Below are 70895 nucleotides of genomic sequence, written 5' to 3'. Positions count from 1 at the left end.
AAGACAGGAAAGGGGAGAGGCCAGTGAGAAGAGGAGAGGGCCTGGCTCAGGCCACAGAAAGTCTTTGCAAATCAGATTTCTGACCACAGTGGAGACACACCAGGGCAGCCACAGGAGAGGCCTGAGCTCAGAGCAGAAACTGGGCCCCTGGGCCAGACAGTGACCCTTAGCCTCCCAGCAACGAAGACGGGGAGACCTGTGAGGGGCAGTGCTGCCTGCAGGCGACCCCACTGGCCTCCGCCTCTCCCTCTCCTCCTCGCAGGAAGAAGGTAGGTCAGGCCCTGCCTCCGCCTCCAGAATGAGGTCCCAGAGGGGCCGGTCCAGGCAAGGAGGCAGCCCCAGCCCTGCCCCGGAAGACAGTCCCTTCTGCTGGGGGCCTCACCAGCCCCCCACCCCACCCCGCTGCTGGAACCACTGCAGAGGCCCCGGGGCCATCGTTAATTTGGAAGTGCCAGCACGTCTGGGAGGTGTGAGGGTGAAGAACAGCGTGGAATCGGTCAACACTGCCCGTCCCATGGGCCCAGCCAAGAAGAAAGCACCTGGCAACAGAAGGGAGTTGGAGGGGCCTCATTCCTGCGGCCCTGGTCAGGTGGACGCAGAGGGCAATACGGGGAGTACTACAGCAGGGAGGGTCAATCAGAGCCCACACTCCCGTCTCTGAAACGGGCAAGCTGCAGGAGCCAGGGAGAGCAGCTGACCAGACAGAAGACAGGGGAGACGCTGCCGGTGGTGCCAGGAGGCAGTTTCAGGGGTTCCCCAAGCCCGGGCAGCTTCTCACATGCCTCACACCATCTGCTCCCGAGGCAGCGCCCACCTCCTCTCCCAGACCCCTCCTCCCTGTGCCTCACCCACACCCAGCTTCAGAGGTGGGCAGGGGTCCTGGGCCTAGCCAGTCGGGCTGTCGCACCCCCTAGGCCGTGTCAACAGCCCGCGGGTAGACTTGAGAGGTCATCCCGCAGGGAAAGCGCCCTGGACTGAGTGGCAGGCAGAGCCGACTGTGGAGGGGAGAGAGGGAGCAGGAGAGTGAGGCGAGCTGAGGGCGTGGCTCATCCACAGTGCCACGCCTCCCAGGGGCTTGGTTTCTGTCTCCCAAAGCCCACAGGGCTTGAATCCCCCTCAAGAGGCCCAGATGGGACGCGTCGCCCGCGTGCCAGCAGGAGCTCCTTTAGGAAGAGGAGACCCCGCCAGGCCGGGTCCCCGGCCCCCCTGCAGAGGTGGAGGCTGAGGGCAGCCACTGGGCCTGGGGAGGCACACTAGGGACGGCAGTCAAGCTACTACACCCTCCGCTGCCGCCAGCCCCACCCACTGGGCACAGCCCTGCCGCATGTGCCTGCCCTGTGTCCAGCTAGGCCGTGACCTCCTGTCATCTGCTTCACGGGACAGGGTCTGGAGAACAGGGCTCCAGTTCCGATTTCCAAGTCTAAGCACCAGCAGCCAGAACCTCGTTTCAGGCCCTGGTTTGCCTCTTCCAAGGCAGAGCCAGACACACGCTCTCGGGTGTCGCTCTCGGGTGTCTTAGCTCGTCCCAATCCCGCAGGTTGGGTTTCTTGGCCTGTGGCACCACCACAGACTATACAGGTTCACTTTGTTTCAATTACCATAAGATACACACAACGTAGTTCAAGTACACATTCAGGAAGTTAAGGTCAACAATGGCGTGCACCTGTCCCTCCCTGCCTGCCTTCCCTCACACTCCACGGAGGCCCCGACTCCCCCAGCAGCTTCCTCCCCACACCCACCCCACCCAGAGATGCGTGTCTGACCACACACGCGGGGTCATCGTCGTGCGCCATGGCCCAAAGCCAGCTCGCCCCTCCTCTCAGCACCCAGGTCCCTCTGGGACCAGGCCACCCTCAGCCTTCCTCTGCCCCATGGGCCACAGGCCCCTGCCCAAACCCCAGCACTTCCTCCACACCCTTTCCTGGCCACAGAGAGGACTGAACCAGCCGTGGGAGAGGACACCCCTCAGGAGAAGGCCCCGACAAGGTTAAACCAAACACACTCTTGCTAAAGAGAGGAGGCCCCACCTCCAGCCCAAGCTGACAGTCCAGTTCTCGCTCCATCTGTTCTAGGTAGGTCAGATTTTGTGGCTAAAAAAATTGATGCTGTCCCCATAAATATAGTTCTTATTGCATCGCACACGTTTATAAATATATGTGCTGTGGCACCGCCGCGAAGGGTGCGGGAAGGTTGTGATCAGAGGGAGCCGGCCCTGGCCGTGGGTTAATTAGCTCAGCTAATAAATGGCCCGCAGCTTTGCTTAAGAAAAGTAATGCATTTCATCTGAGGTGGATCAGCTGCAGTACAGATAAAATGGGCGCTTTGCTTCACGTGCGTTTTAAATGCTTTCTCCGGAGAAAGACACACACACGCCTCACTCTTTCCTTTAAAAAAGAACAAACCCACCACACCCCCCAGGGCTGCGCGAGGAGCAGGCCTGGGTGGATCCAAGCAGGACGCCCTCCAGTTTCCCCCGCCCGGCTCAGCCTGCAGAGATAGGGCAGCTGCAAGGGCATCCCCACCACTGGGTGAAGGGGAGACGGAGCCATGGAGAAAGCACAGGAGACCATGAGAGGTTTGCAGGGCTCAAGGCTGCGGGACAGAAGCTGACCCAGACTCGCTGGGACACTTGGCTCCCAGGTCTGCTTGAGCCTTTGGCTACCAAGAGCCTCAGGAATGAGAGGTGGAAGAGACCTGGGACTGATGGATCCCCACGGGCAGAGCCCAGCACAGGGACCCCACTGCCCACGGGCAGAGCCCAGCACAGGGACCCCACTGCCCACGGGCAGAGCCCAGCACAGGGACCCCGCTGCCCACGGGCAGAGCCCAGCACAGGGACCCCGCTGGTCCCCGGCAGCCGCCACGGCTACTTGGGACTGGCAACCCTCTTTGCCAGTGCTGCTCTGACCTCGGTTCAGGGTCAAGGAGAAAACCACTCTGTGCTAAGTGTTTCAAGTGACCCCCACAAGGGTCCCCTGACTTCACAGCCAGGGGACTCCCCACCTCTGGGTGTCTCAGCTTCACCAAGTCACTCTCCAAATAAGTCACCATCCACTTCCAGAACCCAGAAAGATCCAGGAATGCAGGCAAGGAAAGGGATGTGTCTTTGAAAGCATTCTGTTCAGAGAAGGAAGACCAGAACGTGGACGGGAAGAAAGGACGGAGTCCACCGGGCACTGCTCCAGCTCGTGGTTGGCTCGTCTCTGTGGCTCCAGCTGGGCTAGGACAACAGAGCTGTGTTTTCTCATGGTCCCAGAACCTGGAAGTCAAAGCTCAAGGTGTACAGGGCTGGAGACACCGACATCTCACCGCCTCCTCACGTGGCCGCCTGCCTGTGTCACCGCCTCCTCACGTGGCCATCCAGCGTCACCCCTTCTTCACATGGCTGTCCTGCTGTGTCATATCCTCTTCTCATGGCTGTCCTGCCTGTCACCTCCTCCTCACGTGGCTGTCCTGCCTGTCACCTCCTCCTCATGTGGCTGTCCTGCCTGTGCCACCTCCTCCTCATGTGGCCCTCCTATGTCAGCTCCTCCTCGTGTGGCCTTCCTGTGTCACTTCCTCCTCATGTGGCTGTGGCCGCCTCACGTGGCCATCCTGCCTGTGTTGTTACCTCCTCACATGGCTATTCTGCCTGTGTCCTGATCTCTTCTCACAAGGACCTCAGTCCCACAGGGTCAGGGCTGGCCAGAGCCTTGATGGACTCTTCAGAGGCCAGTCTATGTCATGGGTCATTAGAACACTTCCCCTTTGCGGGGAATCTCAGAGGGCAGGACTCCCCTCCAGGACATGAGAGGGCTCTACAGGCTCCACCCCCTGACACAGCACCTGCGACCCCTGTGAACGCAGGTGCTCACACCCAGGGCAGCAGCACTGCAGAGCAACTGCATTTGACTCCTAAGGGAGGCAGCAGCAGGGCCCAGACAGGCGCAGCGTCCAGCACCACAAGCCTGGGGGCATGGTGGCCTCCTGAGGCAGGAAGGGCAGAAAATGGCCCCTGCCCCAGAGCACCAGCTCTGACAGGAGCCCTGGAGAGGGAGGAAGCTGAGGGGAACAGGAGGACCAGGGCCCTAGGAAGCCACATCTGTGCAAAGTCAGGGCTCCGCTGCCCAGTCCTGCAGAGCCTGGCCAGGGAGAACAGCACCCAGGTCTCCCCTTCTCCCAGAACCTGGAACCCAGGGATGTGTGCAAGACAGGTCTGTGCCTCAGTAAAATGACCAGAGCTGCTCGGCCCCACACTTAGGGACATCGCAATTCCCCTGCCCTGCTCTGGGCTGGACACACACCCCTCGTGCACACCCCATGCCGAGCACAGGCTCAAAGGCTGGGCAGGGAAGCTGACAAAGAGATGCCTGCTGCAGCCGTGGGTGGGGGCTCCTTCCACCTGCTCCTCCCTGGGACCTGGCTCAGGACTCGAGGGCTGGGAGCCTCAACATGCTCCCCAGGGTGCACTTTGGCATTTGAGGTGCTTGTGTCTCTGCTGAGACCCCACAGCCCCGTCACCCCTCTGATCAGCGGCCCCAGCTCAGCCCTCAGCCCTAGACCAGCCCCACGCACCCTCCTCAGCCTCTCCCTGGGCTCAGAGTGTCTCAGAGACCACGGGCCCTGGCCTGCAGCCTGTGAAGCCTGCGGCCGTGTGGTGTATCTGACCATCCTGCCTCCCGTGCACAGTAAAGGGCACAGGAGTCGGCGAAACACCCAGTTTGGAGAGGTCGCTGCTCCCAGCAGGCTCTCCCCATGGTGCCTTCACAGTTCCCAGCGGCCTCTGCTGCCCGTGGCAGTCCACATAGCAGCCTTCTCTCCTGAGGCCAGGACTGACCCTAGGGCCCAGTCTGAAATGCACAAGATGCAGGATCAGGGGCTCTGTGCCTGCCGTGGCCTCCCTCAGATGGAAGGAGCATGGAGCAGCACAGGATCTGATGTGCAGCAAGTACCCGCCTGGCCACGACCAAGAGCCAGGCCTGTCCAGCAGGCCCAGAGTAGACCATGGACCCTCCCCCAACCCTGCAGGTGCACAGGTACACAAACACACATGTGCACACACATGGCCCTCCCTGTGGTCCCTGTCCTCTATAGAGGTGCATGCACACATACGTGTGTGCACACATGTGGCCCTCCCCATGGTCTCTATTCCCTGCAGGAGCACAGGCACACACACATGTGAACACAAGTGGCCCTCCCCGTGGTCTCTGCCCTCTATAGATCCACACGCACACAAAAGCACACAGAGTTGTCTCCTGCAGGTACACAGGCTGACACACACACACACACACACACACATGTGGCTCTCCCCGTGGCCCCTATCCACTGTACATGCACAAGCACATACATAAACTCACATGTGCACACACATGGCCCTCCTCATGGCCTCTGAACCCCTGCATTGGCGCGCGCTCTCTCTCTCTCTCTCACACACACACTCACACACACACGTGCACGCCTCCCTCTGAATGGCCTTTCTCCCTGCATGTGCACACAGACACGCACTTGCCCGCTGTACCCCAGGTGCTCTCTGCCATCACACTGCCCCCATTAAGCTCTCTCGACCATCCTGTGGCCTCCCCTGCTCTGCCCCCTCCCCTTTCCCCAAATCCTCCCAGCCTGGCCCTGTGTACTTAGAGTATGGCCACTGCCCCACACCACAGCCCTGAGCCGCCTCCCATGGCCCAGGACAAAGGCAAATCCCTTTCGCCCAACCTTCCTAACCTGGCCCAGCAAACTTTTCCAGCTGCCTCTTGCTGTGGCTGGTCTGCGCCCACCACGTCCCCTCGTCACTGCCGGTCAGCCCCAGCACCTTCGATGCCCTGCTCTGGCCTCCTCCCCCGTGAAGCGCCGCACTGGACCTGTGCCCAGCACGGGCAGAGCTCTGCACCAGGGCCAGCCTGGCACAGTCTCTGCAGCCGGTTTGGCTCAGTCGCAGGTAACGTCTAGAACTCGGGAGCCCTGCCCCTGCCTTCCATACTGGGGTCGGCGATGGGTCGGGGAGGACGGCCGTCCGTACTCTTGTTAGCCTGAAGTAGCTGGGGGAGCGTGGGTTTTCAAGAACATCAAAATGTCGACAGAGGAAAACATCACCTCATCCCGTGTGGGGCCCCCACGCACTAGGGGAGTCAGTGACAGGACAAACCAGTGACTCTCCCACGCCTGTGGTAGCGTCCTCCCTGCTCGGCTCACTGGGACAGGGAGTCCCCGGCAGCCCTCACACTCCGAGATGCAGAGGGGGTCCCTGACAAGGGCCCACCCTGTTCCTTGCCTCAGTCCTAGCTGGCTCTGGCCACGACCTGAAGCCTGGGGCCTGTCACTTTCTGAGCCCCCAGAGGCCAGAGCCCACTCCCCAAGCCTGAGCTGGGACCAGCGCTCTGCCCCCAGCAGCCCGACCTCCTGGACCACCTGTGGCCAGGTGCTGTCACAGTCCTGCCCTCTTGACCACACCTGGACTTCACTTTGGGAGCACAGTGTGGCCACGGCCTTACTCTGATGCAGCAAGGGGAACAAATGAGTGTGAAACTTCATGTTCCGTCCCTGTCTGTCCCTGTCCCTGCCCCGTCTCTCCCTCCCTCCAAGACTGCAAGGCAGAAGGCTGCAGACTGCACCAACACGCAGTCACCAGCCATGCTCAGTTATTCAAACTTCAACTACTTAAAATGAAAGAGAATTAGAAGCCAGTCCCCTTCAGCTGCACTAATCATAGGGTGTGCAAGGGTGGGAGGGGGCCGCACGGGTGGCACTGCTGTGCTCAGGGACGGCCCCGGGACCAAGCTGAGGCATGGCAGCCCCTCTGCAGCAGCCTCTGTAAGAGGGGAGTGGGTGCACGAGAGGCGACCTCTGGCCAGTGAGGCTGCTGGGCTCCGTGACAGCAGGAGAGCCCCTGCCGCCCATGGCCTCTGAGCTCGGCCCCCAAGGGCAGGACGAGAGGCCGGCGCCAGCTGCTCGCCTGAGCCTGCCCTTCCTGCGCAGGGCTGCGGCTCCTGGCATCCGCCCCCTCTGCCGCTGCACTTTCATCGTCTGCTTACCGTCTGTCCCTGGAGGGACTCTTTTTTCTGTGAATAAATGGAATGCTGACGTGGCTCACTACACCGTCAGGATTCTCCAGAGAAAGTCAGAGGCTGTGTGTGCAGAGCCGGCTCGCGGGATGGCAGAGGCTGACCGGCCCCAAGATCCGCAGGCTCGAGGCCCAGGAGCTGGCACCGTGGCCCCTGCAAGGGCAGCAGGCAGGATGCACAGGGAGAGCTGAAGTGTCCCCAAGGCTGAGGCAGAAGAAGCCGTGGTCCCGGCCCCAGGCGGCCAGGCGGGATGGGGGTTCCCCAGGGCTCTGGGTCAGCCTCCCATGAAACCTGGTGAGGAGGGCCCTGCACACGCCTGAACCTCACGTGAACATGGTCATAGACACACCCAAAACAAACAAGGACGTCCACAGCACACCTGCTACCGGCAGACGTGTGCCCGACCTGGCATCAAGTCCCCTCGGATGCCGTGGCGCGGGACAGGCTCTGGCTGGGCTCCACTGCCTCTCTGTTTAAGGGGAAGAGGAAGAGGTGACGTCAGCAAACCTGGCCCTGCTGAGAAGGATGGCGAGGGAACCCGACGGGGAGCAGCTTCCCATGAGGCCTCCCGCAGCCTGCACCTGCTTCCCACTCGGGCTGTCTCCACGCTCCTCCGGGCTACCATCCCTGTAGCTGACACCTGCTCCCCAGACCACCCTGCTCTCGGTGCCTCCCACAGGAGTAGGTAGGAGGCAGGGAGGGAGGGCACCAGGGCTGCCTCTGGCCTGCTGGGGGCAGGAGGCTCTGTCACAGGAACACACCAACCCGGGAAGCGACAATCAAAAGGCTCTGCCCACCAGACAGCTGCCTGGCTCTTGGGGGCAGGGCTGTGCTAAGGAACCGAGACTCCAGCAGCTCCGGGCCAGCGTGAGACACCCTAAGCCCCCAACCCCATCCCACACCCGAGACGCCAGCCTGTGTTTCCAGAACAGAGCATGGAGCACTCAGCCTGACAAGTTAAAGCCATGCGGAAGGGAAACTCAGTGACTCTGAAGAGAAGAAGGAGGGGACAGGGAGAGGGGACAGACGCAGAAGGCAGAGGAGAAGAGGAAATTGGGGGAGATGAAGTGAGGAGACAGAGAAGGTCCTCGGGATTGCCCGTGGCAGCTGTTGTGTGACCGTCTTCAGTGGCTTTCCCCATGGGGCAGCTGCCTTCCGGATACACAAAGCTTGGGTGTCCAGCCCCGGATACCTCCAGGTGCCTGAGGAAAACCCGGAAGCAGCTCCCAGGCCCACTCCCGATGACCCGGGGCACCCTCACCTGCAGGGCCTCGGAGACTGGGGCCCTGGGCTGTGGCTTCTCGGAGCCATGCAGGGCTCAAGGAGCTGTTTCTTCCTAAAGGCCCAGTACAGGGGCCTGTGCTGACCCCGACCTCACACCAAAACGCTCCCGCCCACATCCCCACTCTTCCCAAATTCATTGGTGGTGAATGTAGATTAGTTGGAAGGAAAATAGCCTTGGAGCAGTGCTGTGAGCAGCAGGTAAAGCTGCCACCGGCGATGCCAGCATCCCATACAGGCACCTGCTTGTTTCCCGGCTGCTCTACTTCCAATCCAGCTCCCTGCTATGGCCTGGGAAAGCAGCAGAAGATGGCCAAGTGCTTGGGGCCCTGCACCCACATGGGAGACCTGGATGGAGCTCCTGGCTCCTGGCCATTTTGAGGAATGAGCCAGCAGGTTGAAGCTCTCCCTCTCTGTCACTCTGCCTTTCATATAAAAATAAATAAATCTTTAAAAATTTTATTTATTTATCTATAAAGCAGAGAAAGAGAGAGAGAGAGAGATCTTTAACCTGCTGGCACACTCCCCCAAATGCGTGCCAATAGCCAAAGCTGGGCCAGGCTGAAGCCAGGAGCCTGGAGCTCCATCTGGGTCTCCCTTGTGGGTGGCAGGGTCCCAAGCACTTGGGCCTCAGCTGCTGCCTTCCCAGGTGCATCAGCAGGGAGCTGGATTGGAAGTGGAGCAGTCGGGACTCGAGCTGGGGACACGCTGTGGGACATGGGCGTCCGAGCGGCCACTCAGCCCACTGCACCATGGCACCCACCCCTTTCCTGAGTGCTTTTGACCGAAGTGGAGGTGGAACCCCTGCTCCAGGGGGCTGACCACATGACACACAGATTGTCTTGTCTAGAACGAGAACATGAGTTTAAGACACTCAACACTTGACACAGAGAACAAAGCCAATCTTGGAATGGGCAAAAGACTTGAAAAGACCCTTTACCCAAGGAGACACGTGAGTAGAGGTGTGGAAAGAAGCTCAACTCATCGTCATTAAGGAAATGAAAGACAGGAGACACGTCACACCACTGAAATGATGAAAATAAGAAACGCCACCGACACCCAGTGGTAGCTGGGCTGTGGAGCAGCTGGTGGGAGGCCACCGACAGGGGAGGGGGGTTACGTGGATGCCTACACATCTGAGCTGCAGTCCCACTTCATTTCTCACCACTGTCACCCAAGACGAATGGAAGCCTCGTGCGGATATCTGTGGTGACCTCACACACAGTCACCAGCACCAGCACACATTGGCCACGCGTACCTGGGCTGCAATTGAGCAACACACAGGTGACTCCACCTGGGTGGCATCAGGGAAGTGTCATGGCAGGAGTGGCGTCCCTGCTGAAGGGACAGGGGCCCTGCTCAAAGATGCCTGAGACCTTCAAGGTGTCAACAGGACGGCACTGGCCAGGGTGCGACTTCCCAGGCCACGATGTGAGGACCCTGGGTCGAGACGCCCACCCAGGTGCCAGGCGCCTCCCAGAACCTGCAGGGCCCATGCTCCAGAGGCGAGTGCTGGGGCGGGATCTGGCCCGACTCCCCGCCAAGGCAGACCCTGGGCAGCACGGCGATAGCTCAAGTAATTGAGCTCCTGCCACCCACGTGAGTTTCTGACTCTTGACACCCGGCTCCCGGCTCCAGCCCTGGTCCAGCCCTGGCCGGTGCAGGCGTGTGGGGAGTGAACCAGGTAGGCAGTCTCAGTCTCACTCTCTGCCTGCACCCTGCACAAATAAACAATCAATAAAAAGACATGTGCTACTGTAGGTTAACGCTTGCAAGCTTGCAAGGGAAAGCTCGCCCACAGGAGGAAGCTTCACCCCTGCACTGCACGTGGAGGCTGACGAGGCACCACGAGAACGTGCAAGACGACACGGCCACCAAGCGCCAGTGCTGGGCTAAGGCCCGGGCTCGGACTGCAGCTGCAGGAGCCCCCGCAGGGTGAATTGGTGCTCACCCCCCGCCCCAGGTTGGACTGTGGCCACAGGAGCCCCCGCAGAGTGAATCGGTGCTCACCCCCCGCCCCAGGTTGGACTGTGGCCACAGGAGCCCCCGCAGGGTGAATCAGTGCTCACCCCCCGCCCCAGGTTGGACTGTGGCCGCAGGAGCCCCCGCAGGGTGAATCCACGCTCACCCCCCAGGCTCAGGGCTGCTTTGCTCCTTCCTGTGATTCTCACTCAAGCACTCAGGATCAGTCACAGGTCCAAGCCGAACCTCACAGTGTCCCTGCAACTCCCAGCGTGGCCCCTGTTTCCTTCTGCCTCACCAGGCTACCTGGGTGGAAATGAGGAGGCCCGGAGGCTGCCCCTTCTCCCTGCCCCCCCTTAGCTTCTCCCCTTCTACCAGTCCCAGAGACCCCACACCCCCAGCAGCCACCAAATGCCGCATGCTCAGGAAAGCCCGCTCGACGTCCAGCCGGGCCAGAGCCCTCCGACCACACCTCAGCATCACCCGCCCGAGTCTGGGATCAGCGTGAGGCCGTCTCCAGCTCTGCTCCCACCCGGTGCTGTGCACCCACGTCCGCGGTGCCGCGTCAGCTTCTGTGCAGAATCTGAGGGAGGACACAAAGCAGGTGCACACGGCCCTGCCCTCGCCCTCCTGCCTCTACCCCTTTCGGCCCCAGTGTGGCTGCACTCCCTCTACCCCATCTCTCAGAGTACCCCTCCCCCTCATCCTTCTGCCCCCCTGCTCGCTTGGGCACAAACTTGGGTGGTCCCAGCAGAGAGAATACAGGCAGCAAACAGGCGTCACCCACTCTCTCCACGTTTCCAGCACCTGGCTGCTGCCTGTGGCCCGAGTTTTGAGTCACTTCAAGGATCTGCTCCGCTAAGAAGGTGTGATCCCAAGAGGCTAAGAGCCTATCTCCCCACGCATACCACACAGGAGACTCCCACACCACCAGCAGGATGCACACAGCCCCGGCCGATATCAGCAGGTGGCTGGTGGCATCTGCTGGCACCTGGAGCTCTGAACCTAAGCAGAAAAGCTGCCTCCCACACTGAGGGCTTCCAGGAGTGACAGCCTTGGGAGCAGGCTGGAGTATGGGGCATTAGGGGACCATGGGGTCCCCATGATTCTCCTGTTCTATGACCACTTGGGTCCCACCCCTTTGCCCCATCAAAACAAGGCAACTAGCTCCACTCCCTCATATCACAGAAATTCCATGAGGCCAGCACTGTGGCATAGCAGGTTAAGCCAGTCTGCGGTGTTGGCATCCCCATTTGAGTGCTGGTTTGAGTCCTGGCTGCTCCACTTCCCATCCAGCTCCCTGCTAATAAGCCTGGGAAAAGCCTGGGAAAGCACTGGAAGACGGCCCAAGTGCTTGGGCCCCTGCACCCATGCAGAAGACCTGCATGAAGCTCTTGGTTTCGGTGTGGCCCGGCCCTGGCCAGGATGACTGGTGGGGATGACTCAGGCACATCTCCAAATACAGGGATGGGGGTCCTGGCCCTCGTGGGGGATGCAGTCTCTGCCCATTCCCTCCAGTCCAGCAAAGGTGACAATGTGCTCAAGACCACCTGTGGGCGTCGTACGTGTGCATGTGGCAATGCAATCACAAAGGAAAATCCTTGCTCTGCAACTTCCACACCCTCACGGGACAGGGGCCCAGCTCGTGGTGGCCTCCATGGGCCCAGTTCTGCCTGGGGCTGCACGCTGCCCCACCTGCCTCAGCAAGTCCAGGGCTGGGCCTTTGCTCCTGACCACAAGGCCCACCAGGAGCTCTGCTTACAGGGTCCCTTCCTCCAAGGTGACGGATCCCACAGGCCAACTTCCCACTGCTCGGCCCACGCCTGCTCTCAGGGACTCCAGGACAGTGCGGTCCCCTGTGAGGTGGTCCCTCTGCCCCTCAGCATAGGCCCAGACGTTCAGGTAATAAGATCTCGTTGACACAGCCACCCTCGCCCGTGCATGCTTTCCCATGGCAGCAGTCAGTGGTGAGGAACCACCGCCTGCAAAGTCTGAATTATTTACCACCCCATCCTCTGCAAAACACCTGCAACCCTGTGTAGACCGTGCCGCCAGGGACCACGTGGGCACGGTTCCAGATTCACCTCTTGACAGCTGCCTTCATGTGTTCTCATGTGCTCATGTGTGCTGCATGAGTGTTCATGTCTTTCATGGGTCTATGGTTTCACGTGTGCTGCATGTATGTTCATATCCATGTGCATTCCATATGTTTGTGTGTGCTTCACGTGTGCTCACTTATTCACATGTTTGTATCTGTGTGTGCTACATGTGTGCTCATTTCTTGCAGAGCAGCCCCAGAGTGGCCTCTGCAGGGGACGTGCAAGCCTTGGCACCTGCTTTTCTGCAGAAAAACGTTCCGTCAGCTTCACGCAGGTCAACAGGCACCAGCGACTCACCACGTGGCCCAGCCGACCACAAAGCTGCCCCACCCTCCCCAGACAACAGCCAGGACCTCCAGGGAGGGGTCAAAGGTGAGACAGGCACAGGAGGCATCCTGACCGCAGAGCAGCAGGAGCGAGCCGCGCCCTCAGGCAGGACGAGAGGGGAACATGTGTGCTTGGTCCCGGCGTCTGTCAGAGCCACTGCTGGCTGAGACAGGAGTCTGTGGTCATCAGCCCCTCACACACGCCCAGCTTTGACTGAGGTCAGCAACTTCAGAGGCATCGAGATGTCTTCAGACAGAAAGATAAACCGTGTTTACATCAACAACAAGCAAGTCCTCCCATGCATACGGCCAGAGCACTAGCACACGCACACACTTGCACAGGCGTGTGTACATGTAAACATGCTTGTGTGTGTGCCCAGGGCACCAGCATCCCTCTGCACACACGCACACACTGGCACAGGCGTGTACACATGTAAACATGCTTGTGTGTGCCCAGAGCACCAGCATCCCTCTGCACACATGCACACACTGGCACAGCCACACATATAGATAAACGTGCTTGTGTGTGCGCCCAGAGCACCAGCATCCCTCTGCACACACGCACACACTGGCACAGGCGTGTACACATGTAAACATGCTTGTGTGTGCGCCCAGGGCACCAGCATCCCTCTGCACACATGCACACACTGGCACAGCCACACATATAGATAAACGTGCTTGTGTGTGTGCCCAGAGCACCAGCATCCCTCTGCACACACGCACACACTGGCACAGGCGTGTACACATGTAAACATGCTTGTGTGTGCGCCCAGGGCACACACATGCTTGCACATGTGTGCATATATGTAAACGTGTGTAGAGCACTGTTGCATGTAAACATGTATGTGTGCGCCTGTCGCTCCCCCTCTTCGCGGAGGAACGACACAGGACCCTGCGCTGTTCTTTTGTCTGCTCGGCCCTCCCCGGGTTTGCTGCTGGTTCTTCCCGGGTTGGCTACCGTCCCTTCCACCTCCATGGAAGGGCGGTTCCCCCTGCCACTTTCCCCACTTCCGCGGGGGAGCGGCACACCGCCGGCCGGCTCTCTCGGGGGCTGCTCAGGTGTTCCCCTTAGATGTTCCTGGTGCATGTTGTCTCTCTCCTCCTTTATAGTCCTCTTCCACCAATCCCAACTCTGCTACCCACACGCCGAGTACGCTGCTCTCCTCCAATCAGGAGCGGGATCAGCTCCTGCAGGTTACTGGTTGAACTGGAGGCAGCTGTGTAAAAGTTTTTACTCCTCTCCCAGTGCCATATTGTGGGAGAGCAGATGCATAGAATAAGTCTTAATTCTAGTAACTTAGTCTAGTCCGAGTTGCTCCCCACATGCGCCCATGCAGACCTCTGCACGCACACCACAAAAGGAGGCAGTCTCGGGCCGGCGCCGTGGCTCAATAGGCTAATCCTCCACCTTGCAGCGCCGGCACACCAGGTTCTAGTCCCGGTCGGGGCGCCGGATTCTGTCCCGGTTGCCCCTCTTCCAGGCCAGCTCTCTGCTATGGCCAGGGAGTGCAGTGGAGGATGGCCCAGGTGCTTGGGCCCTGCACCCCATGGGAGACCAGGAAAAGCACCTGGATCCTGGCTCCTGCCATCGGATCAGCGCGGTGCGCCGGCTGCAGCGGCGGCCATTGGAGGGTGAACCAACGGCAAAGGAAGACCTTTCTCTCTCTGTCTCTCTCTCTCACTGTCCACTCTGCCTGTCAAAAATAAAAAAATAAATAAATAAATAAATAAATAAAAAGGAGGCAGTCTCGTTCTGCAGAGGAGACTGAGGGGAAGAGAGGGGAGAAGATGAGCCAGGTGCTCCTGGATTAACCAAAGAGAGGCGTCTCTCCCACTCCTGCCCACGGTCCCCGCCCTCCCGTGCCCCCCACCAAGGTCCCCACAGCCCCAGAAATGCTCCCCCTCACCCCTGAACCCCTCCACAGCGCCTGGCTGGCTGCCCTCTGAGACAAATGAGCCAGGAGGTACAGCTGTCCAAGGTGTGCGGTGGTGTTTAGGCTGGGCGAGGGAAGGCCCCCGGTCTTGGTGACATCTGCTCTCCCAGCTCAGCTCTGGCTCTGACAGCACTCGCTGGTGCAGAACCCACACTGTGCACTTGCTCCCAGATGGACCTGGGTGGGCACCGGTGCAGGCTTTCTAATGAGACATTGTTATTAACAGGAAAGGCTGCAAATGAAAGGCCAGCCCCTCCCTCCTGCCCACTGCATTTATCTCTGATCTCAGAGGAAAGTTCAGGGACCTGCAGCTCAGCAGAATCTGTGCAGAGGGAAGCGTCTGGAGATGCCAGGAGGGGTGTGGCCGAGACAGGGTCAGGGTGCTGGGGCCCTCCCTGGCCTTGAGCTCCCCCACAAGGCCATCCTCGGCCTTTCCTGCCTCTGACCCCGCGCACAGGTGACCCCAGAGCTCCCAGAGGGACGAGCAGCCTCAGGAGCCCGGAGCTCACCGTGAGCGAGGACCTCATGTGTCCTGATGACGTTTTACATGGAAACCAGCCTTGTTTCCCGTGTGTGCTTGTTTCCTGAAAACACACACATTACAGGTAAGGTTACAATAAAATCACCGGAATCCTCACCACCCGTGGACAGCCCTGCCACGGTTTGGGGACACCCGCTCTCTGCCCACCTGTCTCTCCCCCAACCCCGAGTCATCTGTGCACCACAGGTCCCCACACATGCCTTTCTCTCTGCGAGGGACATGGCGAGACATCTTGCAGTGTCCATCTACGTGAACCTGCTGCTGACCAGCAGGCTTTGTGGCGCCCCACGCGTGGTGGTGCACCATGATTGGTCTAACAAAGCCCACCTTGGCCACTGAGGAGGTTTCCAGGGTCCACTCCTACAAACGGCAGAGCAGGGCTGCGACTGCCCAGCCGCTGCCCTTCGTCATCCATCCATCCACAGCTGGGCTGTTGCCGGGTCAGACAGCGCCACCTATGGGCCGGAAGACCCCAGAGCAGCAAAGCCACAGTGCTGGCCCCCCACAGGCCTTCCTGCCCAGCAGCCTAGGGCCAGGCGAGCCCTTATCAGAGCTCTGGCAGCCGAAGCAGACCTCCCTGGTGGGCTGGGTCCTTAGAGGGCTTTCCCACAGGCGACCACCTGAGCCCACACTCGGCGCAGTTGATCATTATCTTTCCAATCTGGGGAACTGTGATGGTGATCGTCCAGCAGAAGGGAGAGAGGCAGCCTCAGAGCGGCCAGCCCGGGAGCAGATGCTGATGTCACCCTGCAGGCCCAGCCTGTCCCAGGTCCTCACGTGCAGACGGGGTGACGACAGCTCGCATGCTTGCCTGAGATTCAGAAATCACGTATTCCCACAGGAAGCTCAGGGCGGCTTTGGTCAGTGGTCGCATCAGCAACAGTAAGACATTAACAAACAAATCTCTATCACACGTTCTGCTGGCCTTGGCCAGGCCCAGCATCCAGGCTCCATATCCAGCTCTGCTCCTGACTCCAGCCTCTTGCTACTGGGTGCCCAGGGAGGCAGTGGTGATGGCTCAAGGATCAGATCCCCGCCACGATGCGTGAGACCTGGATGGGGTTCTTGGCTCCCAGCCCTGACCCAGCCCCACACAGGCCAATGCAGGCATTTGGGTAGGGAACCAGCAGACAGGAGTGTGCTCTCTCTCCCTTTTTCTGTGCAACACGTGGGCCCTGCCCTCAGGGCAGGCGTGAGGAGGTGGCCCTCTAGGAGGCAGTGCAGCTGCTCCAAGGTTCCCTGGAGAAGCAGAGAAGCACTCAGTGTCGGGGAAGGGCAGGGCCTAGTGCAAGGGGCCCACAGGCCCTGAGGCCAGGCTTAAACCAAAACCCTGCCCAAGTCTGCTGGCCCCACGGCTGCCAGGGCAGGAAACACTCGTGCCCGAGCTGGGGGCGTGGGGGAGTAGGGGCAATGGAACACAGACCTCCTCAGGACAAGACGGCAGCACAGGGCAAGTGACCGTGCTTGTAGGAGGCCTTGGCCGGTGTCCACACCCAGATGGCCTTCTGGCCACGCCAGCTGCATGCCCTGCTTTGTAAGCACCTTTGATCCGTGTCTTCAGTCACTGCCAAGGCCCCCAGAGCAGCACTGAGGGCACAGCACTGCCCACACCATGCCTGTCCCCCACCCACTGCCCCTCTGTGGGCTCCAACTGCCCCTGCTGGCAGCTACTTTGAAAAGTCCCAGAGCCGACCTCCCCTTTCCACAGCCTTGCCAGTGAGCACCCACTGCTGGGACGCCTTAGCTCAAGAACTACCCGTGGCTTCCCACTGCCTGCACTCTGATCCCAGTCTGTCCCCTGACACCACTCCTCTCCAGATGTGGGGAAACACCCAGCGTCCTGCCTTCCACCCCTGTCTCTGCTGGAAGAATGCCCTATGTGACAGGCTCCCTCCCCCAGACCTGCCCCGATACGGTGGCACCCTCTAGTTTGTGGTGCCTTCCACAGGGGGCTGTCATTATTCAGGGTTCCAGGCTGTGAGCCTGCAGATGCACCCTGAACAGGGACATGTCACTCATGTCTGAACCCAGAACAAACCATGACTTCTGTGGACAGATGTTCAGGACACAGCCTGGGTCAGGAGTCACCATCTGTCACTCATAGCTCACTCATTGGCTGCGTGTCCGCAGCTGAGTCCCAGTGGAAGCCTCCTGTCCTCTCATCGGCAAAGCAGGATGCCCTGGAGTTCTCCCAAGAGTGGTGACCAGCAGGGGACTCATGCGGTGGGTGTTTACCCTGGCAGTTGAGACCCTCGCAAGCCCTGTCCCAGCACCTGCGTCCCATCCCTGGCTCCATTCCGACTCCAGCTTCCTGCTAATGGTCACCCTGGGAGGTAGTGTGATAGCTCAGGTAATGGGGTCCCTGCCACTCGCATGGGAGACCCGGATCAAGTTCTGGGCTCCTGGCTTCAGCCTGGCCCAGCCCTGGCTGTTGTCGGCATTTGGGGAGTGAACCAGCAGGTGGAAGACCTCTCTCTGCCTTCTAAATCAACAGGCAGCTCCAAGTGAGGGAGGGTGCAGAACAGAAGGACCGAGAGGGGATTGGGCCTGCCTCTGGCTCTGGGAGCCCGGCCCGGGCCTCCGTCCCCGCCTGCACTCCCGGCTAAGCAGACAGCCCTGGAACGGGCCTCCTCTGCTAATTGCCACTGCTCTCTCCTGGGTGGGAACAATTAGCACAGCGCTCCCTCCCACTCTGGTTAAGATCCCGAGCAGCAGTTAAACGCTCCCAGAACCCATTAAATGACGGCAAATGCAATTCATTCTGGCTCATTAAATGGTCCCATGGATGGCCTCTCTGCCTCCACCACCTTAGAAGCTTCTACTCCAGAAAGAGTGACAGCGAGGCTGGGAGGGAAGAGGAGGTGCCCGTCGGCCTCGCAGGGCCCCACCACGGGCCCTCCTGCTCCCTCTCCTCTCTCCAGGAAATGACTTCACCTGACAGCTATGGATTGAGCTACTTTGCCAGCTACTTATGCCCATGAGAACACAGGCTTCTGAAGTCAGCCCGGCTCCCTCACCGTGAAAAGAGCCCACTGTCACACCCCCGTGCAGCTGGGGCCATTGCCACTGCAAGGGAGGGTGCCCCAGCCGGTGGGGTCCGAGTGCCCTCCCTGCTGACACAGAGCCTCCTCGGCAAGCACTCGGTGCTGTGGGCATGTTTCACACGGATGAAACGCCAGAGCCTCGATGAGGCCGTGTGTGACGGCCACGACGGCCGCAGCAGCCCCCGGAGGGGACTCACCGGGCACTGCTGCTGCCGGACTCCTGGATACGCTCAGCTGGCTCTGGCCAGGGTCCCCCGGCGCAGGCCCCGGTGCACCCGGGGAGGCCTTGGAAGCCAAGTCCCTGCCACGCCACACCTCATGTTCCCTTCTGGAGAAGAGAACTGCATAGCATGAAGGGGCCAGGACCCATGCAAAGTGCTGCGGGGACTCCGAGTGGAGCCACCACCGCTAGGGAGAGCGGACCGCACGGGGGACTCGATGACCAGGAGGGGAAGGGCCCCCCGGGGAGGGGACGGCAGGGACACGGATGGAGGCGGGAAGGGCCAGGCGAGCATCGGCGTCCTCTCACCCCAGCAGGCCTCAGGTGCGGTCTGGGGACACGTGCGGTCAGCACCGGGTGGAGGAGGTGTGTACGACGCCCCCAGATCGGAACAGAGCAGAGGGGGAAGCCTCAGTGCTGGCAGAGAACAAGACAGGGGCTGGTGAACAGTGGCTGGGCCACTCCTCCCCACCGGTGGGGCAGAGGCGTGGCCAAGGAGGGGGCAGCTTCAGGCCGGAGCCCTGGAGCCTCAAAGCCACTGAAGCAAGAGGGTCAGGCACGGGTCGGGGGTCAGGCACGGGTCGGGGGCCCCGGCTGCCACTCACTCAGCCAGGACCTGTGCAGAACGGGGGCAGCAGCACAGCAGAGCCCCCCTTTACTCCAGAGCTCCCTGGGTTCCCAAAGCCGAGCGCCTGTCGATCAGTTTCAATGCAAGCCCACCCGGCGAGCACATGTCACCCTCATGACTAATATGTACGAGTTTTTAGAAATGGAAACCGGGGTGCAGCACAGATGCCATGGCGGCCATGAGTAGAACGCCAGCCCAGCCGCCAGGCAGGGCACTGGGCGCCTCGCTGAAGACAGCCATCTTCCCTGGAGAACAGGGGAGTATGCTTTCTGCAGCCCGCACCCAGCCGCTGTCTCCACGGATCCATGTGCAGTCACCTCAACGCAGCTTAGCTTAGCTCACGGCTCAGAGGCCACAGGCACGGTGCTGTCCCGGCTCTGCCCAGGACCCACCACCCTTCCCCTGAACCCCTCCTCCTCCTCCTCACAGCCCCACCCTGAGGCCCAGCCCCAGCACGAGAAACTCTGGACAACCACAGCCTGCCTGTGAAGACAGAGGCACAAGCTGGAGCCAACTCCCAGACGGGAAGACGTGGGCAGTGAGGCTGGGGCTGCTGTGTCCCCCTGCCCAGATCCACTCCCCAGGGCACAGGGACGCAGACCCCAAGCTGGCACCCAGGTGAAGGCTCTCGTTAAAGACAACAGCCCCGGCTGGCGCCACAGCTCCTTGGCTAATCCTCCGCCTGCAGCACCGGCACCCCGGGTTCTAGTCCCGGTTGGGGCGCCGGTTCTGTCCCGGTTGCTCCTCTTCCAGTCCAGCTCTCTGCTGTGGCCTGGGAAGGCAGAGGAAGATGGCCCAGGTCCTTGGGCCCTGCACCAGCATGGGAGACCAGGAGGAAGCACCTGGCTCCTGGCTTCAGATTGACGTAGTGCGCCAGCCGTAGCGGCCGTCTAGGGGGTGAACCTATGGAAGGAAGGAAGACCTTTCTCTCTCTCTCTCTCTCTCTGTCTCTCTCTAACTCTGCCTGTCCAAAAAAAAAAAAAAAAAGACACAGCAGCCTGTGAGTCTGGGCTTGCTAGTGTGGCCTGCCCCACGTCCCTGGTCCACCTGGGACCCCTGAGCAGGCACTCGGGCAGTGACACAGCTCAGGGGATGGGACGCACTGAGCCAGGCGGTGCAAGCTCCTGCACAAAGAACGTTGGTTGGCCACGATCTATGTGAAAGATGCCACCCTCCTTAAGGCCTTATTAATTGGGCTGCCCGCGAGGTGTGAGGAGTGGCGCTGGGGCAGGGAGCATGCGGGCCTGTAGGCAGGATGGGCAAGAAGCCATCTGTGCTCGCATCGACAGCTTCCTCCCTCGGCTCCCCCTACACTTTGCAGCTTGTTTACGGTCATTCTCTCCGGGCGTCTTGGGTAGAGAGCTGCCCCCTCCCCAGCCCTGTCCTAGGGAGCGTGGGAGCCTGGCAGAGGCTCGAGTCTGCTCACCCGCGCGGCCCCACGCGGCCCCTCCACACTGGAAAGCAGTTGAGACCCTGACACACTCAGCTCCTGGCTGCCTGGGATTTCTGGCCTTCCTCACCCGACTACGGTGATGCTGAAAGCACCCACGGGTGCAGGCAGCGGTGGGAACGCAGGCCCCCTGCGGCTCACTGGACTGAGCGCCCGGTGCAGGGCTCTGTTCTGGTGCAGGAGGTGCACAAGCTCACAAGGACAGCGCCTCCCCGTCCAGCCGGGCACCTGCTGGAGGGCCAGCATTTCCGAGCTGGCGGAGGCCCCATGCAGTCTGCAGTAACAAGCCAGCGCTGCCTTTCTCCACCTGCCCAGGCAGCTTCCGCAGGTGTCACACCTGTTCCCTCCTTCCTTTCCCCACAGCCTCCTCCCGGCACCCAGACTGCTCTCCCGAGGCAAGCAGCAGCCTCGAGGTCACCCTGGCCCAGGGCCCTCCCTACAGGCGGGCGCTCATTGGGACCACTTGAGGGACTCAGCCTCCCCCTGGCCGATGGAATCAGGACCCCAGATGCACCTGCTCACTGGCAAGGGCTCCCAGGCCTCAGGTGCAGCTCCGCCACTCAGCACCCTGCAACCCTAGGGGCTACCAGCTCCTTTCAGACCACTTCTTCAAACGCAAAAACACCAGATTAGTGTTGTTCAGGCAAAATCATCCTGCGAGCTGGTGACCCCAGAACAGAGATGGGAACAAGCACAGCCTCTGGACTGGGGTGCAAGCACGAGGCCCCCAAAGAAGTCGGCTCAACAACCCAGGCTGGCTGCGGAGGACAAGACCCTCCTCCTGGGGCTCCCTCCTCTCCAGAGCTGCCCTGCCCCTGCTCTCACCGACCCCCAGGGAGAGCCATGCCTGCCCCCAAGTCCAGGGCCTCAGGCCTGAGCGTCCCCACAGCCCACGGCTGGGCGATCGAGGGGAGGTGAAGTCAGTTCTCCCACCTGGTGAGCCCACTCTGCTTTCCCGCAGCAGGACAAGTGCCGGCTGAAGCCGAGGCCTCGGGCTGAGATGCCCAGCACGTCCTAGGTGCTAGAGGGACACAGCCCCCAGCCCTACCTCCTCGCCTATAAGATGGCAGCGCTGACACCTGACCTCCTCACAAGGCCTCAGAGGGTCTCATGAGGGTCAGTTGATGCGGAGAACTGACCGCAACCAGGGACCTCTACGATTTTAGCCACACGTCTGCTGCCCAGGCCGTGTTCTCACCCTCACACCCACTGTGCTCGCTGGCAGAGGGGCAGTCACACCAGGAGCAGCTGTCTGTCTCAACCAGGGACCCGCGGGGCAGAGTGGGCAGGCTGGAAGGCGAGCCCTGGCATCCCTGGGTTCAGGTCAGTCCTGGCTGTGAATGCCTCTCCTGACCATTGCCATCGGCTTCCTGTGCTGAACAGGAAGAACCCGCCCTCGTGCAGCCTGCGCTCCTGTGGGCAGCACAGGCCATCAGCCAGCAATGTGTAGATCAGAGCACAGCGCAAGGCACCTGCTGTGAAGACAGAGTAAGGCACCAGGGCAGCCGCCAGGAGCCCTGAGAATCCCACTTCACAGTGTGAGGCGTGGTGACGACTGAACAGCACAGAATCCCCGAGACGGAGCCAGACCACCCAGGGTCCATGTGTGACCCTGCAGACCCAGGGACAGGAAGTCACCCATAGCTCTGGGACAGTCCCCACGCACCCAAGCTCCCACAGGCGTCGGCCCTCCCATTGGTCCACTGCCTCCATTCATTCCAAAGTCAGAAACTCAGCTTCTAAACACCGTGTTTAGACAGCTGGGCACCCTAACCACCAGATCCAGCAAATCACCCGACTGTGGCAACACTGCCAGGCTGACCTCACTTCTGTCACCTACAGCCACACTCATGGTAAGTGGACGTCCTACAGTGCTTCAGGGCAGAGACCCAAAGTTCCACAATCTGGCCTTGCTCCATGTCAGTGACCGCTGACCATCACAGCTGAGCGTGCAAACGCTGGGTCCTAGCAACACTGCCACAGCAGTTTTCTGAGTTTGGTCCTTCATTTTAAGTTCCTAACACTGAGGGCTGGCGCTGCGGCATATCAGGTAAAGCCATCACCAGCAATGCTGGTATCCCAAATGGGCACATTTCAAGCCCTGGCTGCTCCACTTCTGATCCAGCTCTCTGTTATGGCCTGGGAAAGCAGTAGAAGATGGCCCAAGTCCTTGGGCCCCTGTACCCATCTGGGAGACCTAGAAGAAGCTCTTGCTCCTGGCTTTAGATCAGCCTAGTTCCAACCATGCGGTCATCTGGGTAATGAACCAGTGAATGGAAGACCTCTCTCTCTCTCTCTCTCTCTGCCTTTCAAATATATAAATAAATGCTTTTTAAAAAGTTCCTAACAGGAAGTTCCCTCATGCTTCACAACCCAACCCCCACACACATACTCCTACACATGCTCACCTCTTCCCACACTCACATAGACACACTCTCACAGCCTCACAGTCACACACACACCTGCTCACATACACACAGATACACTCACACCCACACCCACACACTTGCTCACATATACACACACTCACTCACCTATACACACTCAGACTCACTGAGAACACTCACAAAACGAAGCCAGCGCTTCAAGCCCCTCTGTGGCTGCTGGAGTTCTCTCCTGTTTCCTCCAGGTGGGCCCCTGCATGAATGCCAAGCAGCTGCCGTCCTCTCTCGCTGCAGGGGTTAAAGGGCGTGGTGTGAGCTGTGCAGAGTCAGGGCTGTGTTGACAGCACCGTGAGCACGGCTGGGTGGCCCCTCCGGCCCCAGCCCTGACTCCAGGGCGCGTCAGTACCCCAGAAACGTGCTTCTGTCTCTGCAGGAAAGCAGGTTTCAGGATCACCAGGCTGAAGGACCTGCAGGTGGTGTTGCCCAGTGATTCATGTTGCCAATGACACGCACTGTGAAGACACCAGGCCTCTCGTTCTGTCGCCGGTGGCTCCCAGGTGGGACACCTGCTCACACTCCACAGAGCAAAATGAACAACCGCAAACACAGCAGAATTATTTCCCCCAGACCCCGGGACTCAGCACAGAGGAATAAATGAGAAAGTGTGAACCCACACTAAGGAGACAGATGGAAGAAGACCATACTATGGATTAATCCGTAAAATTACATATACAAACGACAGGCTTTTTTAGAGTTACAAGCTTTGCAGAGAGCAGCACAGCCGAGCTGCGGGAGCAGGTCAGGCCACCCAGCCTCCCAGCAGCAGGGGTCCCTGAGCCCAGAGTCCCTGCAGCAAGGGCACCCGGCTGGGGCACCTGCACGTGACTGCTCTGCAAACACCGTGAGTCCCTTGGTGCCCAGGGAGAGCAAAAGCAGCAAACACTTCAGAGTGCTGAAATAAAATATGTGCAATAGTGATGGAACCGAAAGTGAAGACAGAGAAAGACTAGGTGCCAGGGAAAAAATCGTGACTGCTGGGCTGCGTGCTGATTGGTTGTAGGGCAGAGTGGCTGGTGGACTGTGTGCTGATTGGTTGTGCTGGGGGAGTGGCTGCTGAGCTGTGTGTTGATTGGTTGTCAGGGGGGAAGCGGCTGCTGAGCTGCATGTTCACTGGTTGTTGGGGGGTGATGTCTGGTGTCCTCTGACCTCCTCTACTCTGCTAGGTTGCTCTTTGATGGGATCCTCCCCCTTCCCTGTTTCCTGGGCCAGCCTTCCTTTCTTCCAGCTACTCCCGTTTACGGTCTCCAGAGCTTCCTGAGCGGGAAATATTTGAGATTGTCCGTTCCCAAAAACGTCTAATTGTCCTTCCACACCAGGGATAGTTGGGCTGGGTATAGTGCTGTGGCTGGGAAACCCTCCTGTGGGGAGCAACTGAGACTAGACTAAGTTACTGGAATTAAGACTTATTCTATGCATCTGCTCTCCCACAATATGGCGCTGAGAGAGACCAAACAACCTCTACGCAGCTGCCTCATCAGTTTGATAAGCTGCAGGAGCTGATCCTGCTCCTGATTGGAGGAGAGCAGCGTGCTCGGAGTGTGGGCAGCAGAGTTGGGATTGGTGGAAGAGGACTATAAAGGAGGAGAGAGACAACATGCACCAGGAACATCTGAAGGAACATCTGAGCAGCCCCCGAGAGAGCCGGCCGGCGGTATGCCACTCCTCCGCGGAAGCGGGGAAAGCGGCGGGGGGTGCTGCCCCTCCACGGAGGTGGAGGGGCCGGCAGCTAACCCGGGACGGCATCGTTCCTCCGCAAGTGAGGGAACGGCAGCTAACCCGGGAAGGGCCGAGCAGACAAAAGAACAGTGCAGGGTCTAGTGTCGTTCCTCCGCGAATGGGGAAGCGACACCCTCCCCTTTCAGAATTCCAGTGATTGCTCCTGTCCTCCCAGCCCCACAATGCTATCAAGAGGTCAGAACCAGGGCCGGTGCTGGGCACAGTGGATAAAGCCACTGCCCACAATGCCGGCATCCCATATGGGTGCTGGTGTATATCCTGGCTGCTCCGCTTCTGATCCAGCTCCACGCTAATGGCCTGGGAAAAGCAGCAGAGGAGGGCCGAGTCCTTGGGCCCCTGCCACTCACGTGGGAGACCCAGAAGAAACTCTGTACTTCAGTCCAGCCCCAATCATTGTGGCCATCTGGGGAGTGAACCAGTGGGTGGAAGATTCTCTCTCTCTCTCTCTCTCTCTCTCTCTGTGTGTGTGTGTGTGTGTGTGTGTATCTGTAACTCTTTCAAGTAATCAAATCTCAAAGAAAAGAGATCAGAATGACTCCGTGGTCAGCTGCTGGGCCCATTTGTCCTCTCTGAACACTCATGAGAGTCCCTTTTTGTCCACAGCTGCAGTAGGCAGGATTCCAGGATGACCCAGTGACCTATACCCTTGTAAAATCTGTCCTACAGGGGCCAGTGCCGTAGCACACTAGGTTAATCCTCCGCTTGTGACGCTGGCATCCCATATGGGCTCGGGTTCTAGTCCTGGTTACTCCTTTTCCAGTCCAGCTCTCTGCTGTGGCCTGGAAAAGCAGTGGAGGATGGCCCAAGTGCTTGGGCCCCTGCACCCACATGGGAGACCAGGGAGAGGCACCTGGCTCCTGGCTTCGGATAGGCCATTTGGGGAATGAACCAATGGAAGGAAGACCTTTCTCTCTGTCTCTCTCTCACTGTCTGTAATTCTGTCTGTCAAATAAATAAATAAATAAATCTTTTTAAAAAATCTAAGACAGAAACTGGGGCTTGCTTCTAGCCAATGAACATGAGAGTATTTCAAAAGTCTGTGAGAAAATGGAGTTAAAAGTTTGAAAAAATTTTTCTTCATAATACATAGAAAATGCAGATTGTGAAAAAAAAAATTAAGGCTAGATCCAAAAACATTTTGCACTGAAACAACTCATATTTTAAATTCCATTTTTTCAAGAACTGTGAGTTGCCTTCACAGAGCACAGGTGATTTTCTTACTTCCCATTCACGTTACAATTTCTTTCATCAAAGAAAAACTGAGCCTGGAGAGGAAGGTCTTGCAGACGGCCGCCACATGCAGAAGGGCCCTGGAACTGAGTGTGGCCCCAGCTGATGTCTAGCAAAGATCCAGCAAGGCAGTGGTCCCATGGTGCCAGGGACCACACGAGCTTGGACAGGGCTCCCAGCCCCAGCGCAGACACAGCCTGAGCAGAGGGCTGGGTTCCACTGTGTCTGGACCACAACCCACAGAAACGAGACAGGACCTTGCATGCTGACGGGGTCACTGGGGTTTGTGGCAATTTGCTGCAGACCAGCAGAAAACTAAAGCAACACAACAGCGTCCTAAAGCGTCACAGTGAAAAGTTTTAATGCAGTTCATCACCCCCCAACGTTCTTATTTAATGCCAGTTCATCACCCCCCCCCACGTTCTTATTTAATGCCAGTTCATCACCCCCCACCACCACGTTCTTACACAGAGGGGGGGGGGGGGGCCTGAATTACTGCTTTGATGATTTTCCTATGTCTGTATCATTTCATCTTTCTGAAACTCTTGTTGCTCGGATGTTCAAAACCTGGATTGAAACCCTGATTGTTTCCCTCTTCCACTGTACACTTTTCTTGTCTTCTCAGCATTACAGTCGGAGAAGTTTGCTCGGCTTCATTTTCTATCACTTCCATTGAGTGTTGTATTTACTGCCACGGTCTTCATGCCTAGAGGCGCACTGTGTCCTTTGAATCTTCTTTTCTCCAGGAGCAACACGCTCCAGTCTCCCCGACGCAAAACCATCCCCAAGGACACGCATGTCATCGCCCCCAACACGCTCCTGTCCCCCCGACGCAGAACCATCCCCAAGGACACGCATGTCGTCACCCCCAACACGCTCCTGTCCCCCCGACGCAGAACCATCCCCAAGGACACGCATGTCGTCACCCCCAACACGCTCCTGTCCCCCCGACGCAAAACCATCCCCAAGGACACGCATGTCGTCTCCCCCAACACGCTCCTGTCCCCCCGACGCAGAACCATCCCCAAGGACACGCATGTCGTCACCCCCAACAGGCTCCTGTCCCCCCGACGCAAAACCATCCCCAAGGACACGCATGTCGTCTCCCCCAACACGCTCCTGTCCCCCCGACGCAGAACCATCCCCAAGGACACGCATGTCGTCACCCCCAACAGGCTCCTGTCCCCCCGACGCAAAACCATCCCCAAGGACACGCATGTCGTCACCCCCAACACGCTCCTGTCCCCCCGACGCAAAACCATCCCCAAGGACACGCATGTCGTCGCCCTCAACACGCTCCTGTCCCCCCGACGCAAAACCATCCCCAAGGACACGCATGTCGTCGCCCTCAACACGCTCCTGTCCCCCCGACGCAGAACCATCCCCAAGGACACGCATGTCGTCACCCCCAACACGCTCCTGTCCCCCCGACACAAAACCATCCCCAAGGACACGCATGTCGTCACCCCCAACACGCTCCTGTCCCCCCGACACAAAACCATCCCCAAGGACACACATGTCGTCGCCCTCAACACGCTCCTGTCCCCCCGACGCAAAACCATCCCCAAGGACACGCATGTCGTCGCCCTCAACACGCTCCTGTCCCCCCGACGCAAAGCCATCCCCAAGGACACGCATGTCGTCGCCCTCAACACGCTCCTGTCCCCCCAACGCAAAGCCATCCCCAAGGACACGCATGCCGTCACCCCCAACACGCTCCTGTCCCCCCAACGCAAAGCCATCCCCAAGGACACGCATGTCATCGCCCCCAACACGCTCCTGTCTCCCCGACGCAAAACCATCCCCAAGGACACGCATGTCGTCGCCCTCAAAACCCCTGTTTCCTGCAGCTGCCTCTCTCTGTCCACTCTTGTCTGGGCTTCAGTCTCTCCTGCTGGAGTGCCCAGATTTAAGAGTGGGGGCCTGAAGCACTGGCTGAGCCACTGGTGGGACTGGCCTCCCTGCCGGGATCCTCCTGGTGCATCTTGCAAGCCTTCTCAGAGTTCCAGGCTCCTGCTAGGACAGGCCTGGGCTAGGAAGCTTCCTGTCGTGCTGTGTGGATGGGTGAGGACAAAGCAGGAAGGCACAGGCACTGAGCATCAGTCACAGACAACAGACACTCCCTGCCTGGAGCCCCCACGGGGAACGGGAATGGTTTAAGTGGACGGAGAATGCAGGAGCAGGGCTTAGCTGGGGCTGACCCAAGGCCTGGACCTGCCCACAGGGTTCTCACAGCTGAATCACAAGGAGCCCCAGGACAGCCACCCCAGAGAACCAGAGGCCGAGTGCGGCCTCTCCTAAGCGGGCTCACACACCGCTCCCACCACCGCCAGCAGTCAAGTCCTGACCTGCCTCAAGAGGAAGACACAACAGCCTCACCCCTGAATTTGGGAAGACATGTTTTCTTAATTTTTATTATTTATTTATTATTTATTTTCATTGTTATGTGCAAGGCAGAGAGAGAGAGAAGACATACTGAGAAATCACACGTCCACTGGCTCACTCCCCATATTCCCATAACAGCTGGGGCTGGGCCAAAGCTGGGAGCCAGGAGCTCCGTCCGGGTCTTCCATGTGGGTGGCGGGGACCCTAGTACGTGAGCCGTCACTGCGGCCTCCCAGGGTGCTTGTTGACAAGAAGCGCGTCAGGGACAGAACTGGCTCCAGGTGTGGGGTCTCAACCACGGTGCCGAACGCCTGCCCCTGGGGAGGGGCGACTTGTAAACCTGCTCGGGGGAGGCAACGGCAGCTCAGACGGGGCTGCAGTGGAGGAGGAGGGCACTCAAGGGGCGTCGGGGCGTCGGCTGAGGACCTCGCTCCCGCCTTGGGCGCGGGGACCCAGGGGCCTCCGGGCCTTCACCTGGGCTCTGGGGTCGCGGCAGCAAAGCCACACGAGGGCTGGGAGGAGTCACCCCTGGCGCTGTACTTCAGTCAAGTTCAGGGCCTAAAACACCTACCGCATGCGGCGCTGGTGTGAAACAGGCGTTTGTGGCTCATCTTTCAGAAGTAGAGACCAAGATCTCAGAGGAGGCCCCTGCCTCCGGCCACGGGCTTCAAACACTGCTCCCTTCCGTCACTGCCCTGTCCGCAGGGACCCCTAAGGCTCAGAAAGGTTAAGTCAGTTACCCAAGATCACACAGGAAGTGGCAGGGCCAGGCCTTGAAATAAGGTCTGCTGTAAAGCCCCGGCCGTTTCCAGCAGGGGGTGATGGACAGCAACACAGCAGGTGCATCCCAGGCCACAGCGCTGGGGAAAGCTGCCCTCTAAGTGGGTGTAGCCGGCTCCCCATGCCCCGGGGCGTGCCTGGAGGGACCTGCAATTTAACAGAAAAAGCTAGACCAGAAGTTACTCCCCAAAGCTTGTCCCTGCATCTCCCTTGTTCCGGATGATTCCTGAAGACAGAGCTGCGAGTCTCCCCCCAGCCAAGGGTGGGACCGCCACCTTCTGAGACAGGGAGAGAGCTCTGCGTGGTGTTTGAGTCCACACCTGCGACGAGCGATGCTGACGCCAACCTGTAACTGCTGAAATTAACGCAGGTAGCAAATAGGGCAAGGAGGTGGGGAGCCTGGAAGGGGGCAGGCGCCTCCTCCTCGGCGGCCCTTGCCTCTTGGTGCCTCACGTGGCATCAGGCAGCCTCTACTGAAAATGGACAGAGAGAGCCTGGACCACAGCTTCCTCCCTGGCCTTAGCATGAGTCCTGGAAGACACAGAGTAGAGCAGAGGGCAGGGGAGAAGCCAGCAGCCCCTGGTGCTAGCACAGCCGTGAGCCCACAAGGGCGGCCTCTGTCAGGACTGGACCTCACCAAGGAGCTGCGTGAGCAGCCAGTGAGAGGCAGGCCAGGCCTGCAAAGGTCAGACAGGGGGTCAGCAGCCAGGGGCACCTGTGGCCAAACGTCCACTGGTCACAGCTGAGGCCCCAGCAACACCACTCACGGCAGACACAGAACGGTAGAACTACTGCCCACCTCATGGTGCTGGGCAGGGATTGAGCGAGACGCTGAGCGTGGCGATGGTCCTAGCCATGCGCGGGACCAGCCTCACCTCCCTCGCACATGCAGGCTCCGTGCTGTTTAATTTTCCATGGCCTGTGACAATCTGAGCAGAAGACACGCACGTCTTGTGGCTATTTTCAGATTTGACAGTTTGTAGTAAAAACCTAGAAAGTCTGATAGAAAACCCTGAGTCTCTCCTGGGAGCGGAAGCCCCTCCTTCCCCGTGCGGGTAAACAGCGCAGCCGGCTTCTCCATGTTCCTTCTCTCGCCCTCTGCCCCCTTCCCTCAGCTGTTCCCCGGGACTCTAGGAATGGGAGAGGAGGGCAGTGGAGGGGAGGAAGGTCCTAGACCTTCCCCCGACAGGCCCCTGGTGCCCAGGGAGGGTGCCCCCCAGGGCCCAGACCCAGCCCACAGCCCGTACTTCTTCCTGCTGGAGACCCATCTTGCAGGGGCCCTTTCCAAGCAGCTCCTGTCCCGCTACCCTCTCCAGACAGGGATCTAGGACGGCTGGGGGCAGCTCCCGCAGCTCCAGGCAGGAGTCAGCCCCAGCCCGCAGCAGCTGGCTGTGTCTTCCCACGATTTCCAATCTCTGGAACCTCAGCTCCATCGTCAAGTGGATGTAGGAGACTGAAGTCGGCTGAGTTCACAGCTCACTCGTGAAGAGCAGGAGGGAGCTGCAAGCTTCCCAGAGAAGCAGTCCTCACCGCCAGGAGCGTCTGCAACCCGGACCCAGGGCCGAGGCCGGGCGGGGCTCCTCCTGCAGCCCCGATGTGCTGGACACTGAGGCCGAGGGCAGTGAGGCAGCGTGCCTCAGGTCACACGGCCAGGAAGGGCAGTGGGAGTGGAAGGGGGTGGCTGAGCCAGGTTCTTTCCTCCGACGTAAGAAAGAATTCAAGGATGGCAAGCAGGTAACGCCAGCAGAGAAACGAGACTTATTGACAAGCAAAGCGAAAGCGCATGCTCAGGAGGGAGCGTGGGAAGCCAGAGACAGCTGCACTCAAGGAGGGTCAGGTCCATCCCTTCTGTGATGGAGGCATGAGGTGGGGTCTGACTGAATATTCATAAGGGGTGGAGTTTGGGGCGGGGCCTGAGCGTCACCCGTTTCCTTGTCCTTTTTGGGAAACCCTGCAGTGTCAGGAACACGATGGGAGTGGGAGTGTCAGCCATGGGGATTTTGTCGTAACGACCTTGTAGTGGGCTGATAGCCGTCTCGAAGACGCAGCAGGCAGACACACTGATTAATGCTGGTCTGGCTCTAAGTTTCTCAGAAGCTGCAGTTCTGAGCTGCACAGAAAGCCATGGGCGGGGCGAGGGGTGGGCTGGCGGCCTCAGCGCCTCCCTACATCAGAAGGGAGCCTGGCTGCACTTCTATGGCTGCTCTCCTGCACTGGGCTGCCCTGCACCGGGCGCTGGTGTGACCCCTACGTGTTCCCAGCTCGCCAGAGCCCTTCAGCAAGCTGAGAAACCACGGTGCAGACAGGGAGAGGGAGCACTGGGTACCTCACTTAGCCCTGGTCTGGCTCTGCCACAAGCCAAGCCACCCCTCTCATCCACTCAGTGCACACGAAGCTGCCTGCTGTGGCCAAGAGTGGGCGACAGGGCCTGCACCCCAGGCCCCAATGCCTATTCCTGGGCTCTACGGTGTGCAAAGGAGGCCTCTGTCTGTGGGCACTGGGGCCCCTCTGCCATCTCCCAGGTAGCCCCTGGAGGAACAATCAGCCTCATACCCTCCCCAAGCAGCCTCTGCTCCCAGGCTCCGCCACACCCGGGGCAGGTGCAGTGGAGAAAAACACACCCAGAGTGTTTGCGCTGTGGCCACCAGCACAGATGTGAGGTGCGGTCACTACTACAGACAGGAGGTGAGGTCAGCACCACAGACAGGAAGTAATGTCACCACCACAGTCGGGAGGTGAGGTCAGCACAGACAGGAAGTGAGGTCACTGCCACAGATGGGAGGTAAAGTCACCACAGACAGGAAGTGAAGTCACCAGACAGGAGGTGAGGTCACCACAGGCGGGAGGTGAGGTCAGCACAGACAGGAAGTGAGGTCAGTACCACAGACAGGAAGTGAGGTCAGTACCACAGACGGGAGGTGAGGTCACTGCAACAGACGGGAGGTGAGGTCACCACAGACAAGAAATGAGGTCACCAGATGGGAGGTGAGGTCACCACAAACAGGAGGTGAGATCAGCACAGACAGGAAGTGAGGTCACTGCCACAGATGGGAGGTGAAGTCACCACAGACAGGAAGTGAGGTCACCAGACGGGAGGTGAGATCAGCACAGACAGGAGGTGAGATCAGCACAGACAAGAAATGAGGTCACCACAGACAGGAGGTTAGGTCACCACAGACGGGAGGTGAGGTCACTGCCACAGATGGGAGGTGAGGTCACCACAGACAGGAAGTGAGGTCACCAGACGGGAGGTGAGGTCACCACAGACAGGAGGTAAGATCAGCACAGACAGGAAGTGAGGTCACCACAGACGGGAGGTGAGGTCAGCACAGACAGGAAGTGAAGTCACCACAGACAGGAAGTAAGGTGACCAGACGGGAGGTGAGGACACACAGACAAGAGGTGAGGACAGACAGACAGGAAGTGAGGTCAGCACAGACAGGAGGTGAGGTCAGCACAGACAGGAGGTGAGGACACACAGACGGGAAGTGAGGTCACCACAGACAGGAAGTGAGGTCACCAGACGGGAGGTGAGGACACACAGACACGAGAAGGGCTGGATGACCTTGGCTGCCCCACACCCTGGTCCTTGGGTCCAGGAGAAGTGATCATGCTCAGCTCATCCTCAGAGCCTCTTGCTTGCCTGCTTGGTTGGCTCTGGACCAGGGCTACTTCTAGCCACTGGAAAAACAGGGAGGGGGACCAGGTGCCCACCTCGTGCGCAGAGACACTGGAGGGGCTGCTCAAAATCAGACGCTCCCGGGGAGGAGCTAACCTCAGGGTCAGCCTGGAGAGACCAGGGCCGAGTCGTCCTGAGGTGGCCAGGCCAGAGGATGACAGGATCAGCATCAACATCTGTCTGTCCATGGAAGTGTGACGTAGAGCCAAACCTGTCGGAGGGCAGGGCACCTCCACATGGAGACGCAGCTGCTCTCCCCTGCTGCAGGGACGGAGCCGTCACAGCAGGGGCGGTGGAGTTTACCTGAACGCTGCAATAACCTAGGTCTGGTGTGCACTTGCACTCTGGAGACAGGGGAAAGAGGAACAAGCCAGGGACTAAGAGGCTGACCTCACGGCAGCTGGCCTGGCCTGGCTGGGGCCGGATGTCCTCTCTTCCAGCAGAGGCCTGGGGTGTGGGCAAGGAGGGAGCAGTCAGAGCTGGAGGAGGACTAGGAATCAGAAGAAAGGAAAGACTGCAGTGTGAACAGAGGTCTTGGGACAAAGACAACAATGACAGGGACCATGAGGGCAGGGAGTCGGTGAGAGGAGGCAGTGAGGGGAAGTGTCCACCTGAGGACTAGGCTGGGAATGAGCCATTCAGGCCAGGTGGACCACAGCCAGCCCAAAGGAACAGTCCTGGTCAGGGAAGGGGGTCTTGGTCATGGTCAGGTCAGGGGTCAGGGTTGGGGTCAGGGAAGAGGGTTTTGGTCAGGGTCAGGTCAGGGGTCAGGGTCAAAGGTCAGGGTCAGGTCAGGGGTCCAAGTCAGGTCTGGGCTGTGCAGTCCCTTTGTGAATGTGAGAAGCCAGTTGCGAATGAGGCGATGAGGAAAATCAGTTTTCTGGAGACCCTCTCAGGAAGGAGCTACGTGCAGTTGTGAAAACGCATTCAGCTTCGAGGGCAGTGCAAGGCAGGACCCTGGAGGCCTGGGCTGGACCCAGCTCCATAGCAAATGAACCATGCAGAGAAGAGACAGAGCTGGGGGCAGGAGTAGGAAGCAGCCTCCTCCCGGGATGCGCATGGTGTGCCTCCATCCCCCAGGGAAATCTATGCACAGCCCCTCCTGGAAGGTGAGAGACACACAAGGTGGGCCCAGAAGAGCCTGGGGGCAGCAGGTGATGGCTCAGGTGCTGGGTCCCTGCCACCCCAGTGGGAGACTCTGAGGAGTTCCTGGCTCCTGGCTTCAGCCTGGCCCTGTCCAACCTATTGCTGGAATTTGGGGAATGAACCAACAGATAAAAGATAACACTCGATGGGGCCGGTGTAGTGGCGTAGTGGGTAAAGCTGCCGCCTGCAGTGTCTGCATCCCATATGGGCGCCGGTTCGAGACCCGGCTGCTCTGCTTCCGATCCAGCTCTCTGCTGTGGCCTGGGAAAGCAGTAGAAGATGGCCCAAGCCCTTGGGCCCCTGCACCCACGTGGGAGGCCCGGAAGAAGCTCCTGGCTCCTGGCTTCAGATCAGCACAGCTCCAGCCATTGCAGCCAATTGGGAAGTCAACCAGCAGATGGAAGACTTCTCTCTCTCTCTCTCTCTCTCTCTCTCTGCCTCTCCTTCTCTCTGTGTAACTCTTTCAAATAAATAAATAAATATTTTAAAAAAATAACAGTCTGTGTGTGTGTCTCTCTCTCAAATAAGTCAGAAAAGAACAAAAAGTAAATAAATAGGAAGTCTTCTATTATAAAGAAAAAAATATACTCTTAAAAATGGAGAAGAGCCCATGTTCCTTGTCTGGGTGGCAGCCAAGTGAAGGGAGCAGAGCCGTCCCTGCCCCCAGGAGCCACCCAAGTGGGGGGGCCATGGAAGGTTACAGAAACCAAGGGAGGGGCTGGGGTCTGAGTCAACTCCGGCTCCTCCCCAAGGCACAGCGTCTCAGCCTTCGTGGAGATGAGCCCCGCCCCCGTTCCGCCGGCTCCTTCTCAAACCCAGATTCCTGGGCCCCTGCCCCCAGGCTGCTGCAGCTGGCCGGATGGAGCCCGAGTGTCCACACTGCTGACAGTCCACTGCTGGACACACTGTGACAGCACCCCCTACAATCAGGACAACCTGGTCCCAAGGCCACCTCCGCCTCCTCTGGCCTGTGTCCCCCACACCTGGTCGTCACCACCTCAGCCAGGGTGAGCCCACCCTGCAGACCCACAGACGGCAGCTGAGCCACTGCACTGCCCCCTCCTGGCCACTCTTCCTCCCACTGGCTTTTCCACGATGGAGGGTCTGGCACACAGTGGGTGCCTAACAAATGCTCAGCAGATGGAGGACCCTCCAGGTCGGCAGTGGGGAGCTGGGGAGGGAGAGTGGGGCCTGAGGCTGAGCACCACTGTGGGCTGCCCTTCCCTGGCCCTCGGCCAGAGCCTCCCACCCCAGGGCTGCCAGCAGTTGGCCCTGACCGACGTGGGAGATGCCAACACAAGGGTGTGAGAGGGGACAGTGCGGGCTGTCTGGGAGCAGACAACATGGAGTGAGAAGCTGCCCTAGCCCCAAGCCCTCCCCCACTCGCCGCCTCCCACCCAAGCCAGTGACTAACTGTGCTGCCTTCTCCCAGCTTGCGTCACCGGCACCGGCACCGGCAGAGAGAGCTTGCTTTTGCAGCTTATTCTTTCAGGGATTCTAAGTGACATTTTTAAAGTGCTCTTCCCCTGCCTGGGAGCCGCACCCCTCCTCTTCCTCTCCCCCTCGCTCACTTCCCTCTTCCGGGGCTGCTGGCAGGAACCAGCACTGCTCAGGAGCGCGGAGGGGGCAGCCCCGCATGAGCAGCCGAGAGGTTTGCCTCTCCCCAGCCTGTGGGAGACCCTGACGGCGAGATCCCATCCGGCACGAGGGCCCTGTGCCAGAGGCCTGCCAGCCACCCCTGCTCCCCCTCCTCCTCTCCTAATCTGAGTCCCTGCTAAGTGCCCGCCCCAAGTACAGAACAGAAGCCAGCCAAGCCCGGTTCCGCGGGTGGAGGGAGACAGGGGGGCGTGTCCCGGGCCTGGGCCAGCACAGAAACCCCTGCACGGCACCAACACACTCAAACCCAGCTGGGGAAGAAGACGCTGGGGGAGGCAGCATGCAGAACGGGGGCAGGAATGGACAGAAACGAAGGGGAGAATCATCTTGGCTCAAATGCAGAAGGAAAGGCACAGGGCCGAGACCCCAGACAACTCAGGTGAGCTGTGGACAGACCCCTTCACTGAAACCCCCAGCCTATTCCTCACCCCAGGGTCCCCTTGACCTAAAGGTAGGCACAGGGCAGTGGGCCAGGTCACCCCCAGGGCCAGGGCCAGAGACTCCCACTGTGGAAGGCACGCAGGCGGCACCATGCAGAAAACAGCGAGAGACAGGGCAGAGGGGCTCAGACTGCCCACAGTGCAGGACCTGGGCAGCTGTGATGGGCCTGGGGCAGGCAAGGCAGCTCCCTGCACCTCCGTCTCTGCACCTATAAGATGGGCCTGAGGGTGGCCCTTCGGGGCAGAATAGTGGACATGCAAATATCCACTGAGCAGAGGGACTAAGGGACATCCCTGGGCCCACACAGGTAGGAAGGAGATGGGCTCACTTTCTTGCCTGATTTTTTTAAATATTTTATTTATTTATTTATTTATTTATTTGAAAGGTAGAATTAGAGAGAGAGGGAGAGACAGAGAAAAAGGTCTTCCATTTGCTGGTTCACACTCCAGATGGCCGCAATGGCTGGAGCTGGGCCGATCCGAAGCCAAGAGCCAGGAGCTTCTTCCAGGTCTCCCATGCAGGTGCAGGGGTCAACCACTTGGGCCATCTTCAACTGCTTTCCCAGGGCCATAACAGAGAGCTGGATCGAAGAGAAACAGCCAGGACTTGAACCAGTGCCCACATGGAATTCTGGCGCCACAGGCGGAGGCCTAGCCCACTATGCCAAAGCCCCAGCCGCACTAGCCTGAATTTCAAGCAGGGACTCCTCCCACAGGAGAACCCCAAATTCCAAGGGTCCCAGACCACAGCCACCAGCAAAACATTGCAGACCCCAAGGGCAGGGAGTGGACATCTCAGGACACCAGATCACCAAGGCTTCACAGCACGAGGCCTTGAAGCAAGAAGCAGGCGTCTCAGCACAGAGTAGACCCTAAGACACTGAGAGCAGGACCCACACAGACCACAGTCATCCCAGGGCCACCCACACTGTCAGCTGTCACTGGACAGAGCCCTGCCCCACAAGGGCTGTGCATGGTGTCCAGCCCCCTACCTGTCAATCACAGGGAAGACCAAAGTACCCAGAGGGTAGGAAACCAGGCAGCCCCTGCAGAATTGTGTGGAGTGCACTGGTTACGAAATATTCAGCAGTGTCACCCCAAAACGTAACCTGGGCTACACGTTAGCTGGCATCTGTCATTTACCGAGAGATTTTCATCCACTCTCCTCCACGAGGAAGCTGAGACAGCACTCATGGCAGCCGGCAGCACCATGCACCAAACACTTCCGGCCCTCCCCCTTGCTGGTAAAATCTCACTCCCTGTCCTGGGAGTGGGAGGTGGCCTTGTGACCTGCTCTGACACTGAGCTGGGGCCCCGCCCCGCCCCCACTCTCCCTGTGCCAACACTGCAGAGGCTGGCAAAGCTCCTTGCGGAAGCTGTTCATTTGATCTGAGTCCTCGGTGGACCCAGGATGGACGCTAACCATGAAATGAATAACCTGTGGTTGTTGCAGGTTTGCTCTGACTGGCGCACACATGCTCCACACGAGAAAACGCGGGCAGGGAATGGCCTGCCTTAGCAACTCAGAGCCAGAGGCGAAGTCGGCACGCGTGGGCTCTCTCGGCTCTCATTTCAGCGATGCAAATTCCTCTGCCCCTATCCGACCACTCTGCTGCAGGGCCTGGGACCTCGTCTGTCGGCTCCACTTCCCTGGGCCTCCATCCCCCCGTTTCTGAAATGCACGAAGCAGAGCTGGCAACGGCGTCAGGGAGCCATGGAGGAACACAGGAATCCCCCCAAATTCAGTAGCCACCCCCACTCACTTTCCAGACCCAAAGCTGGAAGCCTCGGGAAGAAAGAAATTTCTCCAAAGTTTTATTTTAAAAACAAACTTTAAAAACTGAAATGTGGGTGTGAGGCCTACTTTCAGGGTCTGCAAACTGACGTGTGGATCACCTGTCAGGCAGCCAGGAGAGGAATCTGGCTTTAATTACCCCGAATATTCTGCTTTCTTATGCAGAGGCATAATCGATTATCTTATTTAAAGGCATTCCCTGCGCTGCATTAGATTCTGCTAATTATAGGAGAGCGTTGGGAGCTGAAATGTCAGCTCCTCACCCGGATGCCTTGTAATTCGGGATTTGCATTCATAGGCGGGAAAGGAGCTCTGACAAAAATCACATCAGGTGCCCATCCATGGCCTCACCCACACTGGCCGAAGCAGCCACCAGGGCACTGGCCACGGCTCCGCCAGCTCCTGCCTGCTGGGCGGCCTGTCCGTGCTGTAGGATGGGGGAGGGCTGTAGGAGCAGGTGCAGGGGCAAGGGGTGGCAAATCTGGCACTGCTGAATGGAAACACAGGAGGCCTCTCACAGGTCACCCACCCCCTCTCAGGTTTCCTTCCTGGTGGCAGAGACCCCAAGAGTGGTCTGCAAAGGTTTAGGTCCTCAGGAACCAAAGCTGTGGCTTTCTGGGAACTAGCAGTCGGATTTAATTCAACTCAACAAATATCTCATGAGCACCCCCAATCCGGGTCAGAGGCGGTTGGTGGGTGGGCTTTGGAGCAGGCGTCCTGCTGGGTCTGCAGCACCTGCTGGACAAGCACCGCCCTCCAGGCTAACCCACCTACAAGTCCTCTTCTGAGAAATGGGGACCACACAGGCCACACAATGGCATCTATGAAGGGCGCAGCCAGGGCCTGAAGTCATGAAGCCAGCAACAAACTCTACCTTAGCACCTTAGGTCACACCAAGCAGGGATCCCTTCAACACTCGGGAGGGATCTGCTCCTGGGACCCAGCACACCTGGGAGGGACCTGTCCCCCCACCTCCAGGACTCAGCACACCTGGGAGAGACCTGCCCCCCCACCCCCAGGACTCAGCACACCTGGGAGAGACCTATTCCCTACAACTCAGCACACCTGGGAGAGACATGCCCCCTGACTCCCAGGACCCAGCACACCTGGGAGGGACCTGCTCCCTAGGACTCAGCACACGTGAGAGGGACCTGCCCCCTGGGACTCGGTCACCTGGAAGAGACCTGCCCCTCTGAGGACCCACACCCCCAGCCCCGGCCCTCAGTCACTCACCTCCTGGTGTCACTCGTCTTCCCAAACCCACTCAATTGCTCACTGCCAAGAAAACTAAGAATCTTCTGCAGTGATGAGGAGAGTGGATTTCACTCTTTCAATGGGAACTCCTGCCAGGGGAGCAGAACTCACAGCCCCTCTGGACAGAAGGGGGTCTGTCTCCCGGGAGCTGAATTCTCTGTCCAGCCCATCTGTCCAGCTATGCACAGCAACCCTGAGTGTGGAGGACCAAGGCTGGGCTACAGCAGGACCCCACTCTGCAAGAAGTAGGGAACGATGGCCCGTCAGGGGCCAGGGTGTCCTGGGGAAAGATGTGGAGGTCCAGCCTCTCTCCCCCACGGGCTGGGGCCTGTTCCAGGCTGATCGCTGGGCCTCCTCACCAGCCCGGCCCCCTCCTCATGCCTGCCCAGGACCCTTTGCATCCACTCGCTCCTCAGAGCCCCTGTCAAGGCCCGGCCACGCCTCCGACTGCCCAGGCCTGCAGTCCTCTGCCCACCTCAGCCTCCTGCCTCCAGACCAAGCCTCTGGGAGGACGCCATCCCCTCTGCTGCACCCCCACATGTTCAGGCCGACTGGGCCCATCTCAGATCTCAGCACTAAGAACCCAAGACACCAGCTTTGGATTTATTTCTCTCCATCGAGAAATACTGGAGGCCAACAAACTAATTGAATGCATGTTACAGAAAACTTGGAACGCACAGAGGACACGGAAGATGGCATGCGGTGCGCGCGTCCTCCCGAGTTCTGTGGTGTTCCACAAGGCCCTGCAGACTGCGGGATGAGAGCTGCAATGGGCTGCAGCTCCGAGCACGGAGGCGTGGAACCACCCCCCTGAGGGACAGGGACGAGGACCGAGCCCCACTCTGGATGAGCTTCCCAAGGCCATGCAGGCACAGCTGCCTTCACTGTGGTCCCCTGTCCCTCACACGCCGGCTCCGGCCCCGCCTCTGTCCTGAGCTCAGAGCCGCGTTCCCGACGGTGCCCCAGGGTGTCCTCCTCACACCCAGCTCTCGGCGCGGGACCCCTCCTCACCCTGACTCCTCCTGCCTTCCCCTCAGCTCTTGTTCATCATCCCCAGCCCCCGAGCTACACCAGTCACTCCTCAGTGCACTGTTTTCCCTCTGAGATGTCTTGTGCATCATGCCTCTCCTCCAGGGCCCAACACGGCTGCCAAAGCACCCGCATCTTCTTCATGTGGCCATGAGGCCTTCCTCACCGACCTCAGCCAGTGTCCCACCCCCTGCAGACACTGTCCCCAGCACCTCTTGCTGCTGTGCCCCAGGACAAGGTACTCGTGGTGGCCTGTGCTGCATGGGGAGGCACAGCTCGGTGCCTGGAAACTAGACTGACCTCGACCTTCTCTCAGACATGGGTGCACTGTCCGGGGCACATGAGCAGCTCAGGGGGGCTGGAGGCCCTCGCGTCTGCAGTCGGGGCTGGTTGTGAGTAGCCGTGCTCTCTCCTTCCCGTGGGCTACTCAGGCCTCCTTTTCGGGCAGGCTCAGGCAGCGCTGCAGGAAGCAGAGCTCAAAGCTGCAAAGCCCCTCCACACCGAGGGCATGTCTGACATGCTGTGTTGGTCAGAGAGGCCACAGGCCAGCCCAGGACCAAGGCCTCGACATGGCAGGGGTGGTGACACTGCTGCCCAAGGGGGAGGCCTGCCCATGGGGCCGTTGGGGCAACAAGCGGCCACCCGAGCCCCATCCCTCTAGACTGGCGACCCCGCGTCTGACTTGGTGCCACAGAGCTGATTCCCATCAGGAGGAAACTGGCGTGGACGGGTCACCAGGAGTGTGCGGCACTGGCCACCCGAGCTGCACAGCCGGGGCCGGGTGAAACGGCTGTCGTCTGGGCAGCACCACCCCACCTTCCACAACTGCGTCCAGCTGGCCTCTGGCAAGCCGCATAATGCAGGGCTGGAGAGCTCCCCGGGGTCCCAGCCTCCATTAAGAAGCTGATTAAAGTTTGATGCTCCCATTTAACACCTATTAGCAGACACAGGGCCCTCCTGCCGGGAGGGAGGGCTTGTCGTGGCGAGGGGGCCTCCTGGGCTCAGCAGCACCTCCGTGCCAGGACAGCAGCTTGGGCAGCAGGAAAGTGGAGGAGCTGGGGGTGGGGAGGCGGGGTGCAGAGGATCAGCTGTTCCTGAGCCCCGCAGGAAGACCTCAAGTGCCAGCGTCCCAGAGAGCGCAGTGTAACCTGGCCAAGCCAAGACACCAGAGTCTGAGGAGCCACAGCCCTGAGGCACCAGGAGAAGGCACCGTGCCGCCCCAGCTTTCCCACCAGGCAGAGTGTAAGACGGTGAGGAGGGACTGCAACCAGACACAAACGCTCAGAGTGAAAGAACCCATGTCTGTTTCCCAGGCAGCTCTGGGGAGTCTCCGCCTCACCCCACAGGGAAGGCCTTCTCTGTGTCCCCACGAGGAGACTCTTCAAGGAGCGAGGAGGCCATGCATGAACACCGAGTGTCTCCCTGGCACATAGGGGAGTCCACAGCCCAGAGGTCATGACCTCTGCCCTCGAGGACATGCAAGGTCAAGCTCAGCAAGCCGCAGATGCACACCGGTGCTCTCAGAAGAGGCGTGGCCGCAGGACTTGGTCCCCCGCCTGTCACTGGCCCTGACTGTGCGCTGCTCACCAGCACACACACCCATGCAGTACCTCCCTGCTGCAGAGGGGCTCCAGAGGGGGCTCGAGAGGGAACTTCCCAGTGCCTTGAGCACCTCCACATATAAAACAAGCAGGGCACAGAGTGGCGAGAGACAGGTGACTGAGTGCATGGGAGCTCCTTGTCATGGCCTTGGACACCAAGCAGGTGCCAGGAGATGAACAACACGGAAGTCAGACAGCTGAAGGCTGTTCTGGTCAGCTGCATTCCCCACGGGCTCCTCCCTGAGACACAAGCTCATGCCGCCCTCCCCACCCCACATCTGTGGTCCTTACCCCCACCTGCCCCATGCAGCCCTCAGGGGACCCCGTGTGCCCTGCATGCTCCCCACTGCTCACCCCACCCTCAAGACCCTGTGTGACCCTATGGCTCCTCTGGGGCCGTCCCTGCATCCAGCAGGCTCCTGCTTTGGGATGCACCGCCCTTGGTGGCTCCTAGAAACCTCACCCTTTCTCTCTACCCCAGGCAAGCACTTGGCCAGCCCCAGTGCCCAGCCTCCGGGATGGTGTGGCCCACACACCACACACTGGGACCAGGGGGCCCACACACCACACACAGGGAACACCCAATGGGGTGGGGTCCAGCTGCACCCCCAGGATTTACAGAGGGACGTGGGCTTCTCAGCAGAAGGGCTCATGCCCCGCTGCAGGTAATGATGGCAAACACATGTAGATGAAGTCTGGGGCCCGGAGACAGAGCCTCCTGTGCACCGTGGACCGTAGCCCCACCCACAGAATGCAATCAGAGGATGAGGCGGGGCACCAGGCAGGGACTGGGGAGGAAACTCCCCTGGAAGGACAGAGCTGTGTGCAGGTTCTGGAACCCCTCAACCCAAGGGCAGCTCCAACTCCCTTGCCCTGGAGCCAAGTCCAGACTCCCACAGACCACCCGCTCAGTCCTCGACGGGGCCCTGCCCAGCCCCCACCCCCGCTGTGCTCCCCACAGGCTGCAGTGGGGTCAGGTGCCCATCCTCAGGGGCTCCTCAGACAGCTGCTCCCCCTTTCTGAGTGTGGGATCTCCCCCTCTGTGGCAGGCACCGCGGCAGGACGGAGAGGCAAGTCTGTAAAGCACCCAGCCCAGTGCCTGGCTCCCAGCCCAGTGAGAGGGCCTCAGGCCACCTTGACGGGGGAACACCCCTGGCCATCACTAGAGGCCACACACGGGGCTGCCTGACTTGCACTGCGCTCCACTGGGAACCTGTAACTACGGGGGGTCCTCCTCCCTGTCCCCACTCTCACACAACACCCACCCCCGCTCACCGGGGAGGGCCTTCCTGCCAGCCAGCTGAGGCTTCCTGAAACGTCTCAGGATGCGCCTGACGCCTCCCAGCACATGGTGTCCCCAACCCCACCCTCACCTCCTCCAGCCACATCCCCTCCCCACTCTGCTCCTCTCCAAGCACCCCACGTCCCAGACACCCCTCTCACCTACAGGACACGCGAGCACAGCCACTCTGCTCCTCTCCAAGCACCCCACGTCCCAGACACCCCTCTCACCTACAGGACACGCAAGCACACCCCCTCTGCTCAGGAGACCTCCTCCAGGGCCAGCACTGTGGCATAGCAATGCCTGCTTCTCATATGAGCACTGGTTCTAGCCCCGGCTGCTCCACTCCCAGTCCAGCTCCCTGCTAATGTGCCTGGGAAAGCAGCAAAAGACGACCCAAGTGCTTGGGCACCTGCACCCATATGGGAGACTCACATGGAGCTCCAGGCTCCTGGTTTTGGCCTGGCCCAGTCCTACCTGTCATGGCTATGGCTGTCCGGGGAGTGAACCCATAGATGGAAGATCTCTCTCTTCCTCTGTCTTTGTAATTCTGCTTTGCAAAATAAATAAAAAATAAATCTTTAAAAATATTTTTAAAAGATGGATTAAAAACAAAAACAAGACCCTGTGATATCTGACACAGGAAACTCAGTTAACAGTAGAGACACAGACTGAAAGTGAAGCGATGGAGAAGACAGCCACACAAGCAGAAACCAAAAGTGACCAGGAGTAGTTCTATCAGGTGACACAGACTCTAAGTTAAAAAAATTATAAACAAAGACAGAGGGGCGGGCACCTGACCTAGCGATTACAAGCTGAGAGGCCTGTGTCCCACGTCTCCATTCTGACTCCCAACTCCAGCAGCAGGTGACAGCTCAAGTGCTGAGTCCCTGACACCCACACAGGAGCCCTGGGTAGAGTTCCAGCTCCCGGCTTCAGCTGACCCGGCCTCAGTCACTGTGTGCACTGGGGGTGTGAAGAGTTAGGAGCTCGCTTGTTCTGCTGCTGCATCTCTGAGTCTGTGTGTTGCCTCTGCCGCTCAAATACTAGAAGAGAACAAGAGGGTCCCAATGTAACCATCCAGGGCTCAGTTCAACGGGGAATTTAACAATTGTGCACTTATGCACCTATGCTGGAGACTCACATTTATATTAAACACACACACACACACACACACACACACACACTTGGAGCTGGCGCTGTGGCACAGGGGGTTAACGCCCTGGCCTGAGGCACCGGCATCCCATATGGATGCCGGTTCGAGACCCGGCTGCTCCACTTCTGATCCAACTCTCTGCTATGGCCTGGGAAAGCAGTAGAAGATGGCCCAAGTCCTTAGGCCCCTGCACCTGTGTGGGAGACCTGGAAGAAGCTCCTGGCTCCTGGCTTCAGATCAGCACAGCTCCAGCCATTGCGGCCAGTTGGGGAGTGAACCAGCGGATGGAAGACCTCTCTCTCTCTTTCTCTCTCTCTCTTCTTCTCTCTCTCTCTCTCTCTGCCTCTCCTTTCTCTGTGTAATTCTGACTTCCAAATAAATAAAATAAATCTTTAAAAAATTTTTAAAAATAAAAAAAGCACTTTTGGATCCAAAGTGAGAGATAGACATAAGTATAATAATAATGGGACACTTTGATACCCTACTTCCATCAATAAATACAGTAGCAGACCAAAAAAAAAATTAACAAAGAAACACTGGGGCTGAACTATAGACACACACAGAACGTTCTGTCCCATAGCTGCAGGGCACGCAGAGCACCCTCCAGGAGAGACCACAGGGCAGGCCACAGAGAGTTCCAACAAAATCAAAATCATGCCACGTATCTTCTCTGATCACAATGGAATAAAAGCAGAAATCAATAAGAGGTACTTCGGAAATTATATAAATACACAAAAACTGCACTATGCGCTCCTGAAAGAAGAATGCATCACTGAAGAAATCAAAATGGAAATTTGAAAATTTCTTGAAACAAATGAACACAGAAGCACAGTCTCCCAAACCTGTGGAGTACAGCAAGAGCATCACTGTGCAGCGATCAGTGCCAACATCAGAAACACAGATTTCAGGGAACAACTTAACGATGCAACTCAAGGAACTACAAAAGCAAGAGCAAATCAAACCTAAAACGAATAGAAGGGAAAAACAGCCACGGTCAGAGTAGAGGCAGACTAGAAGAAACAACAGAAACGATCAGCAAGCATTGAGTAATCATGAAACAAGACAGAAAGGGGGCCCGCATTGAGCTGCTGCTGGTTAGGGTCCCACCTTCAGAGCCCGCACCCACACTGGAGCAGCGCCTGGCTGCTCCCTTTCCGTTCCCGCTTCCTGCCAATGCACTGGGAAGGCTGAAGACAGCCCAAGGACTTAAGTCTCTGCCGCCCACATGGGAGACCTGGATGGAGTTCCTGCTCCCGGGCTTCAGCCAGACCCAGACCTTGCTGTTGGAGGCCACTGGCGGGTGTGTGTGCATGTGTGTGTGTCTGTGTGTGTCTGTGTGTGTGTCCATGTATGTGTCTGTGTGTCTGTGTGTGTCTCTCTCTGTGTGTATATGTGTCTGTTTATGTGTGTGTGACTGTGTGTGTCTGTGTGTGTATATGTGTGTCTGTGTATCTGTGTGTGTCTGTGTGTCTCTGCCTGTATGTGTCTGTGTGTCTGTGTGTGTCTCTCTCTCTCTGTGTATATGTGTGTCTGTGTATGTGTGTGTGACTGTGTGTGTCTCTCTGTGTGTGTATATGTGTGTCTGTGTATGTGTGTGTGTTGTGTGTCTGTCTGTATGTGTCTGTGTGTCTGTGTGTGTGTACCAGCAAACAGACGATCTCTCCCTCTCTCTCCCTCTGTCTCCCCCTCTCTCTGTTGCTCTATCTTTCAAATAAATAAATATTTTTAAAGACCCAAATAAATAAAACCAATGATGAAAAAGAAGAAATTAGAACTGATATTGCAGAAATACAAAGAATCATTAGGGACTATAATGAACAACTATATATCAAAAAAGTAGAAAATTTAGAAGGAATTAATTTGATAGGCAGAGTTTTAGAGAGAGAGAGAGATCTTCCATCCGTTGGTACACTCCCCAAATGACCACAATGGTCAGAGCTGGGCTTTGAAGCCAGGAGCTTCTGCTGGGTCTCCCACACAGGTGCAGGGGCCCAAGCACTTGGTCTATCTTCCACTGCTTTCCCAGACCATAGCAGAGAGCCAGATGGGAAATAGAGAACTGAGACGCAAACCAGCTCCCATGTGAGATGCCGGCACTGCAGGCAGCAGCTTTACCCACTATGCCACAGCGCCAGCCCCAACTGATAAATTTTTTGACAAATATAACCTACCAAAATTAGACCATGAAGACACAGAAAACCTGAACAGATCAATGACAAGTAACAAGACTAAATCAGTAATAAAAAGTTACCCAGCAAATAAAAGCCCAGGATCAGATGGCTTCACTGCTGAATTTTGTCAACTTTTAAAGAACTGATTCGTTGGCCAGCGCCATGACTCACATGGCTAATCCTCCGCCTGTGGCACCAGCACCCCGGGTTCTAGTCCCAGTTGGGGTGCCGGATTCTGTCCCGGTTGCACCTCTTCCAGTCCAGCTCTTTGCTGTGGCCTGGGAGTGCAATGGAGGATGGCCCAAGTGCTTGGGCCCCTGCACCCGCATGGGAGACCAGGAGGAGGCACCTGGCTCCTGGCTTCAGATCAGCACAGCGCACCAGCCATAGCGGCCATTTGGGGGGTGAACCAACGGAAAAGGAAGACCTTTATCTCTGTCTCTCTTTCTCACCGTCTAACTCTGCCTGTAAAAAAAAAAAAAAAAAAAGAGAGAGAGAGAGAGAGAGAATTGATTCCAATTCTTCTCAAACTGTTCCAAAAAGCTGAAACGGAGAGGATTCTTCTGAACTCATTCTATGAGACCAAGATTACCCTGATATCAAAACCAGACAAGGTCACATACACAGAAAGTATTAGAACAACATTTTATAAGCACAGACATAACACTTCCAAATATTAGCAACAGAATGAACAACATGTCAAAAAGACCGCACACTGTGATAAAGTGGGATTTATTCCAAGGATACAAGAATGGTTCAACATACACAAATAAACGTAACATATCATATCAACAGAATAAAGAGCATAAACCATAACATCATCCCAATAGATGCAGAAAAAGCATGACAATTCAACACCCATCCCAGATTTAAAAAAAAAAAAATCCTGAAAGATTAGGTCCAGGAGACAGAGCCATGGCCAACAGCACACTGAGGCATCCCTCAGAGCTGGAATAAGACAAGGTCTCATGCTCACACAATTGTTCAACATTGTCCTGGACGGTTCAGAGCAATGGAGGAAGAGAAAAAAACAACAGGCAAACAAACAGGAAGTCGGGAAGCCAAACCATCCCTGTTTGTAGATGATACAGAGGAAAGCCCAAAGACACCACCAAAAGACTCTTAGAATGATTTTAAAAAATTAACGGCTGGGCCGGTGCTGTGACACAACAGGTTAGCCATGGCCTGCAGCCGGCCGTGTTCAAGGCCCAGCTGCTCTGCTTCCCATCGATTGCCCTGCTAATCCTCCTAGGAAAGCAGTGGAAGATGGCCCAAGTCCTTAGGCCCTGCACCCACATGGGAGACTTGGCAGAAGCTCCTGGTTCCTGGCTTCAGCCTGGTCCAACCCCAGTCATTGCGGCCACATGAGGAGTGGAGCGAACCAGCAAATGGAAGATTTCTCTCTCTCCCTCCCTCCCTCTTTCTCCCCCCCCCCTTTCTCTTTCTCTCTCTCTCTCTCTCTCTCTCTCCCTCTCTCTCTCGGGGTGTGTGTGTGTGTGTGTGTGTGTGTGTATGTATGTGTGTGTGTCTATCTCTCCTCCCTCCGTAACTCTGCCTTTCAAATAAATAAAAAAATCTTTTAAAAAAAGTCAAAAACAGGCATTCTTCACAGAAATAGAAAAAACAATCCTAAAATGTACATGGAAGCAAAAAAGACCCCCAATAGCTACAGTAATCTTGAGCAAAGGAGCAGGGCCAAGGGCAGAGCTGTTGCAGATCTCAAGGCAAACTACAGGGCTTTAGCAAGCAGAACGTCACGGTCCTGGTGAAATGAACCCCCAGTGCTGCAGACAACTGGTTCTGGACAAAGGAACCAAAACACCCACTGGGGAAAGGGCAGCCCCTCGGGGAAGCGGTGCTGAGAAATCAGATTCCCACACGCAGGAGACTGACCACAAACACACACACACCCTCACCTATTCAAAAATCCACTCAACATGCATCTCGAAAGACTTACAGGTGTGACGTGAAACTGTGAACCCACTAGAAGAAAACAGGGGAAACACTTCAAGACACTGGAATAGGCAAAGACTTCAGACAAGACCCTGAGAGCACAGGCAAGCAAAGCACAGCGGACACATGGGAGTCTATCAGACTCGGAAGCTTCTGCACAGCAAAGGAAAAAACCAACAGAGTGAAGAGACAACCAACAGAATGGGAGAAAGCATTAGCGAACCACACATTTGACAAAGGGCTGACATCCAGAATATATAAGAAGCTCAAAAACTTCAACAACCAAAAATAAATAAACACACAAATAATTCAATTAAATAATGGCAAATGTTCTGAGTAGACATTTCTCATAATGGCTAACAACTGTATGAAAAAAATTCTCAGTTTCAGTAGCCAAAGCAAAGCAAACCAAAACCACGATGAGCTTGCATCTCTTTCCAGTCAGAATGGCTGTTATCAAAAATAAAAAGTTGAGAGAGAGTTACAGAGAAAGAGAGGGAGAGACACAGAGACAGATCTTCCCTTCACATGGCCAAAACAGCTAAGGCTGCGCCAGGCCAAAGCCAGGAGCCAGGAGCTCCATCCAGTGCTTCCGCATGGGTGCAGGGGCCCAAGCACTTGGGCCATCTTCTGCTGCTTTCCCAGGTGCATCAGCAGGGAGCTGGATGGGAAGTGGAGCAGACTCAAACTGGAGCTCATATACAAGCCCTGTGACCCAGGTCGCAGCTTGACCCAGTGCACCACAGCACCAGACCCCTGATGTACATTCATTCGGATGTTTTTAATACACATTAAAACACTTACATCATATATTTTTAAAAAACCATCAGCTTGGTGATGTTTAAATTATTCATATAGTTACTTTTCCTTATCAATATGTATGTATTATTTTAACAATCAATCATATAATATATCATGCATGGTTACTGTTTTTTAATTAGCTCTCGGTTAGTGGACAATTAGATGATCTCCATAACTCTGTCTTCAAAATGAATAAATCTTTTTTAAAAAAGCAACATCAGGTTCTTTCTTGAGGCTGCAACTATGGACAAGTAGCATTTTTACTTTGTGCATTTTGTATCATTTAAATGTTTTACAGTAGGCATGTAACACTTTTGCTACCAGAAAAAATATATACTGAAATATTTAAGCACATAATTTATATAATATATAAAATACATAATTATTGAAGGAATAAATTATCGCTGTAACAAGTGCTGGTGAGGCTGAGCAGGAAAGGAAACCCTCATGCCCTGTCGGTGGGAATGTAAATCCATGGAGAGCAGTATGGAAATTCCTCAGAAAACCACGGGCAGGTGCCTTAGGGCCCAGCTACCCACTTCCAGGTGAGTGTTGGGCATGAAACTGGCCCACGAAGGGACAGCTGTAGGGTGTTCACAGCAGCGCCTTTCACAACAGCCACGGACGAGCGGCTAGGAAAGCGTGGTCACCCGAACACGGCGGAGCAGCATTCAGCCATAAAGGAGGATGGACTCCTGTCATTTCTGGCAAGATGGATGAAACTGGAGGACATCGTGTTAAGTGAAATGCGCCAGGCACAGAAAGACCTGTGCCTGTTCTCACTCACACATAGACACTCAAAAGTTGGCTCCAGGAGCCGACGCTGTGGCATAGCGGGTAAAGCCACTGCCTACAGTGCTGGCATCCCATGTGGGCTCCAGTTCGAGTCCCAGCTGCTTCACTTCCAACCCAGCTCTCTGCTATGGCCTGGGAAAGCAAAAGAGGGCCAAGTCCCTGGGCCCCTGCACCGGCGTGGGAGATCTGGAAGAAGCTCCTGACTGCTGGCTTCAGTTTGGCACAACTCTGGCCATTGCAGCCAATTGGGGAGTGAACCAGAGGATGGAAGACCTCTCTCTCTCTCTCCCCCTCTCTTTCCCTCTCTTTCTCTCTCTCTCTCTCTGCCTCTCTTTCTCTGTGTAACTCTGACTTTCAAATAAATAAAAATAAATCTTGAAAAAAAAGTTGGCTCCAAAGTAGAAGAGAGTAGAGGAGCAGTCCCGGGGGCTAGGAAGGGTAGTAGAATAGCGGGCACCAAAACACAGACAAAGAGGACCTCGTTCTAGGGCCACACGGCACAGGGGGAGGCTGCCACTCAGCACAGCCTCTGGCCTAGTTCATGATGAACTGGAGGAGAGCTCCAAACACAAAGAGGACGAGGACACAGAGACACCCCCCGCCCCCCCCCCACCCCGCCCCTGTGATCTGGCCACTACACAGTGTGTGAATGTATTGAGACCGCACACTGTGCCCCACAAACTACACAGTTGTGATGTGCTGATTGAAAGGAAAACTTTAAGGAAAGAAAAAGAAAGGGGCAGATATTCAAACGCAAACTTCCCCCTCATCTTACGCAAACATGGCCAATGCGCCGAGACACCGGGGAGCTCAGCTCTGGGGAGCTGGAATTCCTTCAGTAGTGAGTCCTGGGACAGAAGCAGCTCCCCGGGGATGTTTGCTGCGGGGGTTTGCAAGCAGCACTTGTCTAATACAGCAATTTCTGGGTGTCTCACATCCCCTAATTACTTGTCACAATAATGGGAGGCGTGTCCCGTATGCCTGCTTTCCCCATTGCTGGCACAGCACGGGAGCTGCGGGCCCCGGGAGGCAAAGGTAAATATAGCAGCTCCTGTACCCTGTGGTCGCAATGCCTGAATGCACACCCGGCAGCTGCCCCGCCTGGACCATGCGGTGTGTGTCACTGACACTTCCCACACCAGCCCTAACGTGGGAAGGGGCAGAGACCTGCACAACACAGAGCCGCCTGGCCAGAATGGAGACCCTTCTGGAGTTACTGGAGTAACAGAGCACCGAACGGCACCCTGTCACCCAGATGAGGGCAAGCCGCCTCTAGGGCTCCCGCAGGCTCGAAGCCCAAGACATCCTGTGCTCACGAGTGTCCAGCTCGTTTGCCCTTGGCCTGCAGGAGCTCTGGTTGGACAGGAGACCTGGTGTGCGGTGGGAAGCAGAGCTCTGACAGCATCCTGCAACTGTGCTGCGGATCCCGCGCTGTCCTGAGGGTCTGAGGGGGTTCTGCCCCATCCCAGCCTCTCAGGCGAGTCAGTGGCACACATGAGGTCCTCACCCTTCCCTTTCCCGGCTCACATGCCGCTCCTCAGCCAGCCCACCTGCGTCTGAGTGTCCCGTGGCTCCTCAGCCCCCAGAGCCCCTCTCAGCCTTGTCAGGAGTCTATTCCCCACAGCTGGTCTGGGAGCCCCAGAGGAAGTGCTGCACTGGGGGTGCAGGTGCGTGTGGTGCACTTGCTCTCTTGCCTGTGCACCTGGACAGGGATACGTCAGTGCAGAGCTGCAGGCAGGCCCTCCCACCTGGCAGGGTCTGGCTCCAAGGGTCCTGCCCCTGCAAGCTTCAGGTGAGTGAACACCTGGCCGGGTGGTGTCTGACCAGCTCACCCCAAGGTGGAGATTCCTTCCCGGGGCCCAGGGATTCCCTGTGTTCCCCAAAGTTGTTCTGTGTCCACAGCACAGACCTCAGGGCGCAGCTGTCTTAGATACGATCCAGCAGCACTGGCCAGAGCGGGATTTGATTGGAACAAGCAGTGAACAAGCCACCAGCCCAGCCGCTTGGAGCAGACAGAAGCCAGCTCTCTCCAGCATGGACAGCTACCTTGACTCCTAGCCCCTCTGCCCGGCCTCCTGGCCCTCCTGCCATCTCCCCACCTGGGGGCTTTTCTCTCACTGGTGGAAGACCACATGTTCCTTGTCACCCTTCCCCCACCCCCTCCCTGCTCCCTTGTACCCCATCGCCAGACTGGAGTTTCCTCCAGGGTATAGACACACAGAGCCCAGTGTGGACTCAAACTGCTCTGCAGGGTGCTGGCTCCGTCACCAGGTGCCACCAACTCAGTCTCAGGGCTGCTTCTTCATCTACAGCTTGGGAATTACAGGTGACACCTCTGGTGCACAGCTGTCAGTTTTGCCCCCAGCAAGCCCACCCTCCCCCATCCTCTGGAGTCCACACCCTGATTCTCCATGAAGTTAGTTTCATTTCAGATGGGCTGAGGCGCCTCTCCCCTGAGTGGCAGCTGGCCCTGGGTTAGCCAGTGATGGGCCTGCAAAACTCTGGCCTCAGCGATTGGCTCAGGGGAGGTCATGTGATCCAGGAGAAACCAATAAAAGTCAGCCCTGGTATTTTTGCTGAACTCTCCGTCCCCAGGAAATGTCACACAGAACTTGGGTCTGGAGCTGCCCTCTTTGCCACCATGAGGCCCACACACCTGTAAGAAAGAAAAGAACTGAGGGAGTGGCCGGTGTTGTGGTGTAGAGGGTAAACTGCCACCTAAGGCAGCAGCATCCCATATGGGCTCTGGTTCGCGTCCCGCTTGCCCCACTTCTGATCCAGCTTCCTGCTAATGCACCTGGGACAGCAGTGGAAGACGGGCCAAGTGCTTGGGCCCCTGCACCCACACAGGAGACCTGGATGAAGCTCCTGGCCTCTGGCCTCAGCTTGGCCCAGTGAACCAGCAGATAGAAGACCTCTCTGTCTTGGTCTCTCCCTCTCTCTCTTTAACTCTGCTTTTCACATAAATAAAATAAAGCTTTTTAAAAAGTATTATATTAAAAAATAAGAAGAGCTGAGGGAGGGAGGCGCCCCCAGGATGGCACTGAGGGACCCGGGCCAGGGTGTGTCTGCTCCACCACAAGCTTCCCAGTGACAAGAGCCACTCAGCTTCCTCCTCAAGCTGGTTTGGGCTGGATTCGCTCAGTGGCAACTGTAAGTCCTGATGACACCGCCACAGGGCTCTGATCAGCATCCAGGGAGCCAGCACAGAGGCTCGCCTCGTGTTCTGCTGGTGCATAATAGGAGTTCATGAAATATTAGTCACCTTCCCAGCAAGAGGATGCGGGGAAAAGCGCCAGCGGACACGAGACCAGGAATGCAAAAAGGAGGTGCGGCCAACAGAGCCCAGAGCCTGGGGGCCGATCAAAGCACAGGGGTACTTGGGCTGAGTGGGGTCCCAGCACCTGCTCCAGGGCAGAGGCAGGAAGAGCATGAAGAAAGGAGAGGTGCTGGGGCCTAACAGCAGGGTCCTCTACAGAGCCGGGCATGAGCCAGCAGGGCAGCAGGAGGGGGCTATGGCCCACATCTGCAGAGACTCCAGCCCCCCTGGCCTGCAGGGTCCCCATCTCTCCAGCCTGCAGGGTCCCCATCTCTCCAGCCTACAGAGCCCCCAGCCCCCAGCCTGCAGGGTCCCCATCCCCCCGGCCTGCAGAGTTCCCACCCCCCCCAGCCTGTAGGGACCCCATTCTCCTGGCCTGCAGAGACCCCAGCCCCCAGGCTTGCAGGGACCCCATCCACCCGGCCCAAGCCTCTATCCTGCAACTTTCTTCAGCCCTAATTCCATCCCCCTCTGGGGTCTTGAAGAGAGTACACTGTTTTCCTTTCCCAGGAAATCAGCCTGGGATCCAAGCCTAGGACCCCCACCCCCAGTCCACAGCCCCTTGCTGAGGAGGGTGTCTGTGAGCCCAGACCCCGGCCTGACCTATAGAGAATGAGAAGCAGGAACTGTCTGCCACGTAGGCCCAGCGTGTGCCACAGGGCTCACCCTACAGCCAAAGCCTCACCCAAGACCCAGCCAAGGAAAACTGCCAAGTGCCCAGCCTAGCTCCCTCCTCAAGCCCCCGGCTGTCAGCCTGCTGCAGAAGGGCTACACAGCCAGCAAGTGTCTTGGGGCCACGGGGTCCCTGCCCCACTGCGTGCTCAGCCCTGCACCCTGCAGCTGTGTGGCAACGGCAGCCACAGACCACATGGCAGAGGTCAGTAAGCCCCACGTCATCAGAATGTCACATGATCCTCCTGTGTCAGAAAATGGCATTCTTGTTTTTGCTTTGTTCTTTTTCTTGCCATTTAAAAAGCAAAGACCATTCTTAGCTCAGGCCGCACACAGCCAGTCAGGGGTCATCCCTGCCGGCCCCCTCCCCACACTCTGCCCCATCTCCTCACCGAATCCCCAAGGCCACCTGCTTCCAGCACTACCCCCTTCGGATCTGGTGAGTGCTGGACACTCTGGCCGCCCAGCCCCAGCCATTCCCTCTTGGGCACACGGCGGAGCCAGGCACAGGACAGGGCTGGCTGTGCCCTACACTCCAGACCACCTGTCACAAGGGCCCTCTACACCACCCAGAGGCCCCAGGTGTCCTGAGACCATGAGGCTCCTCTCCTCCCCCCCCCCACAGCACACCCCACGTCCCCCACTCTCGCCACTGGTCCCACCTCCTGCTTCTGGCCACCGCCCCAAATCCATAGGCTGCCCCCCTCACGCCTCACCCGGCAGCCCCAGGTCCTCCCAGGCCTTCTGCCCACACTTAGTTTTGTCCATTCCTCTCACCCTCACACACCCCTCCTCTGCACCTGCTGATGCTTCTGCTGCTCCATCTAGAACAGGTGCACAGAGCCTGGTGGAACTGGCACCACAACAAGGAGCAGGCTGGCTCCCCCAACATGGAGGCATTGCCAGCCTGGGGGACTCAGTGCCCTGCGGTGTCCACAGCCCTCCCAGGCCTGCTCACATCAGTTCCAGCTCCAGTTATGGGAGCTGCAACTCACAGCTCTGACCCCGAGGGTCTGGGTGGACCTGACTCTGTACTTAACTCCATCTGGAGAGAGCCCTGGGTCCCTCCCCGTTGACAGGTGCTCAGTAGCCGGAGCTGCCCCACCCACAGCTGGCCCTCCTCCCCTCTGGGCCCTTAGGCTCCCCTTGGCTGAGAAGGCAATGCCCTTGGGGAGGACAGGGCAAGGCCTCTCGGGTGACTGAGCCCAGTCGGCCCTGGCTCTGCACCCTCTGCAGCTCAGGTCCCCCACACTCCCAGGAGGGCCTTCCTGGGGAAAGGCCCTGTTCAGGGCCTGAGAGCGAGGCCCTGGGGGGTCACCCAGCTTGTAGTGGCAATGCCCAAAGCCCGCTGCTTCTGACCAGAACCAGTTCTCAGCTTTCCTGCGGCCTGAGGCAGGGGCCGGCATCCTGACTGCACGGGGCTGCGTGCTGGATGCAGGAGGCCACGGGGCTCTCACCCCGTGCTGCAGGGGACAGTGTCCAGATCACCCACTCTGCCACCCCGGAGAGGCGGTGTCCCGCCCCTCATCCGGCCGTGAACAGGGGAGCAGCAGCTCCAGCCCTGAGTGCTCGATGAAAGCCCATTAGCAGCGCAGGGAGCACACTCATAAATCTCTGCCACACCACAGCTGCGGGCTGAGACCTGAGCTGCACAAGGGGCCTGGAGCGCAGCCCGGGGTGCTGGGCCCCTCCACACCCACGGCTTTGCGGCAGCCTCAGCAGCAGCGGGAGCTGTGCAGGACGCAGGCCGTTCCCACCCGGGTGCCCCAGCATCCTGTACCTGGGAAGACGTACAGCTCGAGGTTGGGAGAAATCCCTGGCCAGGAGCTCCAGGTCCTCAGACAGGTGCCAGGTTGGTCTTCCCACCTGGAGCACAGAGCAGGTGAGGCTAAGATGCTTCCAACACCACTGTCCTATGGCCCCTGTGGAAACCTAACTGCGGGCCTCCGTTTGCTTTTGGAATCGTAAGCAAACACAGGTGGACTAACAGCCGGGACCCACCCGCTACGTGCCCTGCCTTGGAAGCTCTCATCAGTACTTCGTGATACTCCCTTGGCAGAGGTGAAAACTGAGCCTCACCAAAGTAAATAAAGGGAGTTCTGGGTAAAGCCGCCACCTGTGACGCCTGCATCCCATTTGGGCACCCATTTGAGTCCCAGCTGCTCCACTTTCAGTCCAGCTCCCTGATAATGTGCCTGGGAGAGCAGCAGAGGGTGGTCCAAGTGCTTGGGACCCTGCACCAACATGGGAGACCTGGAAGACGCTCCTGGCTCCTGCCTTTGGCCTGGCTCAGACCTGCTTGTTGCAGCCATCTGGGGAGTACACCAGTGGGTGGATGGAAGATTCATTCTCTCTCTCTCTCTCTCTCTCTCTCTCTCTCCCCCACCCCTCCACCTCTCCCTCTCTGTAACTCTAACTTTCAAATAAATAAATAAAATAGTTTTTTAAAAAAAGTGAAGTAAGTTCACTCGGGGTTAGTAAATGCCACACTAAACGGCCCTTGTGGAACGTGGCCTGCTAAGGCCCTACACCAGCAGTTCCCAGGGGAGTGCTTTCACCCCAGCGGACGTCACCGGCCACCACAGCCGGCACCTCACAGATCTGTGAACACCAGCAGTGCTCGCACTGGCCCCACAACCAACAACCATCCAGCCCAAAACATGCAGGGGGCCAGCAGAGAAAGCCTGACCCCTGCCACTGAAATTGAACAGACGGGTGCCCAGGCTTCCAGCTGCACAGCCAGGGGCTCCACGCCACCTGCAGATACCGGCTGTGTGCTTCCGCTGCTCAAACAACTCTGAGGACAGGGCTGACGTCTCTCAGATGCTGACCCAGGGGTGGCTGTGACCGCCTATGTAGAGTCCATCAGAAGTCGCAGCCAGGGGAGTTTAGGGCAGTTTCCTGCATGGCCCCAGCTGGCCTGACTACGTCCAAGAGTGGAACAAGGTTTGCCTGAGGAAGAGGCCCCTGCAGCTTCACCCCCCCCAGAACTCGGGTGGGCCCAGGCAGCCACATCACGTTGGCCGATGCCTTGTAGCAAATCTCGCAACATGGGTCTCCCCAGTCTGCATCTTTGCTGAGCCCTGCCCCACACAATGGGAACCATGGGCACGGCTTCCCAGTGCTTCCCAAACTGACTTCTGAGAGTCTGGGGAGAGGGACTCTCTGACAAACGCTGATACAGCCAGCAGGGCAGCTCCATCATAAAGGGGCTAAGCCCAGCATCTTCCACTGTGACAGAGGGCCTGCCCACACCATATCACCTGCCAGTCACAGCCTTGGCCACTCTTGTCCCAGAGTTGGTCAGACTCCCTGGGACCCCGGCCTATGACCTCAGTCAACAGCCCTGCCTAGGAGGTGGAGCTGGCGAGCCCAGCCCTGCAGTGAGGGTGCAGAGACCGACCAAGGCAGCTCACGCAGAGGGCCTGGCACACAGTGGGCATGCACCGGGTGCCAACCGCTCCCCTCCTCCCTCTGACGACAAGCTGTGCTGCAACAGGCCTCCTGCTATATAAGGAACAAGCAGAGTTTAAAACACCCAGAACCTGCACAGTCGCCAGATGACGGCAGGAGCTCTCCAAGCCCAAGTTTACAAACCCAAATCCCTGCATCCCAAGGCTCCCTCACTCCCCACTGTCCTCCAGGGCCTCTGCCAGGAGCATCTCTCAATGTCCCTGACCCTCACCCTGGGCCCTGGGCACGACCCAACGTGTGGGAGAAGGAGCAAGGACCCCATGCCGGAGGCCAGGCTGGGGCTCCGACACCAAGGCAGGCGGGCGCTCTCGAGAAGTGGGCACAGGATGCATCTGTCTCTGGGCCCTGGCTTTTTCTGTCTCTCTGCCTGCGCTCACACGCCCCTCACACACGTGCAGGATCTCACCTTCCCACAATCAGCTCTCGCCCTGAACGCAGCCGGGAGCATGAGCCAGGAGTATGAGCCAGGGACGCAGGTGCTCCTGCACAGGCCCCGCAGTGCCGTCGGAGGACAGCGACCCCATCCTGACAGCACTGGGGCAGGGCCCATAAAGCACTGCACAGCCTCTCACACACACACACCGTCGGCTCCACCCCTGAAACAAGGCCCCCGTGGGGCTGCAGGCTGCGTTCCACAGACAAGCCAAGCAAACCGGGCTCCTGGGCAGTGCCTGATGGGAGCCAAATCCCGAGTGTGCGTGGGGTGGGGGCACTGGTGGTGGGGTCCAGGAAGTGACAGCTGACAGCTCACGCGTGCAGCAGGAGACAGAAAACTGTAAAAAGCAGACACTCAGAAGAACTCAGAAGCAAAGTACCTCCATGGGATAGAATCGCCATCTCCACGAGGGGTCCTTCTGTGTGCAGGAAGACAGGGGACGTGGAACCAGCTCTGAAAACACCAACATCTGCGTGTCGCATGGATTCTAAACTTGGCAATGCAGGACCCTTCCCTGTGGACCAATTCCCTCGCTCAGTTAACTGGGTTCAACTCACCTGTGCTTGCCCGGGCCCATCTCCTCTCAAGCCCCCATTTCCTCCCTGGCCACCCAGCAGGACAGGGTCCCCAGTGGAGGCCCCTTGGACACACTCCTGTGTCTTTAATTGCTCAGGCTCTGTTCCCCGCCAGCCCATGAGGGCAGTCACGACTGGCTTTTCCAGGCCCTAAAATACAGCGAGCATGACGGGCACAAGACGGTGCGGGACCTGCCTGGGGCAGCAGCCCTCGGGGCACTCTCTCCCACACGGTTTCATCAGCTTGTGTGTTCTTGCAGGGAGGAAAGGGGGTGCAAGGGCGATCAGCTCACCCCTGCAGTCTGCCCCACGTGCTGCTGCTCCTTCCACTCCAGCCCAGCTCAGCACGGCCAGCCCAGAACGCCAGCAGACGGAGCCAAATGAAGCTGCGGCCTCCCCTTGGTTCAGCTGCCTGCAAACACAGAGCAATGGTGAGACTTTGCCACACTGATGACAGGCAGGAAGGTCTCGGGACAGTGAGGGGCTGACCGCAGCTCCCCAGCCACGGCAGCCTGGACACTACGAGCCCCTTCTGCAGAGCTCCACAGAGCGGCCTCAGCTCGGGGAGTGCCCCCAGCCACGCAGGCTGCACTCATCTAGGGGCTGCTACGTGTTGCGCATGGACGATGGGCAAGGGCGCTCCCCAAAACCTGCATCCAGGCAGCAGCGCCCGACACCAAGGCAGCCGGGCGCTCTCCTTTACGAGGGTCCCTGTGGCTCCCCACTAGACCCTTCACACCGGTGTGAGTGGGGACTCACGAGGCCTGGTGGTTGCAACCAGCTCCCTAGATCTCCCGGACTCCCAGCAGCGAGGGACGCCAGCTCTGCTCTCAGCACCCGGCCAAGGGGCAGCCTGCACCAGAGACTGCCGACCGCTGCAGAGGAAGGGGAGGGAACGAGGCCAGTGCGCCTGCCGACTTCCACGGTTTCCTCACCACCAAGGCAGGCCACGTGGCCATGCACAGGTACCAAAGGGTGGCAGTGTGTTAGGGAAGAGATGTGACAGGAAGGACATCACACGTGGGTGAACAGGGAGCCGTGGGCACCCAGGCTCCTGCTGTCCTCACAACACACGTGCACAAGAACAGCATCCACTCCATCATCACCCCCATGTCCACACCTCGTCCCTGGAGCAGACAGCCTCTCCAGCAGCGCAGGCCTGCTTACACACTGCGGGGACAACCAGGGAGGGGACTGCGGCAGGGAAGAGCAAGGGCACGCAGAGGGGGCGTCTCCTGACAAACGCAGCTGACGGCTCAGTCTGGCAGGCCGCCCTCAGCTCCACCGGCTCCTGCTGCCTCTCTCGGCCACTCACCAGTGGAGAGGCATGGGAGACCACGCGTCTGCTGCCTCCTCCCCAGCCCCCACCCAGTGCAAGGCAGCTGCAGAGTCCTGCCCGATTGCTCTTCCCAGACAAGCACACCGGGCTCAGCGGTGCGGACAACGGTGGTGGTGGACGGCGTCACTGCCACAGCACACAGGCGTGCGCCCTGTGAGGAAGCTCAGCTAGAGACCGGACATGTGGCCCTGGCCCAGGCAGGGGAGGAAGCGGCACCACCGGAGTCCAGCACAGGCTTCACCCGCCCGCAGGGGCGGTGCGAATCCAGCCCTCCTGGGGTGAGCAAGCCAGACTGGCTGCACCTGCACTGCTGCAGGGCCCGACCTGCTTCTACCAGTGCTCCTCTCTGCTCTCACCCAGGATCCATTTTCAAACTCTTCCCTCTGATAGAAAAAGGAGATCTCCCATGCCCACCTTGGGTGTTACCTGAATATTTGCCCCACCCTGGAGCTCTGACCAGAGCTCCCTTGTCACACCCAGCACACACTTCTGGGTATTCACTGACAGGGCAGACATTCTACTAAGGCACAGAGACACAGTCCAAAGATAAAGGCCATCAGAGGGAAAAAACCAACAAGCATTTCCACAAACGCCTAAAAATAAATGCAGAAATTCAAGAAACAAGAATAAGGAAGACAACATGGCACCCCCAAAGGAACACAACAACACTTCGATACCAGAATGTGAAGATGAAGAGATTAATGAACGCCGGAAACAGCACTCAAAAGATTAACCATAGGATTGTTCAAAAGTAATCAGAAGCAAACCCACAAATTAAAAGAAATCCATATGGGGGGCCAGCACTGTTGCATAGTCTCCAGTGCCAGCATTCCATATGGGTGCTGGTTCGAGTCCCAGCTGTTCCACTTCTGATCCAGCTCTCTGCTACCACCTGGGAAAGCAGTAGAAGATGGCCCAGATCCTTGGGCCCCTGCACCCATGTGGGAGACCTGGAAGAAGCTCCTGGCTTCTGATCAGTGCAGCTCCAGCCGTTGTAGCCAATTAGGGAGTGAACCAGCAGAAGGAAGACCCCTCTCTCTCTCTCTCTCTCTCTCTCTCTCTGCTTCTCCTTCTCTCTCTGTGTTAACTCTGACTTTCAAATAAATAAATAAATCTTTAAGAGAGAGAGAGAGAGAGAGAGGCACCCAAGTGGTAGACCCCAGAAGAAGTTCCTGGCTCCTGGCTTCAGATTGGCCCAGCTCTGGCTGTTGCGGCCACTTGGGGAGTGAACCAACAGATGGAAGACCTCTCTCTCTGCCTCTCCCTCCCTCTCTCTCTTTCTCTCCCTCTCTCTCTTTCTCTACCTCTGTCTCTCTGTTACTCCACCTTCCAAATAAAAAATAAAAAAAGAATATTCAAGCTAGAAGACAAATCTCTGGAAATTTTACAGTCAGACCAAAAAAAAGAAATTAGAAAAATTAAGAACAATGTTAGAGATTTATGGGATACTATTAAATGACCCAACATACAGGTCTTAGGAGTTTCTGAAGGCACAGAAAGAGAGAATGGATTAGAAGGCCCTTTTAGTGAAATAATTACAGAAAACTTCCTCAATTTGGAGAAAGAAAGGGAAGTCCAAGTACAGGATGCACATAGAACTCCTAACAGATATGACCAGAAAAGATCATCACCACGATACATTGTAGTCCAACTCTCCACAGTAAAACATACAGAAAAGATTCTAAAATGTGCACGAGAGAAACACGGGATAACTTTCAGAGGATCCCAAATCAGACTCAAGCAGACTTCTCATGGGAAACCCTACAGGCGAGGGGAGAGTGGCAAGATAGAGTCCAAGTCTTAAGAGAAACAAACTGTCAACCCAGAATACTGTACCCTGCAAAACTCCCATTTGTGAATGAAGGTGAAATAAAGACCTTCCATAACAAACAGAAATTGAAAGAATTTGTCACCACTCGTCCAGCCTTACAAAAGATGCTTAAGAATGTGCTACACACAGAAACACAGTCATCACTATGAAAGAAAGTGATGACAGAAAATCTCCCAGTAAAAGTACAAAGAAAATCTAAAGTAAACAATAAGAATATTCATGGGAAAATGGCAGGGCCAAGTCCTTACTTATCAACAGTCACCTTGAATGTAAATGGCCTCAGCTCTCCAGTTAAAAGACAGACTGGCTGAATGGATTAAAAAACAAAGCCCAAGAAACACATCTCAGCAACAAAGATACACCCAGACTCAAAGTAAAAGGATGGAAAAAGATATTCCATGCCAACAGAAACCAAAAAAGAGCTGGTGTAGCCATCCTAATATTAGACAAATGGACTTTAACACAAAAACTGTTAAAAGAGACAAAGAAGGACACTATGTAGTGATTATGGGATCAGTTCAACAGGAAGGTGTGACTATAATAAATGTATAAGCACCTAATTACAGGGTGCCTGACTATTTAAAAGAAATGTGAATGGATCTAAAGGGAGACACAGACTCCAATACAATAGTAAGGGGGACTTCAGCACCCCACTTTCAGCAATCACAGATCAACCAGACAGAAAATCAACAAAGAAACAACAGAATTAATCGACACATAGACCAAATGTACCTAACAGTTACCTACACAACTTTCCATCCTACAGTCGCAGAATACACATTCTTCTCATCAGTGCATGGACCTTCCTCCAGGACAGACCATATGCTAGGCCATAAAGCAAATCTTAGCAAATTCAAAAACCCAGATCATTCTATGCATTGTCTCTGACCACACTGGACATGATGGCTCAAGAATCTCTAGAACTTAGGCAAACACATGGAGACTGAACCACATGCTCCTGAATGAACAGTGGCTCATAGAAGAAAAAAAGAGAAATTTTAAAAATTCTGGAAATGATCCTAACCCTAATCTAACCCAACCCCAACCATAACCCTAACCCTAAGCCTAAGGTAACCATAACAACATATTAAAACTTATGGGATACAGCAAAATTGGTGTTAAGAGGGAAGTTTTTAGCAATTGGTGCCTACACAGAAATTGGAAAGGCACCAAATAAATGAGTTAGCAATGCATCTCAAGGACCTAGAAAAACAACAGCACATGAAACCCCAAATTAGTAGGAGAAAATAAATAATTAAAATTAGAGAAGAAATAAACAAAATTAAAACAAAAAAGGAATACAAAAGATAAGTGAAATGAAAAGTTTTTTTTTTAAAAAAACACCATTGGCCCAACTAACCAAAAAAGAGGAAAAATCAATAAAGTCAGATGAAAAAGGAAATTTAACTACAGATACCACAGAAATAAAAAAGAATCATCAGAAATTACTACAAACAGCTATATGCCAACAAATTGGGAAATCTAGAAGAAATAGATAGATTTCTGGACACATACAATCTACCAAAATTGAGTCAGGAAGACATAGGAAACTTGAACAGACCCATAATCAAGATGGAGATTGAATCAGTAATAAAAACCCTCCCAATAAAGAAAAGCCCAGGACCGGATGGCTTCACTGCTGAATTCTATCAGAATTTTAAAGAACTAACTCCAATTCTTCTCAAGCTATTCAAAACAATTTAAAGGGAGGTAGTCCTCCAAAACTCCTTCTATAAAGTCTGCCTCACCTTAATTCCTAAACCAGAAAAAGATACAACAGAGAAAGAGAACTGTAGATCAGTATCCTTGATGAACATAGATGCAAAAATCCTCAACAAAATATTATCTAATCGAATCCAACAATACATCAGAAAGATCATTCACCCAGACCAACTTGGATTATTCCTGGTATACAAGGATGGTTCAACATTCACAAATCAATCAATGTGAAACATCACATTAACAAGCTGAAGAACAAAAAATATGATTATCTCAATAAATGCAAAGAAAGCATTTGATAAAATACAACATCCTTTTATGATGAAAACTCTAAGCAAATTGAGTATAGAAGGAACCTTTCTCAACACAATCAAGGCAATTTATGACAAACCCATGGCCAGCATCCTACTGAATGGAGAAAAGTTGGAAGCATTCCCACTGATATCCGGCACCAGACAAGGATGCCCACTCTCACCACTGCTATTCAATATAGTCCTAGAAGTTCTAGCCAAAGCCATTAGACAAGAAAAAGAACTCAAAGGGATTCAAACTGGGACGGAGGAAGTCACACTAACCCTATTTGCAGATGACATGGTTCTATACACAGGGGATCCAAAAGACTCCACTAAGAGACTATCAGAACTCATAGAAGAGTTTGGTAAAGGATATAAAGTCAGTACACAAAAATCAACAGCCTTTGTATACACAGACAATGACACAGCTAAGAAAGAACTTCTAATATCAATTCCATTCACAACAGCTACAAAAGCAATCAAATCCCTTGGAATAAATTTGACCAAGGATGTCAAAGATCTGTATGATGAGAACTACAGGACATTAAAGAAAGAGATAGAAGAAGACATGTTTGTGGACTGGAAGAATCATCATCAGAATGTCCACACCACCAAAGCAACTTACAGGTTCAATGGGATTCCAATCAAAATACCAAGGACATTTTTCTCAGATCTAGAAAATATGATGCTGAAATTCATATGGAAACACAAGAGGCCCTGAATAGCTACAGCAATCTGAGTTTCAATAAATAAATAAACTTTAAAAAAAGAAGAATCTATGTGGATGGCAAATTATCATGCATATTATTAGCCATGAAGGAAATAAAATTAAAACCAGGATGTGGCACCATCACAACCCTAAAGGCTAACGTGAAATAAGAAACTGACAGCATCACGTGACAGCAAGAACTGAGACATGCGTGTGCTATTGGTGCCAATGCAAAACAAATATTCACTCAACACAGTTTGTTGGTTTCCTATAAAGTCAAACGTACACCTGCCACAGGACTCAGCCATCTCCCTCCCAGGGCGTTTACCCCAAAGAAATGAACACTTACTGTTTGCAGGAGATCTGTTCATATAATTACACAAATCTGTGTGTCAAAATTCACAGGACTATGCATCAAAAAGGCAGTTTCCTGTACATTAACTCAAGATTAAGTCTCCTGAGGAACACATATGGGACTGGACCTCTTTCTTAGACTCAGGACACGGACACAGAAACACAATTCTCAATCTGTTTTATTTTCAATGTGTAGAGATTCCAGATTCAACGGACTGACTTACACCACTGGGAAGGGTTCAATTTATTCTCTTAGTTGATGGATTAAAAAGTAGAGCCAGGGACCATCTCTGTGGCAGTAACAGGTTAAGCTGCTATCTGCAGCCCTAGCATACCATATGGGTGCTGGTTCAAGTCCTGGCTGTTCCACTTCCAATCCAGCTCCCTGCTAAGGTGCCTGGGAAATCACCAAAGATGGCCCAAGTGCTTAGGCCCCTGCACCCATATGAGAGACCCCAATGAAGCTCTTAGCTCCTGGCTTCGGCCCAGCCCAGCCCTGGCCATTGTAGCCATTTGAGGAGAGAACCAGCAGATGGAAGACTTGCTGCCTCTGCCTCTCCCTCTCTGTAATTCTGCCTTTCAAATAAATAAGTGCTTAAAAAAAGAAAAACCCTAGAGTCAACAATAACTTGTATGATTTAAAAGCCAGGAAAGGGGCTGGTGCTGTGGCGCACCGGGTTAAAGTATTACTACAGTGCCGGCATCTCATATGGGCACTGGTTCAAGTCCCAGCTGCTCTGCTTCTGATCCAACTCCCTGCTAAGGTTCCTGGGAAAATAGTAGAAGATGGTCCAAGTACTTGGGCCCCTGTACCCACATGGGAGGCCCAGAAGCTCCTGGCTCCTGGCTTGATTGGATCAGCTCAGCACTGGTCTTTGCAGTCATCTGGGATGTGAACCAGTGGATGGAAGACTTCTCTCTCTTTCTCTTTCTCTCTCTATGACTCTACCTCTCTCTGTAACTCTGTCTTTCAAATAAATAAAATAAACCTTTGAAGAAAAAAAAGTCTGAAGAACTTGATGGAATATAGCAGGAAAAATCAAAATGCTGGTGAGTCAGGACGACAGAGCAGGTAGAAGCTGTGTTCACAACCATCCCGGTGCAGCCCCGAGAGCCCAGAGTTCTCCTGCCCACAGGCGGAGGGACATGCAGGTGCAGCGTCACCTTTGTCCTCCCGGACTGACCCTGGGCCAGACCTCCCTGGGCTAACGAGAAGCCCCAGCCCAGCAAAATGTGCACTTGGTGGTCTCTGGGTGCAGCCACTTCTCTGTGACAATCTCCGGCTCTCCGCTCCCTAGAACAAACACATGCTGTGTGTTGTGTTTTTAAAGCATGGATGCTTGGCTGAGACCCTCTGCACAGTTCCACGCTGCTCTCCCAGCCCCACCAGTCCACAGGGCTTCCCATGAGGGCTCTCAGAGCCCGTGTCCTCTGCCAGGCCACATCAGGCCAGCCCGGGCAGCCCGCGGTTCCCGGCCTCCATCAGCCCTTGTTAGTCCTCATTACCAGCCTGAGCCCAGACAGGCTGCCTCCACGCTGGGCCCTTGATTTTTCTATTTTGAGAAGGTCACTCAGGCCAAGTCACCAAATCAAGTTATGTCCCTGACGTCTGGGGCTGCAGGCAGCGCCCCGCCCACCATCAGTCCCCACCCGGCCACTACACCCACAAAGGCACACGGGTAAGAGGCTGGACCACAGCAACGCGGGGGCCCACACCCACACTTAGAGCCCGAGCTTTACAGCAGGGTCAGGAACCCGAACTCGGCCCAGCCGACAGCCAGGTCTGTGGCTGCTAAACGTTTACATTTAACAAATTAACAAATGACCATCATTTAACAAATGGCATTATAACCGTGTTACCCACGAAACAACATCAGGATTTACGAGTTACTGCTGCCCTGCCGGGGCCCTGCAGGCCGCGGCTCCCCGAAGGCACCCGAGGAAGGCTGACTCACCGCCTTTCCCGCCTCCCCCACGGGCGCCTCCCTGGGGAAGACAAACCACAAGACACCCGCCCCTGCCCCAGGCCTCCTGCGGCCCCTCTGCAACTCTGGACACCCTGCACCAGCCCCCCCCCCAGAGCCTCCCAGGACACAGGTGTCCACTGCGCCCCCTCAGCGCGGGCACTTCCGGGCCCCTCCTCACGCGGCCCCCTCCCCACCCCGCACCCAAGACCCTCCTCACGCGGCCCCCTCCCCACCTCCGATGCCCGAGACCCTCCTCACGCGGCCCCCGCACCTCCGATGCCCGAGACCCTCCTCACACGGCCCCCTCCTCATCTCGCGCCCGAGACCCTCCTCACGCGGCCCCCTCCCCACCCCGCACCCAAGACCCTCCTCACGCGGCCCCCTCCCCACCTCCGATGCCCGAGACCCTCCTCACGCGGCCCCCTCCCCACCCCGCACCCAAGACCCTCCTCACGCGGCCCCCTCCCCACCTCCGATGCCCGAGACCCTCCTCACGCGGCCCCCACACCTCCGATGCCCGAGACCCTCCTCACGCAGCCCCCTCCTCACCTCGCGTCCGAGACCCTCCTCACGCGGTCGAGCCCCCCGGCGCCCGAGACCCTCCTCAGAGCCCCCTGACACCCGAGACCCTCCTCAGAGCCCCCCCGGAGCCCGAGACCCTCCTCACGCGGCCCCCCCGACGCCCGAGACCCTCCTCAGAGCCCCCCCGACGCCCGAGACCCTCCTCAGAGCCCCCCTGACACCTGAAACCCTCCTCACGCGGCCCCTCCCAAGCGCCCGAGACCCTCCTCAGCTTCCCCGTGCCCGAGACCCTCCTGAGGTGGCCCCCGAGCCCCGCGCAAGGCGAAGCAGTCGCTACGACCTCCGGGCCGGCGTCCTCCACGTGCCCCGCACAGCAGCCCCCAGGAGAGCCCGCCGGGCCGCCGGTGCACCCACGCCTGTGGCCGGAGCCTCTGAGCTCCAGGAGCAGCCAGGGGCCCTGGCAAAGGCGCAGGCCTCTGCACCTCGGGCTCCTCTCTCAGCCCTGCTGCTGATGCCACCATGAATTCCTGGAGCAGGAAAACCCAAACGCCTGAAAGGAAGCCACCCGCACCCGGAGAACCTGCCCATCCTTGGAGTGGGCCAGGCGGCTTCAAACATGACCCAAATCCAGAAACTACGATTGAAAAGCCTGACTGCTGACAAGAATTAAAATGACGTCTAGGAAGAACGCAGTCCTGAGTCTCGCACAGGGGCCGGTGCTGGCTGCAGAGGTGAAGCCGGGCCTGTGACGCTCGGCTTCCCACGTGGGCACTGGTTCCAGTCCCGGCTGCTCCACTTCCAGTGCCGCTCCCTGCTAGTGGCCTGGGAAAGCAACGGGTAATGCCCCCAGTGCTTGGGCCCCTGCCGCCCACCTGGGACACCCAGATGCAGGTCCAGGCTCCTCCTGGCTTCAGCTGGCCCAGCCCATCACTGTGCTCATTTGAGAAGTGCAGCAGATGGACAACCTCTTTCTCTCGCTCTCTCTCGCTCTCTCTCTATCTGTGTGTGTGTGTGTGTGTGTGTGTAACTCTGCCTTTCAAATAAATTAATAAATCTTCCTTTAAAAAAATAAGTAACAAACAGATATCTGCAACACAGATAGCAAATAAAAGGCTGATTTCCATAACATGTAAAGAGTGTCTGCAATTCAACAAGGTTGATAGTCCAAAAGGGAAATGTGGAAAGGATTAAACAGTTGCAGTGACTGAAATAAAATGAGTTTCTTAAACACATAAAAAATTGCAAATTAAAACGAGATACCATTTTTAGCGATTCTGTTGGCCAAGTTGGCAAGGCTTAATAACAGACTGTCGTTGGCAAGAGTGTGAGGAAGCAGCCTCGTTCCTACCCCACTTCAGAGCCTGTGGCCTTCACGGAGGCACACGCCACAATATTTACAACATGCAGAGTCTTCGATCCAGCACGTGCACTTCCAAAAAATTATCCTATGATATTCTCACACACACACACATGACGTGACGTGTGTAGAGGAACTTGCATGGTGTGTCATTAAGTGCCTTGGGTGTAAGCAAGGCTGGCTCTATGGCACGCCCAGCCAGTCAGCACCACACAGCCTCTGCGGGGAGGAAGCAGCTCGCAGGAACTGGGGTGATGTGGAAAGCAGGGTGCCTGCCGTGCTAGAATGTGTGTTTAAAAATAAGAGAATATGCATGCGTGTGCTATGTGTGATTAACTCTGGGAGACGACGCCAGGAACTGGTAGCAGAGGCTGCCTTCCAGGAAGGGAACTGGGGGGATGGGCAGGGAGTCCTCCGTAGCTTTGAATTTTGTGTGCGGGGTATCAGGATGGGTTTCTGCTCCACAGTAAATGAAGCAGAGCAGCGGCGAGCACCTGGGTGGAGGGAGGGCACAGACGCCATCAGTTACTGCCCCTGGATTTCACCCTGTTTGTTGGTGAGCACCCTCGTTTAAAAGCCCTGGTCACAATGCTCATCGCTCACCTGAGCCAGTGTGTGTTCCCAGTTGTACCTGGCCTGGCCACCCTGCCCTCCACTCCCACTGTCTGTGCCGGTCCCAGCAGCCTCTGCTCTAGGCTCTAGGGAAAAGGCCCGCACTGCTCGAGGTCCCACTCCTAGCAGGTGGGGCGGGTCTGACTCCAGGAGGAGAGGAGAGGCACAAAGTCCTCCCCACTGCCTGGGTACTGGGCTTGCAACCTGGCTGCCCCCTTTCTTGCTTGACTGGCAGCTGAACTAAGCCTTGGCACCAGGACCAGAGATGCTGGGTGACTCCCATGCACCTCCCTAGTCCAGACTCACACCCCCAACACCTGCTGTGGACGCTGTTCCCCTCCCTGACCACCCTGTGCCAGGCTTCAGACAAGGGGTGGCCCTACGCCCTGGGCTGAGGGGTCCCGTGGGGCTGCTGGGTGCTACGTAGAAGGGAGGACAGATCAGGTTCCCTACACGGCCAGAAAAGATACTCCCCAGAGTCAGCAGACAAAAACAGGGAGAGAAAGGTGGGCCACAGCTACAGCGGCTGGCCCAATGCTCCTGGGAGAGGGGACGGGCCACTGACATGGGACAGGCGCATTGAGCTGACGGCCAAGCAGTGCAGATGCTGCAGGAGCCGGGGTGATGGGAACCCCCGGGGGAATGTTGGCTTTGTGTGGTCTCTTCCGGGCACAACTTGGCACCCCCCAGGGTGAGTTTGCAGCATTTCTGTCAGGAGGCACAGAACCCCGCCCAAGCTGTCTTAAGCCAAATGCATTCACTGTCACGTGCACTTGCAAAGCTCAGAGGCAGATCTGGCCGCAGGCTCTCGAGAGCATCCCCAGATGCCGAGACTCCCTGTGGGTAGGGTCCATTCTGGGGGGGCTCTCCTGAGTGAAGATGACCACAGCAGCTCTGGCACCACTCACGTCCAGGTTCAAGCCCTGCGATGAGGGGCGATTCTGCTTCCCCACCACTCAAACCAGAGTCCCCTGCAGGTGAATCTCATTGGCTCTGGGGCCCTGATGAGTTCTGTACTGGTTCCTGAACCAGCTGCTGCCAGCAGGGAACTAAATGCACTATCTATCTAAGCCTGAGCCTCGGATCCGGCTCAAACCGCCTGGGCTGACAGCGGGGGCAGTAGGCACTCCAAAGAAAATGGGGAGCCGCTATTTCCAGAAAAACCGAGAATGGACACTTGGAAAGCAGGTGACACATGCTCACTGCAGCCACCCCGAACCCGGAAACCTGCTTCCACTGCAGGGGTGGGTGCACCCAGAGAAGCCTCGCCACGCTCTCTGTGTGTGTCTCATTTAGAGTCCAATGCATCATTCACTCCCCCAAAGAACCTAACACAGGGCCTGCCTGGTACACAGTAAGTGCTTAATACCTGCTTCTGGGTTGGGATTTAGTATCTGCAGGGGATCTCATCGCAACAATATGATTTCCTGAGCTCTCCTGCACCCACCATCTAATCTCACCCTCCCCAAAACCCCGCAGGAAGAGCCTTTGGCCTCCCCTTAAATGAGGGCCAGTGGAGCAGCCACTGCCTCCACCCCGCTGCTGTGTGGGGCAGAGCCTGAAGTCCAGGAGCTCCAGCCGATGTGCAGCTCCTCCTCCCCACCAGCAAACACGCACGCAGCAAGGAGACGCTGGCACCAGGGCTCGGGTCCCGCTGCCCAGCCCAGTGGATTCGGCAGCAGTGAACACTGCTCACCTCCTGCACTGGCCAGCAAAACCCCACTCCCACAACCTGCGGCTCAGCCCACGGGCGGACTGAGCTGAGCACCATGGGGTCAGGCGGCCTGGCCGGTCATCACCAGACCCCCACCCACAGCCTCCAGGCCTGTGCTGGAGCCAGGGCTGAGCTGAGTTCCA

General features: G+C 57.0%; 1 long non-coding RNA gene across 3 annotated transcripts; it reads right to left on the bottom strand.

Moving 5' to 3' along the window:
- Positions 1-36363: 36363 nt before the first annotated feature.
- Positions 36364-59264, bottom strand: LOC149122900 (uncharacterized). Of its 3 annotated transcripts, XR_016218619.1 has the most exons (3): positions 58629-59264; positions 58140-58274; positions 36364-36603 (listed from the first exon to the last, which is right to left on the bottom strand). It is a non-coding gene; the product is annotated as an uncharacterized LOC149122900 (long non-coding RNA). The 3 variants fall into 3 exon arrangements; XR_016218620.1 differs by lacking the exons at positions 58140-58274; positions 58629-59264 and adding an exon at positions 39051-40377; XR_016218618.1 differs by lacking the exons at positions 58140-58274; positions 58629-59264 and adding an exon at positions 38588-38781.
- Between the last annotated feature and the right edge of the window lie 11631 nt (positions 59265-70895).

The sequence above is a fragment of the Oryctolagus cuniculus genome, chromosome 12, assembly GCF_051225735.1.
Source record: "Oryctolagus cuniculus isolate XC-2025 breed Fujian yellow rabbit chromosome 12, ASM5122573v1, whole genome shotgun sequence".
Taxonomy (NCBI): domain Eukaryota; kingdom Metazoa; phylum Chordata; class Mammalia; order Lagomorpha; family Leporidae; genus Oryctolagus; species Oryctolagus cuniculus.
Note: the sequence above shows the minus strand (reverse complement) of the source record. Positions and strands in the feature narration are given on the sequence as shown.